Consider the following 71,817-nt stretch of genomic DNA (forward strand, 5'->3'; position numbering starts at 1 on the left):
TTTAATTTATTTTTAATTATTTTAACTTTTATATTGTATGTTATTTTAATTCTCAGCTGTTCACCGCCCTGAGTCCCTTCGGGGAGAAGGGCGGGATATAAATTTAATAAATAAATAAATAAATAAACGAACAAACAAACAAACAAATAAATAAATAATGAAGATTTAACCAAATCCCTTGTAATGAATAGGCTTTTATTTGCAGAGCCCCAGATATGGATGACGTAACAGATCTTGATTTAATACATCTATTATTTCAGTGTCAACCGTCCCATCCAGTCATCTAGCAAAGAAAGACATCTGGTCCATTGTTTTCACAAAGAGTTTATTTTACTATAGTTTAAGTGCAGAATTGGAGTACTATCAGCTCATGTGACCTTAATACTAATCCCTCTGGAGATCCAACCTAGGACTGCATTAGCCTTTTTGGCAGTGGCAGCACACAACTGTTCATGCTTAACTGGTGGTCTACCAGGACACCTCTAGCTCTCTCTCACAGTTGCAAGTTTTGAGCCAGGTACCACCTATTCTACTTCTGTGCATTTAGTTTTTCCTGTCTATGTGTAGGAGCTTACATTTCTCACCACTGAACTGCATTTTGTTAGAGAGGGCCCAGTCTTTTCAAGGTCTTCCTGAATCTTGAGCCTATCATCTAAAGAGTTAGCTATTCCTCCCAGTTTGGTGTCATCTGCAAATTTGATGAGTTCCACTTCTAAATATCTGCATTGCAGCCTTGGTGTTTATTTTGTAAGAACCAGCAGATGAAGCAATTTGGTTCTATAGTGTCGAGATTTACTGCTAAGTTCAACCACTAAACTAGTTCCATATAAATCAGTGTTTCTCAACCTTGGAAGCTTGAAGATGGGTGGACTTCAACTCCCAGCAGCGCTGGCTGGGGGATTCTGGGAGTTGAAGTCCACCCATCTTCAAGCTACCGAGGTTGAGAAACACTGATATAAATTGATAATGTACAACTTGTTATTTTTATTAACTCCACATTTTCACATCCTTTTTGTTAAGTCAGTTTCAAGTGAATCGCAATTGTTTATGTAGGTTTTTTTTTTCTTTTTGAACCACAACTGATTTGTTTTTTGGTTGTAGTCGTTCGTCTTTCACTATTCAACCAAAATAAAGAGAGGAGATAAGAAAGTAGTGGAAGGCTCAGTACCATTGATATCAAGGAATTTGAACTGGATTAAAATGATTGTTTTAGCCTTTAATCCTTATCATGAACAAATAAAGCACTGGAGAAAAGTAAACATATTTTACCCACAATTGTACATTCAGTTGACCACTCTCCTTGACGATGCCATCTTGCTTGATTTTATGATAAAATTTTTGTTTTCTTTTATTTCTCGTTGCTCTCCTGAGCTCCAAAGCTCTCCCTCCTTGAGCCTTCAGGAAGATCTTTCAGCTTAGGGTGGTTGATAACCTTAACAGGAATGGCTTGATATCACTGTTGATGCAACAGCCATGTTTTGTGATGTGCAACAGGTGTGCTGGTGCCGCACTTTCATCACAGAGGTGGGAAAAACAGCACATGGAAAGATCTTCACAGCTGACTGGAATCTCTCTTTCCCTCGTTCTTTCCTATGAGCTAAGGAGCTACTGTAAGTGGGATTGTTATGGAGACCAGCTGGGCAAAACAGCAGGACTCATTTTGACCGTTCAGTTTGCCATTACTGTCCTTCGTGCCTGTGATTTATTTGTAGATTCCTTTACAGCAGGGGTGTCAAACTCAATTTCATTGAGGGCCGCATCAGGGTTGTGTTTGACCTCAGGGAGATGGGGTGGATTTGGCCAGAGTGGGCGTGGCCTGCTCGATGTCACTGTCGGGGGCGCCTGTGGCGGCTTGAGTGCTCTGCCAGTGAGAATGGGCTCCTGAGCTCCGTTTCCGGCTTCGATGGCCTCCTGCATCCCTCTGCCAGCGGAAATGGGGCTTGGGAGGATTGCCGGAGACCGTTGCAGCCGGAAATGGAGCTCAGGAGCCTGTTTTCAGTGGCAGAGGCACTGCGGGCCGGTCCCTCACTGTTTCTAGAACTAGTGGGCCAGAACTAAGCCCCCCGCGGGCCAGATTCAGTTTGAGTTTGACACCCCTGCTTTACAGCATTAATCGACTGCCAGAATCAAGAGATGCTAGGTGGTTTACAAGGAAGTAACAGTGTGTACTGTTGTGTGTACACAACAGTACACACACAGCAAGATAGCACCTCTACTCAATCCATCAGTGAGAACTCACTCAATATGAAAAGAGATCGGGAGTATATGAGGTGCTTGCTTGTCTTCTCTCCAAGACCAAACCCATCTGGTCTCTTTTTAGAAAGAACGGGAATAGATCGGAGGGTCTTACTGCTATTCAGTCACGGTTTGTGTAGTTGCAAGGATTGTAGATAACATTGGAGGAACTTGAAATGGTGAAGAATTCTATATATTTTCTATATAGAATTCTATATATTTTGCTTGAGAGTGTATAAAGTAACCCCCTCTCCATCTTCACGTTGAATCAAGTTGAAATGCAGATTTTTCGGTTATCGTGTCTTCCATGTACACAGCAATTGTGGGTTCTTTCACTCTAGTGACCAACAAAATGTCTACAATTGCTTCCATGTAGTCCTTGACCATTCATTTAACAGAGTTTGATGTTAGGATGGTACTGAAAAAAGTGATATAAATCTGTAGTGGTGTCCCCACATTCACGTGATCAAATTTGGGAATTTGGCAGTTGGCACATATTTATGATGATTGCATCATTGTGGGGGTCACAAGTTCACCCTTTGTGATGTTTCCCGCTGGTTTCAACAAGAAAAGCCAATAGAGGGAGCCAGATTTGCTGAATAACCATATGTTTAGCAACCAGATGATTCACTTAACAACCATGGCAAAAAAGGTTGTAAAATCAAGTGAGATTCATTTAAGAACTGAATTGTTTTGCGATGGAAATCCCAATTCTGGTTGTAAGTTGAGATCTATCTGAATAAACCATTCTACCAAATGCATATTAGCCCCCCAAACACAGCAAGCTGCCTTTAATTGTTAGCTTAAAATGCATCCTAGCAGCAACTTTTCAGGATTTCAGTTGGGGATTGTTCCAGATGAACTGGAACTGGTTTGCTTCCTAGCAGCCTGGAATGATGTCCTTAGTAGAGCTGCATTTCTGGAGATGGAACCTGCCTCAAACATCACACTTACCCCAGTCCGATCCCTTAGGGAAGAAAAGCCTTCGACTCCATTTGGTTAAAGCAAAGGGTTCTTTTATTAAGAGTGTCAGTTGCAGTGAAGCCAAGCCAGCTCTGAAAGCATCTCGTTTGCTGGACACAAAAATAAAGTGTAGGTTTGCCCCCAGCACAACCCCCCCCACCTTGTGACCAGTCCATTTCCAGCCAAATGGAGCTCGCCAAGATGTTTTGAGAACTCTGAGATATTTGGGGATAATCCACATATTTCTCAGGCTGCCTGGTGGGATACTGATACAAGTATCCACCTTGCTGCTCTGGCCCTTCGCTCCTGTCATTCCCCCCTCCTGATTTCCTATCACGTACCTTTATTGCCCTTTCATCTTTCCCTTTCATCCTCCCCCCCCCCTTCTTCTTCTTTTTAGCCAGGATGCCTGTGAGGCTCCCTAAGTCGAGCCAGGCAGATCTGACACAGATGAACCCATGAGATCAGTTCACTGCTGGGCTTTCCACTTTGGAGAGAGACATTCTTTTCCTGATGCAGTGGTGGGTTCCTCCTGGTTCGGGCCGGTTCAGCTGAACCGGTAGTGGCGACGATATGACATCACCGAACTGGTTCTCTTTGTTCGGGAGCTGCCCACCCCCGCGTTATTCTTAACTTTTATTTGGCCCTGCCCCCAATCTATTTGCTGCCTCCCGAGTCCCAGCTGATCGGCTAGAAAGAAAAAAACTGTTTAAACTCTTGCCGCGGGGCTTCAAAGAGCCGCCCTACAGCTGATCAGTGTTAAAAGGCAGTGTGGTAGTAGACCAGTGCGCTCGAAAAACAAATGGGTAGACCGATGCCTCCTAAAACAAATGAGTAGACCGGTACAGCTCTGCAAACAGTTAAAAGCCTGGTAGACCAGTACCTCTGCTAAATCCTAGAGAATTGTCACATGACCATCAAACTATCCCCACAAAATAATCCACGCCCACAGAACTGGTAGTAAAAAATTTTAGAACCCACCCCTGCCCTGATGGTATTTGCAATTCACTCAATCTCCTGCTTGCAACTATTCACATGGAGGGGCCACAGGTGGCCTCTGCTGGTCAAAATGTGGTGTGATTCACCCTTGGGTGGATCTCATCAAAAAGCTTCTTTCACAGGGCAAGGGCAGCTATGGGAAAGGTGAGCTAAGTAGGTCTCATTGGAAGAGAAGCTCTAAGCAGGGAGGGGGGCACCAACCCTATCTGGCTTGGCGGTGGGACAGGCAATCGTTCCCATGGAGATTATCAAACAACATGGGTGGAGCTTGGTTCCCACAGCTTCCATCCTACCTCTTTTCCTACTCACTCTCTCACAAATATACACTTTTAGCAGCAGTCAGTAGAAATTATTGCTCAAATCATTTCTTAAAAGGTAAGTTTATTGTCAGTTGCTGAAGATCCAATTCATTTGAATGATTTTCACACAGTTCTCTTTAGCAAGATTTATTGAGATGAAAGGGAAGGGCGTTATGAGAATTACAGTCATTCAACCATTTTGAATTTTGAAACATACCCATATGATTTTCTTTGACTTCTGCATACTATCTAAGTGGAAATAATTAATGTTTTATTTCAAATAAAATGAAATCTTACAATTCAACCATGGTGTTGTATCTCATGTTTTTACATTTACTCTGCCTGTAAGATGCTCCTTTGTGTTCAGGTCTGGCCTCAGAAGGATAATGTAGCACTTGGAAATGAAGATGCAGCCCAGCAGACCAGCACTGGAGGCCAGGATGGAGAAGACCTGCACAGCCACCATGTATTTCCCTTTGGTGCTCAGGTAGGTGGGCACAAAAGTCACCCAGACACTGCAGAAGACTAGCATGCTGAAGGTGATCAGCTTGGCTTCGTTGAAGGCCCCAGGCAGATTCCTGGCCAGGAAAGCCACCGTGAAGCAGATGGCAGCCAGGAAGCCCATGTAGCTGAGGGTGATGTAGAACATGACAACGGCCCCTTCGTTGCACTGCAGGATGATCTCTCCAGGCTGGGAGTGGAGGTCAGAGTCAGGGAAGGGGGGAGAAACTCCCAGCCAGATGGAGCAGATGACAAGTTGGACTGCAGAAGAAGAAAGGATGATGGAGTTGGCCAAACTCTTCCCCAACCATCTCTTCACTCGGTTTCCTGGTTTTGTGGCCAGGAAAGCTAGAACCACCATGATGGTTTTGGCCAAAAGAGATGAAACGGCAACTGAGAAGATGATGCTGAAGACCGTTTGTCGGAGAAGGCAGGTGGCTTTCCTTGGTTGACCAATGAAGAGAAAAGGAGACAGGAAGCAAAGCTGGAGAGAGACCAGGAGGATGTAGGAGAGGTCCCGGTTGTTGGCTTTGACAAGGGGAGTTTCTCTGTATTTCATGAAGATGATTAAAACAAGGCCTGTAGTTAGGAATAAGAGCAGGGCAAAAGAGTCCAGGATGATGCCCAGATGTTCTTTATGAGGCAAGAAGGTTATAACTTTAGGGATACATTGGATTCTGTCTTTATTTGGATATTTATCATCTGGACACTTGATGCATTTTTCCGTATCTGAGAAAAGCAAAAAGCAATATTTGTTTAACATTCTGTCCTTTCAAATGTCAAGAATTATATTTTTGGGAAAACAATTAATACCAGGAATGTTTTCCAAGATGAATTGCTTAACAACTCCTCAGAAAAAAGATAAGAAGAATACAATTTTAAAATATATATATAGGTCTTTGATATTAGGGAACTTAGAACTTGATAGATTTCCTGTATAATGTGCTGAACCTTCATAGAAACCTACATTATTAGAGGTAAATAATAAATCAGTTAATCTTTCTACATAAACCTCCTGGGCTCTACCAAGTGGCCCTTCTGAAGATACTGGATAATGCCTATCTTGTGAAATCTAGTTGGCTGGCAGGGAATGGTAGTCCTGCAAATAATCTGGAAAAGCTATTCGGAGAATTGGTAATATATATGTAATGAGGTGCACTCATAAATATCTACACCATCTCACTGTTCTTAGAACGGTAAAAGTGGCAGGAAGCATCAAAACAAAAACGAAGAGGTATTTCCTCTGGTAGCAGTAAACTTGCCCAATCGGCCATACCTCCTTTCTCTTCCCAGACCTTCTTTTGAGGTCTTTTTGCTATTCTTCCCTTTAGAATAGAAATTGTGCAGGTTGAAAATAAACAAGAAAACAATTGAGTTTCAATCTATCTTGCATTTTCACCAAAATTCTATGGCTAAATCCGTTTGGGCAAAACCTGTCCTTTCCTTTGGTGTCACCCACCTTCCTGAGTGGAGAAGGTTCCCTCCGGGCAAGGAATGCAGTCATAGCAGCAAACTGGCTCTCCTTCTCGAGCCCTCTTGACAAATCCAGGTTGACAATTTTCCACACATTTGGACTGAGGCAGGGACTAAGGAAAAAAAAAATGGCAAAGAAAATGTGTTAGGATTCATCATTCATGGAAAAATAGAGATAGAAATAAACATTAGACAAGTAGTTTCTGGTCTTCATTAAAGTAAAGATGAAATCTCTAACTAGTCTGAAAGGGTTACAAGGGATACAACTACAAACACTTTTCTACTTAATAAAGTCTGGTGGAATGGAATTGAGAGAAGATTTAAGGGTTAAGAGACAACCAGTGAGTTCCTTCTCATGGCCATATTAATATTCATTCCTCCATGCTTCATACAGCCATGATATTTTCAGAATGATAAACTATTCATGTTAAATTTTAGAATATTTATTTTATTATATTTATTAAAATAGTTTAAAACTGTGAGGAAGAAAAAAACCTTTGACTAGTAGGATATACAAACTTTTCTTCCTGAACTGTATAAAAGTTGCAAACCTTTTTGAAAGCAGTCCCAAACAGTCTCTGATTTAAGATAAAAAGACATAATTCCTTACAAATTAGGGCTGTCAGCTCTAAAGGAGATATTCTTTGTTTATTTGTATATTTCTTCTTCTTCAATTCATATTGCGGTCATGCCGTTGAAATGAGACTAAAACTGACTGCCTTGTTTCTTGAACTAGAGTGAGGCAAGATGGAGATCATGAGAATATGTCCCTCAAGCAGGGTTAGTCAGGTAACGTTTACAGCAGGTAGAAGGTGACACACCAACTGGCATGGAAAGACAGTCCCACTTTCATTAGTAGTTAAATTTGGAACCTCCTTTTTGACCATAGAGACCTTTGGTAGATAATAATCAAGGTACAGATTTAGTATGTTCTGTGCACTCAACTTCCTGAATGTCTCATGCAAAAACTAAGGTGGTTGCTTTTGAGAAGAGGCAGACTAGATTTAATTGGAGCTTGGACAAGGAATGTATAGATGAAGTGAAGTCCTATCTATACTTTCAGGCTTGTTTGTAGAGAAATAGGTTCCTGGCTCCCATATTTGAAGAAGAGTTCTTTAAGGGCCACAGCCTGAGCCAATAGCAGCAATAGCACTTAGACTTACATACTGCTTCCCAGGGCTTTACAGCCTCTCTAAGCAATTTACAGAGTCAGCCTCTTGCCCCCAACAATCTGGGTCCTCATTTTACCCATTTTAGAAAGATGGAAGGCTGAGTCAACCTTAAGCCTGGTGAGATTCAATCTGCCAAACTGCTGGCAGCCAGTGATCAGCAGAAGTAGTTTGCGGTACTGCACTCTAACCACTGTGCTACCGTGGCTCATAGGGCAGCTCCCCAACCATAGCTATCTGGTATTATCATTGTATCTATGACAAAAGTACATAACAGCAAAATAATCTCAATGATTTGGGGCAAGGAACAAGCCAGTTTAAGACTATCAGCACCACAATGTCACCCACTTGAGAGCTTCTCTCACCAGTTTTATGGAGATATGAGATGGCGGAGGGGACAGTACATGGTCTGATCTATTTCCCCAGAAACATCCCTTTGCATCCCATTTTTATTTGGACAGTGAGATGGACAGCTGGTAAGTTAAGCAAACAAACAACCTAATCAATCAATCAATCAATAAAAATGTTGGACACTATTGAATCAGCTGAAAACTGTGTTCCATGTTATAGTACCTTTAGGACGCTCTGGTCAATATCACTGAAGCCTCCCAAGCAGTCGAAGAAACTAGGAAGGTTCTAGTCCCCACATTCAATCCTCATGGAAAGTTATCCAGCTTGGTGAGTAGGCTTAGCCCATTTGAGATGGATCTAAGGCTTTGGAAGTCATTAGAAAAAGTCCAAAATATTCCTCACCTTGTTGAGCAACTTTAGCTGAGAAAGTGCGTCTTGGTTGATATTAACTCTCCCTCTTTCTAAACTCCCCAGTTGATGTTTGATGGGATGACCCCGGGGGAGAACCAGCAAGCTCATGATATTCAGCTCTGGTGCTACTTCTCCATTTTCATCCAAGTATAGTTTAAACTGTGAAATGTTGAAAAAATCATTCTTCTCAATAAAATGATTGAACTAGAAGAGAAACATACAGGAATTTTAAAAATAGAAAATTGGGTTTCTTATCCCACGTGGGGATTTCAACCTTTCTTGTAGTGTTGTCTAACTTATTTATTTATTTATTTATTTTATTTATTGAATTTATATCCCGCTCTTCTCCCCGAAGGGACTCAGGGTGGTGAACAGCCGAAAATTAAAATAACATACAATATAAAAGTTAAGATAACTAAAAATAAATTAAATTAATCGGCCTCCCAATTTAAAACCGCAAGCTATACAATTAAAAACTAACCCATAAAACCTATTCAGGCCAGGCCGGCTTGCTGAAATAAAAATGTCTTCAGGGCCTTACGGAAAGTGCGGAGATCCGGAATCAGCCGTATTCCGGGAGGTAGCTCGTTCCAGAGGGCGGGTGCTCCCACAGAGAAGGGTCTCCCCCTGGGGGCCGCCAGCTGACATTGCTTGACCGACGGCACCCTGAGGAGGCCCTCTCTGTGAGAGCGTATTGGCCGGTGGGAAGTTATCAGTAGCAGAAGGCGGTCTCGTAAATACCCTGGCCCTAAGCCATGGAGCGCTTTAAAGGTGAGAACCAACACCTTGAAGCGCACCCGGAAGACCACCGGGAGCCAGTGCAGCTCACGCAGAAGAGGTGTTATATGGGAGCGCCATGTCACTCCCGTAATTATCCACGCAGCCGCATTCTGGACCAGTTGGAGCCTCCGGGTGCTCCTCAAGGGAGCCCCATGTAGAGAGCCCCATGTAACTTGCAAATCTTGTGAGTTGGGAGAACAAGAGTTACCACTATCTTCAACAATTAAAAAGGTTCCGAAAAAATTGTCAATCATATATTAAAAAATACGCATTGAGAAAATATAATCGCCAAATTTCTCTATTAAAGGGAACATTTTAGAAGAGATCACAAATACATTGAATAAAGAAACAAAGAGATTAGGCATAAACTCCTTGGAGAAAAAATGGGGCGATTACAAGAAAGTGTGGATTGGTCAAGAAGGACATTGCCAGTCTAATCTCCTCCCAGGTGCACCAGAGAGGAAACAGGTCCACATGAGCTAAGTCTACTTTATTGAAAGTCCGCATCAGGAGAAGCTTCCCAGTCTGAAAATAGCCTGGGAGGAAGATCCTTTCTGTCAGTTATACAGCTGACTGCTTATCTGATCATTCCCTAGGCAGCATCTCCTCCACCTGTTCCCCAAGGCCATTTATTGATTTTTATTTTTTTTTATTTATTTCTATCCCTTTATTATTTTTACAAATAACTCAAGGCATCCAACCTATCCAACGTATCTTCCTCCTCTCTATTTTCCCCACAACAGCAATGAGCAGCATGTGAGGCAGGTTGGGCTGAGGGAGAGCGAGTGGCCCAAAGTTAGCCAGCTGGCTTTGGTGGCTAAGGCAGGACTTGAACTCATGATCTCCCTTGAACTAAGGAAGAATTTGATCTGGTGCCATACTATATTTGCAGATATAACTACACTCTCTTAATAGATTGTGGAAATGCTGTTGATATAATTTGGTTTCAGGAAACTATTATCAAACTGCTTCCTGAAAATTAAGTTAATTAATTAAGATAATGAATTTCAATGTCTTCATAAAACTGGGGAGTTATGAATAAATTAGCCCAGTGTAATCTATTTTTCTACATTGTCATTAATACAGGCAGGTTGTCGATAAAATATTATTTTGTGATGCAACATTTATATCAACTGTTAGACATAGCTAGTTTGATGTCATTTTTTGAAATACCCAGTTTCAGAACAAAAATTATTATTTCCTAATAGAGGTGCAGAAGTAAAATCATGCAGAAATATATGTAACTTTTACCAACTAGGACTCAACAAACTATGCTATCTCATAAAAGAATAATGGGATGGCAGTCATGATGTAGAACTTTCATTAAGATTTCATTTGTATTTTTTCTCATATAGCAGAATAACAGAGTTGGAAGGGGCCTTGGGAGGTCATCTAGTCCAATGCCCTGCTTGTGCAGGAGAGTCTATATCATTTCAGACAAACGGCTATCCAATCTCTTCTTAAAAATCTCCAGTGTTGGAGCACCCACATCTTCTGAAGGCAACTTCCGTTCCACTGGTTAATTGTTCTAACTGTCAGGAAATTTCTCCTTAATTCCAGGTTGCTTCTCTCCTTGATCAGTTTCCCATCCATTGTTTCTTGTCCTGCCTTCAGGTGCTTTGGAAAATAAGTTGGCCCACTTCATCTTTGTGGCAGCTCCTCAAATACTGGAAGACAGCTATCATGTCACCCCCAATCCTTCCCTGCATTAGGCTAGACATACTAGGACAATCTTTTAATTGGAGAAGGGAGGATACAGCCTGTCACACAGAATCTTAAGACTTGTTTACTATTTTTCCAGAGTGTCGTACATGGAATAAGGAACTCAGTTAGAAATTCAGTAAAGCAGAAGAAGTTTGGCCTCCACTTCTTTGTCCGGCACAGTTAACCAGGAACAGGAATTGAGTTCAAAGTTCTACAAGTTTATTACATGCTACCCAGGGGTGGGTACTATATACCTTTACTACTGGTTCGCAACGGGATCGTGCATGCGCCAAGCTTCTGCGCATGCGCAGATTGCTGTGACAACATCCAGGGCAGTGGGCGGGGCCTCCCACTGGTTTTACTACCGGTTCTTGTGAACCGGTCCGAACCGGGGGCAACCCACCACTGATCCTGCCTCTCCACAAGCTACACTATTAACTTAATCTACTAATTATAAAGCCAAATTGGCACAAGATAAGGTCAATGGTATTCATAGGGAGGGGGGCCTTGGGTCTCTTTTGGGGTTGTAAGAACTTCATACCAATGATGCATTTAACCGCACATAGAGGCTTTGCTTGATAATCTACTACAGTCATAGAAGAGAATAACAGAGTTGGAAGGGACCCTGGAGGTCTTGTAGTCCAACCCCCTGCCTAAGCAGGAAATCCTATATCACTTCAGACAAATGGTTGTTTAATCTCTTCTTTAAAACTTCCGCTGTTGGAGCATTCGCAATTTCTGGAGGCAAGTTGTTCCACTGGTTAATTGTTCTAACTGTCAGGAAATTTCCCCCTAGTTCTAAGTTGCTTCTCTCCTTGATTAGTTTCCACCCATGGCTTCTTGTCCTACCCTCTGGTGCTTTGGAGAATAGCTTGATCCCCTCTTCTTTGTAGCAGCCTCTCAGATATTGGAAGACTGCTATCCTGTCCTTCTTTTCATTAAACTAGATATACCCAGTTCCTGCAACCATTCTTTATATATTTTAGCCTCCAGGCCCCTAATCATCTTTGTTGCTCTTCTCTGCACTCTTTCTAGAGTCTACATCTTTTTTACATCGTGGCGACCAAAACTGAATGCAGTATTCCAAGTGTGGCCTTACCAAGGCATTATAAAGTGGTATTAACACTTCACGTGATCTTAATACAAGCAATCATCAGTCAGAAAAACCTTAAGTGGGATTCTGCAAAGAGAAGGCATTGGACTAGATGGTCTCATGGTCTCCTTCAAACTTATAACTGTAAAATTATAAGGTGGTAATTCCAAACCCCTATCTACAGCAATTTATTAAAAAATGTACCAACAGTTTTAAAATTAGCCATTTTTAATATCAAAGTAAATCCATCATGGTTCCCCATGTAATTAAGATTGGCCAGACTTGTTCACATTTTTTTTGCAGAAGGAGGTTGAGATAGTTCCCTTCATTCTCCTTTGAATTCCTTCTCTAAAGGAACTAGGTGGATGGATCCTTGTCGGGATCCCATACCTGCCATGGCTCCAACTTCTCTTTGCTCTTCCTTTTCCTCCTGGATTGGGAGGAATACGCAGCACTCAAGGCATGGGACAGAGACTTAATGACATTATAAGAAGACTCACTACTTGTGATCAAAGTGGTTCCATATTTCTCTTGTGTCCCCAGAGGGGCTTTCTGGGTGCATCTTCTCCGGCCTTTGACAGAAAAGAGGAGCTTTGAAAAAGAACAGCGAAAATAGTATTGAAACTGAGGTTTCAGACGGAAACTGGGTTCAAAGGCATCGTCCTTAGGCCTTTCTTTCACCTGAAGGGGAAAGCTCCAAATACTATGTATGTATTTCAAAATGTTTTCCTTTTCCATGTCATATAATCCCAAGCCTGTCAGGATCCAGACTTTCCCTTCAATGGGTCCTGGCAAATTTTCCAGTGTTGAGTGGAAAGAATGGAGTCTGTCTTTAATGGAAATATATTCTGTGAAGTGAAGAAAAACGTTGACTTGTCTCCATTTAGAGAGGGCATTCCTGAGGGCTGCTGCGTGACTTGTTGAGAACAGTTGTGATATAACAACACAAATTCTGTTCCTGACAAGCACAGGAGTGAAAGTCCTCAGGAAATTCTCTCCATTCTCTGTGTCTGTAGAAAAGACACCAATCAAGATCCATCTGAAATGGAGGAGCAGTTGGATAATTCCTGCATAGTGGAATCCTTCTTTGGGGACCATCCTATAGAAAAAGGGGAACTGACTTTTATCGCTCAGAGCCTCTGAAGCAGTTTCAATACTGATCTGAAAAAGCAGTGAAAGATGTTATGTTATATTTAGGGTCAGATCAAGTCCTAAATATTTGTTTTTAATAAATCTAATGATTCCCATGAACATATGACAATAATTGTTGATTAGCCATTAGGCAATAGAGAATATAAAACTGACAAAAACATATATACAAATACAATAAAAAACAAATTAAGGTAAAAGAATAAGAAAAAAGGCTGCAAATGATATTTCCATGCCACCCCTAAAATTTAACACCATCAGACTCACACATACAGATTTCAGCTGAATTGTGTTTTTTTTTCCAAATAAGGAGCTGTATATATATTATGTTTTACTTCTGATCACATAGAAAATATATTGTATACATATAAGGTTTACCGAGGAGCTGAGGGAGTTGAAGCGCCGGAAAAGACGCCTAGAGAGTAGTTGGAGGGCCAGTCTTCTTGAATCTGACCGGACACTAGTAAGATCCCACATTAGGAATTACTTAGTGGCGATAAAAGCAGCGAAATGTAGTTATTTTGCTGCTCTTATTGCATCATCAGATAATCGCCCGGCCGCCCTCTTTAGGGTGACCCGCTCCCTGCTCCACCAGGAAGCGCGGGAGGACCCCTTGGAGGGTAGAGCCGAGGATTTTGTTCAGTATCTGTATGACAAAATCACTCAGATTCGGGAAGATTTGGACTCCGACTGGGTAGTCTCAGGGGGAGAGACGGGGGCAGGTCTTGAGAATGTTATCTGGGATGAGTTTGATCCTGTGACCCCTGAGGACGTGGACAGGATTCTGGGTAGACTGAACGCGACCACTTGTTTATTGGACCCGTGTCCTTCCTGGTTAGTACTGGCTTCCCGGGAAGTGACACGAGGCTGGCTCCAGGGGATTATAAACGCTTCGCTGAGTGAGGGTGACTTTCCCGCCGCCTTGAAAGAGGCGGTGGTGAGGCCTCTCCTCAAGAAGCCTTCCCTGGACCCGGCAATGTTGGTAAATTATCGTCCGGTCTCCAATCTTTGCTTTGTTGCGAAGGTTGTTGAGAGTGTGGTCGCGCAACAGCTCCCCCAGCACCTGGATGAAACGCCGTATCTGGATCCGTTCCAGTCGGGCTTCAGGCCCGGGTACAGCACGGAAACGGCATTGGTCGCGTTGGTTGATGATCTCTGGAGGGCTCGGGACAGGGGGTGCTCCTCTGTCCTGGTCCTGTTAGATCTCTTAGCGGCTTTTGATACCATCGACCATGGTATCATGCTGCACCGGTTGGAAGAGTTGGGGGTGGGAGGCACTGTGTTGCGGTGGTTCTCCTCCTTTCTCTCTGACCGGTCGCAGTCTGTGTTGACAGGGGGACAGAGGTCGACCCCGAGGCCCCTCATATGTGGGGTGCCGCAAGGGTCAGTCCTCTCGCCTCTCCTGTTCAACATTTATGTGAAGCCGCTGGGCGAGATCATCCGTGGTTTCGGGGTGGAGTACCATCAGTACGCTGACGACACCCAGCTGTACATCTCCACCCCGGATCACCCCAACGATGCCCTTGAAGTGATGTCCCGGTGCCTGGAGGCCGTACGGATCTGGATGGGGAGGAACAGGCTCAGGCTCAACCCATCCAAGACTGAGTGGCTGTGGTTTCCGACGTCCCGATATAGTCAGTTGACGCCATCACTGACTATTGGGGGCGAATCATTGGCCCCCACGGAGAGGGCGCGCAACTTGGGCGTCCTCCTGGATTCACGGCTGTCTTTAGAAGAGCACTTGACGGCCGTGACCGGGAGAATTTTTCATCAGGTTCGCCTGATTCGCCAGTTGCGTCCCTTTCTGGATCGGGACTCTTTACGCACGGTCACTCATGCCCTTGTCACCTCCCGCCTGGACTATTGCAACGCTCTCTACATGGGGCTCCCCTTGAGGAGCACCCGGAGGCTCCAACTGGCGCAGAGTGCGGCCGCGCGGGTGGTAATGGGAGCGACATGGCGTTCCCATGTAACACCTCTCCTGAGCGAGCTGCACTGGCTCCCGGTGGTCTTCCGGGTGCGCTTCAAGGTTTTGGTTACCACCTTTAAAGCGCTCCATGGCTTAGGACCCGGGTACTTGCGGGACCGCCTACTACCACCAATAGCCTCCCACCGGCCGGTACGCTCCCATAGAGAGGGGCTCCTCCGGGTGCCGTCAGCCAAACAATGCCGACTGGCGGCCCCCAGGGGGAGAGCCTTCTCTGTGGGGGCACCTACTATCTGGAACGAGCTCCCCCCAGAGATACGGAGGATCCCAGATCTGCGCACCTTCCGCCGCGCCTTAAAGACCTTACTATTTCATCAGGCCGGCCTGGCCTAATTTTCCCCCTCTTTTATAAAAGATTTTTAAAATTTTAAATATCTTTTAGTATTTATATATTCAATTTTAAATTGGTTTTAAAAGTTTGGGGTTTTAAATTTGTCGGGGCCAAAATTATTTAATTTGATTTTATTCTATTTTTTAATATTTTGTATTGTATGTGTTTTTATTGTCTGGCTGTGCACCGCCCTGAGTCCTTCGGGAGTAGGGCGGTATAGAAATCTAATAAATAATAATAAAAAATAATAATAAGGATCCCAATAAGCTATTTGTCTAATGCGTAGACCAAGAAACTGATCTCTCTCTTCCTTACACAACTGACATTGAAATAATAAATAATATGTATGTTATATTTGCTATTTATGGGGCTGCACAAATAAAAGTCTGTTCATTATAAAGGATTTGGTAAAATCTTCCATATATGACTCAAGTAAATACCACTCTAAGGTGTTTTTGTATTTCTGCAACACTTTGGCAATTTGGAAAGTCTGTTTGTAGCAGCTCATCCATTTCAGTTTTTCAACCTTACCGAGGATGGCTATATCTTTCTTTGCTTTGATCTCTGAGATTGTTTGGGTAGCGATCATTTGAGCTACTTCCCCAAGAATACAAGAGACAGGGAGATCACAACTCCTAATATAATTTCTCAGATATAATCTTTAACTGAAATTTTGTTTGGTCTAACCAACTGAATTTTGAGGTTGGTTGGTTCTTTTTGAGCTTGGCTGTTTTCTTGCAGAATTTTCATTACCCAAACTAGGTAACATCAACAGTCTATCACTGATGATAGTTTACCTAGTTTGGGTAATGAAATGCCTGCAAGAAAACAGCCAAGCTCAGAGAGCACCAAGGACCCCCCCCCCAGTTCACCCCTGAGCTACAAATATTCTCCTTTATTATAGTACAACTGATTTTTGGCATTCTCTCAGTTCCCATAGCTTTATTTTCAGATCAATAATAATATGCCCTCATTTTATAGAAAAAAATATATATAAATTCCCAAATGAGCTCTGAGGGCAGAAGCTGAAGTCCTCTTATTCTTCTCCAAGATACTTCTCAGATGCTGTGATTGGGTTTGTTTTAGTAATGATGTATTTTAACTACCATACTTCAGTTTGATATGAGAGCTTGGTGGTAACCTAGGCAATAGAGACTTTAATATAGAGGTCTTCAAACTTGGCAGCTTTAAGACTTGTGGACTTCAACTTCTAGAATTCTCCAGCACTTAGTCCCTTTCTCTAAATGAGCTTCATTGTTGAAGAGGGAGCTAACATCCAATTCCAGAGAAAACTACCCTAAGTAAGGGAAGATGTTAATTCACTCTATTTACTCACTGTCAAATAGCTATATATGGCTATGATGTCATTTTCCAAAGATCATGACTTTTGATATTGGTTTATCAATAATCAGGGAATTATTATGACAGCAGGAACCAATTCTTCTCAACAAATACCCAATCTAGCTTGAGACTATAATCATAATATCATATTGTCAGCATAAAAGAGGCGTTTAGTTTCTTAGGCATGTTTGCTTCAGAATTTTTCATTGGCCCTGGTAAGTCATATCTAGACAAAATAACTATGGTTCATGTATGCACTCCTGTTTTACCACTTCACAAGTGTGCAGGAAAAGCCCCCAAAGCCAGGGGGATGGTGTCATGATAGGACATGTCTGTTTTGATCCTTCCTCTGCCCCACTGTGGATCCCAATTGCCAGCAATGACACCTACAGCAGCCATGGAGAAAAGCAGCTCTTGAATTCAATGGAGAAAATATGGCTGGATCTACTGCTCACCCTTACAATTCAACTCGGCCTACCAGGCATAAACACACATACACACAAACCTGTGGGATTTTGTAGATGTTGGCTAATGTTGATATCTGGTTGGAGATGTCCCTGTCAGCTGCATTAATCAGGACCAAAATATTGTCCTTCCTTCCACAGCTATAGTTGGGAACATTGGCTTCTCCAGTAGAGAATATGTCCATCAAGGCATCTGAAGTGCCAAGCATGTTGAAATAGTTGTCGTGGATGTTGTAGACCAATGTGAGATTGTGCAAGAGCTGGGGATTCTTGCTGACAAGTTGAATGGCAAAAATATAGGATACTATATATAAATGGGAGTGTCTGCTGTAAAAAAAAAAGTGTTAATGTTATTATCAGCATCACGAACAGAGTGAACAAAACAGTTTTTTTCAATTTAATCCTCTATCAATTTTCCTAAAGCCAATACTGATACAAAAACCAGAGGCAAACGATAGTCATCAATCATAATTTAATATTTGTGAGTGTGGAGAAGATGGATGGATATAATCCTCCGCTATGGTTATGCATCACAAGTACACCATCATTCATAAAAATATTAATTTTTATCTACTCGCTTAGCAGGATTCGAAATAATTCGATCATTAATGTAGAACCATCATAAAAAGAAGAGGATTTTTGATAAGTAAAAAAAATGCAGTTTAAAAAATGTCATTTGTTTATACAAGGATTAGGAATTGTATATTAATGAGCAGTTATAAAAATATGAAACTGGGCTATGCATGGACAATACAATCTTTTCAATCACTACCTTAAACAAGAGTTAATATTCAAGTGATGAATTCAAATTTGGATGGAGAAAGGAAAATAATTTGGAGTTATTACAGTTTTTATTTTGCCTCATCTTTGGATTTCAGTTACTTCCACAAAATAAGACCAAGGACAGAAGCCACGGAAATTAAAGTGATTTAGGAAATTAGAGACATCCTGCAATACAGAAGTAAGTAAAATACGAGGGGGAAAAAGGAGAACAAACAAAGGGAATTGCAACCCCATCACACTGAATGACTTACAAGTGGAACTGACTAAAAGGAACTGTGTTGAAAGACAATGTTGAACGCAATATTGTTGCTGCAGAGATGATTATACCAATGAGATGGTCTCCTGGCCTGTAAAAGCTCCATGGTTTTTTCTCTTTTGGGTGCTCCAAACTTGGTGGGCACTTCATTCTAAGCTTCCCAGAAATTGGCAGGGACACCAACAGCATCAGAAGTAGAAGCAGGAGGACCATATTTCATAGGGGGAAATCAATCCTGTTTCTAAATATGAACAAGATTTAGAAGATTTCAAAGCACTCCCAGAAGAAGGAAATGCCAGCGGCTTTCCTGATTCAGACAGAGACCAACTGAGCTGCACCTGAAAAGGAGAGAAAGGCACAATCAAGAGCATAGTCCCTGCCTGTCCCAAAACTTGTGCCACACAGAGCACGACCTGAGGCATTTATCTTTTCCTGATACAAGATCCCTTGCTTGTTGCTTCAGTCTGATGTTAACATCAAAGGCAACCACTGGAGAACTACAAGAAGTGTCAGTGTCTACTATTGTGATAATTACAGAGTGACTCGATTTGTCCTCTGGAGCTTCTTGACTTCTTCCAGGGCTCCATGTGCAGAGGGGTAGCTAGAGAAAAATATGCTAGTGAATAATCAAAGATACACCCAGGAGGCTTTGTTCTCTAGTGGTTGTGGTCCTTCTTTTTAGGACATGTCCAGAAAGTGATCCTGGAGGAAGGTAGTTCCATAGCAAGAGAATTGATCTCTGTGGTCCTTCAGTCTGGTCTTTTGTCTTCAGAGACTTCTGTGGAAGGTCACCCAGAGCTGTGGAGTTTGGTGTCACTCTAGGTTCATGTCACTTAATTCTAGTGCTGCCTGTTTTCAAATATCAAGGAAACAATCAGTACCCTTGAACTCTGCCTAATGTTAAGACTAGGGCCTGTTGATGATTTTCTTTTATGTCACAATTTCATATATTCATCCTAAATTGGAGCTGGCTTTAAAATTGCTTGTGCCTGAGACAAAAATTCCATTTTCTATTTTTTCTAGCAATATTTTTGGATGAGAGCTGATTAAGGGGCAGGAAGGTAACAGCCTGTGGACTACATTGTTGGGTAAATAGGAAAAAAGACAGAGAGTGAATGGAATATTTTTTTTTCTTTTTATGTTTTATGTTGTTTTCCCATATTGTTATAAAACTCTAGGATTCTTTGTATTTTGAAATTTCTTAGTTTATTAAATAAAGAATGGACTAGTTCTGCAGCTGAGATGGTGATGATGCCTACAGTGTGGTGGATGGTGTGACCTGATTTTTTAAGATCTGGTGGACTTTCCTCCTTCTGGTTGTATGGATGTACTTAGTGGGGCGAGACCCCTTTGACATGCCCATCTCAAGCTGTGGTGTGAGCCCTTTCCCCAAAGACCTCCAAGTGCTTTGAAGGTGCGGTTAGAGTCCTGTGTTCCTGGCTTATCTGACCCCCCCCCCCACTAAGCGGTGTTCTTCTTTATACAAAGTCAGCTTATTGCCCCCACAAACAGGGTCCTCATTTTACCTACCTCGAAAGGATGGAAGGCTGAGTCAACCTTGAGCCTGGTGAGATTTGAACTTGCAGTAATTGCAGGCAGCTAATGCTACTTAACAGTGCTTTAGTCTGCTGCGCCACCAAGGCTCTTATGTATTCAATTCATGCTTATACTTGTACGTAGTATCTAATATGTACTCAACAAAATAAAATAAATAAATAATTTTTTTTTTAAAAAAAGTTTGCACCAAGATTTCACTGAGTGGCTACATGTACAGAGTGCAAACCATGTAGTGCCTTACTCTTGCATGTTTAGGTCTGTAAAATTAATTTCTGTTGAATTATAACTGTCAAGATGTAAAGCCATCCTCAGCATCTCATCCACTTTAGGCACTTTATCAGAAATGCCTAAATATTTGAGGTTGATATTTACTTGAGCAACTGGACGCAATGGTTAAATTTAATTTAATTTATTTTTAATTATTTTAACTTTTATATTGTATGTTATTTTAATTCTCAGCTGTTCACCGCCCTGAGTCCCTTTGGGGAGAAGGGCGGGATATAAATTTAATAAATAAATAAACAAACAAACAAACAAACAAACAAATAAATAAATAATGAAGATTTAACCAAATCCCTTGTAATGAATAGGCTTTTATTTGCAGAGCCCCAGATATGGATGACGTAACAGATCTTGATTTAATACATCTATTATTTCAGTGTCAACCGTCCCATCCAGTCATCTAGCAAAGAAAGACATCTGGTCCATTGTTTTCACAAAGAGTTTATTTTACTACAGTTTAAGTGCAGAATTGGAGTACTATCAGCTCATGTGACCTTAATACTAATCCCTCTGGAGATCCAACCTAGGACTGCATTAGCCTTTTTGGCAGTGGCAGCACACAACTGTTCATGCTTAACTGGTGGTCTACCAGGACACCTCTAGCTCTCTCTCACAGTTGCAAGTTTTGAGCCAGGTACCACCTATTCTATTTCTGTGCATTTAGTTTTTCCTGTCTATGTGTAGGAGCTTACATTTCTCACCACTGAACTGCATTTTGTTAGAGAGGGCCCAGTCTTTTCAAGGTCTTCCTGAATCTTGAGCCTATCATCTAAAGAGTTAGCTATTCCTCCCAGTTTGGTGTCATCTGCAAATTTGATGAGTTCCACTTCTAAATATCTGCATTGCAGCCTTGGTGTTTATTTTGTAAAAACCAGCAGATGAAGCAATTTGGTTCTATAGTGTCGAGATTTACTGCTAAGTTCAACCACTAAACTAGTTCCATATAAATCAGTGTTTCTCAACCTTGGAAGCTTGAAGATGGGTGGACTTCAACTCCCAGCAGCGCTGGCTGGGGGATTCTGGGAGTTGAAGTCCACCCATCTTCAAGCTACCGAGGTTGAGAAACACTGATATAAATTGATAATGTACAACTTGTTATTTTTATTAATTCCACATTTTCACATCCTTTTTGTTAAATCAGTTTCAAGTGAATCACAATTGTTTATGTAGGTTTTTTTTTCTTTTTGAACCACAACTGATTTGTTTTTTGGTTGTAGTCGTTCGTCTTTCACTATTCAACCAAAAAAAAGAGAGGAGATAAGAAAGTAGTGGAAGGGTCAGTACCATTAATATCAAGGAATTTGAACTGGATTAAAATGATTGTTTTAGCCTTTAATCCTTATCATGAACAAATAAAGCACTGGAGAAAAGTAAACATATTTTACCCGCAATGGTACATTCAGTTGACCACTCTCCTTGACGATGCCATCTTGCTTGATTTTATGATAAAATTTTTGTTTTCTTTTATTTCTCGTTGCTCTCCTGAGCTCCAAAGCTCTCCCTCCTTGAGCCTTCAGGAAGATCTTTCGGCTTAGGGTGGTTGATAACCTTAACAGGAATGGCTTGATATCACTGTTGATGCAACAGCCATGTTTTGTGATGTGCAACAGATGTGCTGGTGCCGCACTTTCATCACAGAGGTGGGAAAAGCAGCACATGGAAAGATCTTCACAGCTGACTGGAATCTCTCTTTCCCTCGTTCTTTCCTATGAGCTAAGGAGCTACTGTAAGTGGGATTGTTATGGAGACCAGCTGGGCAAAACAGCAGGACTCATTTTGACTGTTCAGTTTGCCATTACTGTCCTTCGTGCCCGTGATTTATTTGTAGATTCCTTTACAGCAGGGGTGTCAAACTCGATTTCATTGAGGGCCGCATCAGGGTTGTGTTTGACCTCAGGGAGATGGGGTGGATTTGACCAGAGTGGGCGTGGCCTGCTCGATGTCACTGTCGGGGGCGCCTGTGGCGGCTTGAGTGCTCTGCCAGTGAGAATGGGCTCCTGAGCTCCGTTTCCGGCTTCGATGGCCTCCTGCATCCCTCTGCCAGCGGAAATGGGGCTTGGGAGGATTGCCGGAGACCGTTGCAGCCGGAAATGGAGCTCAGGAGCCTGTTTTCGCTGGCAGAGGCACCGCGGGCCGGTCCCTCACTGTTTCTAGAACTAGTGGGCCAGAACTAAACCCCCCGTGGGCCAGATTCAGTTTGAGTTTGACACCCCTGCTTTACAGCATTAATCGACTGCCAGAATCAAGAGATGCTAGGTGGTTTACAAGGAAGTAACAGTGTGTACTGTTGTGTGTACACAACAGTACACACACAGCAAGATAGCACCTCTACTCAATCCATCAGTGAGAACTCACTCAATATGAAAAGAGATCGGGAGTATATGAGGTGCTTGCTTGTCTTCTCTCCAAGACCAAACCCATCTGGTCTCTTTTTAGAAAGAACGGGAATAGATCGGAGGGTCTTACTGCTATTCAGTCACGGTTTGTGTAGTTGCAAGGATTGTAGATAACATTGGAGGAACTTGAAATGGTGAAGAATTCTATATATTTTCTATATAGAATTCTATATATTTTGCTTGAGAGTGTATAAAGTAACCCCCCCTCCATCTTCACGTTGAATCAAGTTGAAATGCAGATTTTTCGGTTATCGTGTCTTCCATGTACACAGCAATTGTGGGTTCTTTCACTCTAGTGACCAACAAAATGTCTACAATTGCTTCCATGTAGTCCTTGACTTGTGACCATTCATTTAACAGAGTTTGATGTTAGGATGGTACTGAAAAAAGTGATATAAATCTGTAGTGGTGTCCCCACATTCACGTGATCAAATTTGGGAATTTGGCAGTTGGCACATATTTATGACGAATGCATCATTGTGGGGGTCACAAGTTCACCCTTTGTGATGTTTCCCGCTGGTTTCAACAAGAAAAGCCAATAGAGGGAGCCAGATTTGCTGAATAACCATATGTTTAGCAACCAGATGATTCACTTAACAACCATGGCAAAAAAGGTTGTAAAATCAAGTGAGATTCATTTAAGAACTGAATTGTTTTGCGATGGAAATCCCAATTCTGGTTGTAAGTTGAGATCTATCTGAATAAACCATTCTACCAAATGCATATTAGCCCCCCAAACACAGCAAGCTGCCTTTAATTGTTAGCTTAAAATGCATCCTAGCAGCAACTTTTCAGGATTTCAGTTGGGGATTGTTCCAGATGAACTGGAACTGGTTTGCTTCCTAGCAGCCTGGAATGATGTCCTTAGTAGAGCTGCATTTCTGGAGATGGAACCTGCCTCAAACATCACACTTACCCCTGTCCGATCCCTTAGGGAAGAAAAGCCTTCGACTCCATTTGGTTAAAGCAAAGGGTTCTTTTATTAAGAGTGTCAGTTGCAGTGAAGCCAAGCCAGCTCTGAAAGCATCTCGTTTGCTGGACACAAAAATAAAGTGTAGGTTTGCCCCCAGCACAACCCCCCCCACCTTGTGACCAGTCCATTTCCAGCCAAATGGAGCTCGCCAAGATGTTTTGAGAACTCTGAGATATTTGGGGATAATCCACATATTTCTCAGGCTGCCTGGTGGGATACTGATACAAGTATCCACCTTGCTGCTCTGGCCCTTCGCTCCTGTCATTCCCCCCTCCTGATTTCCTATCACGTACCTTTATTGCCCTTTCATCTTTCCCTTTCATCCTCCCCCCCCCTTCTTCTTTTTAGCCAGGATGCCTGTGAGGCTCCCTAAGTCGAGCCAGGCAGATCTGACACAGATGAACCCATGAGATCAGTTCACTGCTGGGCTTTCCACTTTGGAGAGAGACATTCTTTTCCTGATGCAGTGGTGGGTTCCTCCTGGTTCGGGCCGGTTCAGCTGAACCGGTAGTGGCGACGATATGACATCACCGAACTGGTTCTCTTTGTTCGGGAGCTGCCCACCCCCGCGTTATTCTTAACTTTTATTTGGCCCTGCCCCCAATCTATTTGCTGCCTCCCGAGTCCCAGCTGATCGGCTAGAAAGAAAAAAACTGTTTAAACTCTTGCCGTGGGGCTTCAAAGAGCCACCCTACAGCTGATCAGTGTTAAAAGGCAGTGTGGTAGTAGACCAGTGCGCTCGAAAAACAAATGGGTAGACCGATGCCTCCTAAAACAAATGAGTAGACCGGTACAGCTCTGCAAACAGTTAAAAGCCTGGTAGACCAGTACCTCTGCTAAATCCTAGAGAATTGTCACATGACCATCAAACCATCCCCACAAAATAATCCACGCCCACAGAACTGGTAGTAAAAAATTTTAGAACCCACCCCTGCCCTGATGGTATTTGCGATTCACTCAATCTCCTGCTTGCAACTATTCACATGGAGGGGCCACAGGTGGCCTCTGCTGGTCAAAATGTGGTGTGATTCACCCTTGGGTGGATCTCATCAAAAAGCTTCTTTCACAGGGCAAGGGCAGCTATGGGAAAGGTGAGCTAAGTAGGTCTCATTGGAAGAGAAGCTCTAAGCAGGGAGGGGGGCACCAACCCTATCTGGCTTGGCGGTGGGACAGGCAATCGTTCCCATGGAGATTATCAAACAACATGGGTGGAGCTTGGTTCCCACAGCTTCCATCCTACCTCTTTTCCTACTCACTCTCTCACAAATATACACTTTTAGCAGCAGTCAGTAGAAATTATTGCTCAAATCATTTCTTAAAAGGTAAATTTATTGTCAGTTGCTGAAGATCCAATTCATTTGAATGATTTTCACACAGTTCTCTTTAGCAAGATTTATTGAGATGAAAGGGAAGGGCGTTATGAGAATTACAGTCATTCAACCATTTTGAATTTTGAAACATACCCATATGATTTTCTTTGACTTCTGCATACTATCTAAGTGGAAATAATTAATGTTTTATTTCAAATAAAATGAAATCTTACAATTCAACCATGGTGTTGTATCTCATGTTTTTACATTTACTCTGCCTGTAAGATGCTCCTTTGTGTTCAGGTCTGGCCTCAGAAGGATAATGTAGCACTTGGGAATGAAGATGCAGCCCAGCAGACCAGCACTGGAGGCCAGGATGGAGAAGACCTGCACAGCCACCATGTATTTCCCTTTGGTGCTCAGGTAGGTGGGCACAAAAGTCACCCAGACACTGCAGAAGACCAGCATGCTGAAGGTGATCAGCTTGGCTTCGTTGAAGGCCCCTGGCAGGTTCCTGGCCAGGAAAGCCACTGTGAAGCAGATGGCAGCCAGGAAGCCCATGTAGCTGAGGGTGATGTAGAACATGACAACGGCCCCTTCGTTGCACTGCAGGATGATCTCTCCAGGCTGGGAGTGGAGGTCAGAGTCAGGGAATGGGGGAGAAACTCCCAGCCAGATGGAGCAGATGACAAGTTGGACTGCAGAAGAAGAAAGGATAATGGAGTTGGCCAAGCTCTTGCCCAACCATCTCTTCACTCGGTTTCCTGGTTTTGTGGCCAGGAAAGCTAGAACCACCGTGATGGTTTTGGCCAAAAGAGATGAAACGGCAACTGAGAAGATGATGCTGAAGACCGTTTGTCGGAGAAGGCAGGTGGCTTTCCTTGGTTGACCAATGAAGAGAAAAGGAGACAAGCACCAAAGCAAGAGGGAGACCAGAAGAATGTAGGAGAGGTCCCGGTTGTTGGCTTTGACAAGGGGAGTTTCTCGATACTTAATGAAGATGATTAAAACAAGGCCTGTAGTTAGGAATAAGAGCAGGGCAAAAGAGTCCAGGATGATGCCCAGATGTTCTTTATGAGGCAAGAAGGTTATAACTTTAGGGATACATTGGATTCTGTCTTTATTTGGATATTTATCATCTGGACACTTGATGCATTTTTCCGTATCTGAGAAAAGCAAAAAGCAATATTTGTTTAACATTCTGTCCTTTCAAATGTCAAGAATTATATTTTTGGGAAAACAATTAATACCAGGAATGTTTTCCAAGATGAATTGCTTAACAACTCCTCAGAAAAAAGATAAGAAGAATACAATTTTAAAATATATATATAGGTCTTTGATATTAGGGAACTTAGAACTTGATAGATTTCCTGTATAATGTGCTGAACCTTCATAGAAACCTACATTATTAGAGGTAAATAATAAATCAGTTAATCTTTCTACATAAACCTCCTGGGATCTACCAAGTGGCCCTTCTGAAGATACTGGATAATGCCTATCTTGTGAAATCTAGTTGGCTGGCAGGGAATGGTAGTCCTGCAAATAATCTGGAAAAGCTATTCGGAGAATTGGTAATATACATGTAATGAGGTGCACTCATAAATATCTACACCATCTCACTGTTCTTAGAACGGTAAAAGTGGCAGGAAGCATCAAAACAAAAACGAAGAGGTATTTCCTCTGGTAGCAGTAAACTTGCCCAATCGGCCATACCTCCTTTCTCTTCCCAGACCTTCTTTTGAGGTCTTTTTGCTATTCTTCCCTTTAGAATAGAAATTGTGCAGGTTGAAAATAAACAAGAAAACAATTGAGTTTCAATCTATCTTGCATTTTCACCAAAATTCTATGGCTAAATCCGTTTGGGCAAAACCTGTCCTTTCCTTTGGTGTCACCCACCTTCCTGAGTGGAGAAGGTTCCCTCCGGGCAAGGAATGCAGTCATAGCAGCAAACTGGCTCTCCTTCTCGAGCCCTCTTGACAAATCCAGGTTGACAATTTTCCACACATTTGGACTGAGGCAGGGACTAAGGAAAAAAAAAATGGCAAAGAAAATGTGTTAGGATTCATCATTCATGGAAAAATAGAGATAGAAATAAACATTAGACAAGTAGTTTCTGGTCTTCATTAAAGTAAAGATGAAATCTCTAACTAGTCTGAAAGGGTTACAAGGGATACAACTACAAACACTTTTCTACTTAATAAAGTCTGGTGGAATGGAATTGAGAGAAGATTTAAGGGTTAAGAGACAACCAGTGAGTTCCTTCTCATGGCCATATTAATATTCATTCCTCCATGCTTCATACAGCCATGATATTTTCAGAATGATAAACTATTCATGTTAAATTTTAGAATATTTATTTTATTATATTTATTAAAATAGTTTAAAACTGTGAGGAAGAAAAAAACCTTTGACTAGTAGGATATACAAACTTTTCTTCCTGAACTCCATAAAAGTTGCAAACCTTTTTGAAAGCAGTCCCAAACAGTCTCTGATTTAAGATAAAAAGACATAATTCCTTACAAATTAGGGCTGTCAGCTCTAAAGGAGATATTCTTTGTTTATTTGTATATTTCTTCTTCTTCAATTCATATTGCGGTCATGCCGTTGAAATGAGACTAAAACTGACTGCCTTGTTTCTTGAACTAGAGTGAGGCAAGATGGAGATCATGAGAATATGTCCCTCAAGCAGGGTTAGTCAGGTAACGTTTACAGCAGGTAGAAGGTGACACACCAACTGGCATGGAAAGACAGTCCCACTTTCATTAGTAGTTAAATTTGGAACCTCCTTTTTGACCATAGAGACCTTTGGTAGATAATAATCAAGGTACAGATTTAGTATGTTCTGTGCACTCAACTTCCTGAATGTCTCATGCAAAAACTAAGGTGGTTGCTTTTGAGAAGAGGCAGACTAGATTTAATTGGAGCTTGGACAAGGAATGTATAGATGAAGTGAAGTCCTATCTATACTTTCAGGCTTGTTTGTAGAGAAATAGGTTCCTGGCTCCCATATTTGAAGAAGAGTTCTTTAAGGGCCACAGCCTGAGCCAATAGCAGCAATAGCACTTAGACTTACATACTGCTTCCCAGGGCTTTACAGCCTCTCTAAGCAATTTACAGAGTCAGCCTCTTGCCCCCAACAATCTGGGTCCTCATTTTACCCATTTTAGAAAGATGGAAGGCTGAGTCAACCTTAAGCCTGGTGAGATTCAATCTGCCAAACTGCTGGCAGCCAGTGATCAGCAGAAGTAGTTTGCGGTACTGCACTCTAACCACTGTGCTACCGTGGCTCATAGGGCAGCTCCCCAACCATAGCTATCTGGTATTATCATTGTATCTATGACAAAAGTACATAACAGCAAAATAATCTCAATGATTTGGGGCAAGGAACAAGCCAGTTTAAGACTATCAGCACCACAATGTCACCCACTTGAGAGCTTCTCTCACCAGTTTTATGGAGATATGAGATGGCAGAGGGGACAGTACATGGTCTGATCTATTTCCCCAGAAACATCCCTTTGCATCCCATTTTTATTTGGACAGTGAGATGGACAGCTGGTAAGTTAAGCAAACAAACAACCTAATCAATCAATCAATCAATAAAAATGTTGGACACTATTGAATCAGCTGAAAACTGTGTTCCATGTTATAGTACCTTTAGGACGCTTTGGTCAATATCACTGAAGCCTCCCAAGCAGTTGAAGAAACTAGAAAGGTTCTAGTCCCCACATTCAATCCTCATGGAAAGTTATCCAGCTTGGTGAGTAGGCTTAGCCCATTTGAGATGGATCTAAGGCTTTGGAAGTCATTAGAAAAAGTCCAAAATATTCCTCACCTTGTTGAGCAACTTTAGCTGAGAAAGTGCGTCTTGGTTGATATTAACTCTCCCTCTTTCTAAACTCCCCAGTTGATGTTTGATGGGATGACCCCGGGGGAGAACCAGCAAGCTCATGATATTCAGCTCTAGTGCTACTTCTCCATTTTCATCCAAGTATAGTTTAAACTGTGAAATATTGAAAAAATCATTCTTCTCCATAAAATGATTGAACTAGAAGAGAAACATACAGGAATTTTAAAAATAGAAAATTGGCTTTCTTATCCCACGTGGGGATTTCAACCTTTCTTGTAGTGTTGTCTAACTTATTTATTTATTTATTTATTTATTTAATTTATTGAATTTATATCCCGCTCTTCTCCCCGAAGGGACTCAGGGTGGTGAACAGCCGAAAATTAAAATAACATACAATATAAAAGTTAAGATAACTAAAAATAAATTAAATTAATCCGCCTCCCAATTTAAAACCCCAAGCTATACAATTAAAAACTAACCCATAAAACCTATTCAGGCCAGGCCGGCTTGCTGAAATAAAAATGTCTTCAGGGCCTTACGGAAAGTGCGGAGATCCAGAATCAGCCATATTCCGGGAGGTAGCTCGTTCCAGAGGGCGGGTGCTCCCACAGAGAAGGGTCTCCCCCTGGGGGCCGCCAGCTGACATTTCTTGACCGACGGCACCCTGAGGAGGCCCTCTCTGTGAGAGCGTATTGGCCGGTGGGAGGTTATCAGTAGCAGAAGGCGGTCTCGTAAATACCCTGGCCCTAAGCCATGGAGCGCTTTAAAGGTGAGAACCAACACCTTGAAGCGCACCCGGAAGACCACCGGGAGCCAGTGCAGCTTGCGCAGAAGAGGTGTTATATAGGAGCGCCATGTCGCTCCCGTAATCATCCGCGCGGCCGCATTCTGGACCAGTTGGAGCCTCCGGGTGCTCCTCAAGGGAGCCCCATGTAGAGAGCCCCATGTAACTTTCAAATCTTGTGAGTTGGGAGAACAAGAGTTACCACTATCTTCAACAATTAAAAAGGTTCCGAAAAAATTGTCAATCATATATTAAAAAATACGCATTGAGAAAATATAATCGCCAAATTTCTCTATTAAAGGGAACATTTTAGAAGAGATCACAAATACATTGAATAAAGAAACAAAGAGATTAGGCATAAACTCCTTGGAGAAAAAATGGGGCGATTACAAGAAAGTGTGGATTGGTCAAGAAGGACATTGCCAGTCTAATCTCCTCCCAGGTGCACCAGAGAGGAAACAGGTCCACATGAGCTAAGTCTACTTTATTGAAAGTCCGCATCAGGAGAAGCTTCCCAGTCTGAAAATAGCCTGGGAGGAAGATCCTTTCTGTCAGTTATACAGCTGACTGCTTATCTGATCATTCCCTAGGCAGCATCTCCTCCACCTGTTCCCCAAGGCCATTTATTGATTTTTATTTTTTTTTATTTATTTCTATCCCTTTATTATTTTTACAAATAACTCAAGGCATCCAACCTATCCAACGTATCTTCCTCCTCTCTATTTTCCCCACAACAGCAATGAGCAGCATGTGAGGCAGGTTGGGCTGAGGGAGAGCGAGTGGCCCAAAGTTAGCCAGCTGGCTTTGGTGGCTAAGGCAGGACTTGAACTCATGATCTCCCTTGAACTAAGGAAGAATTTGATCTGGTGCCATACTATATTTGCAGATATAACTACACTCTCTTAATAGATTGTGGAAATGCTGTTGATATAATTTGGTTTCAGGAAACTATTATCAAACTGCTTCCTGAAAATTAAGTTAATTAATTAAGATAATGAATTTCAATGTCTTCATAAAACTGGGGAGTTATGAATAAATTAGCCCAGTGTAATCTATTTTTCTACATTGTCATTAATACAGGCAGGTTGTCGATAAAATATTATTTTGTGATGCAACATTTATATCAACTGTTAGACATAGCTAGTTTGATGTCATTTTTTGAAATACCCAGTTTCAGAACAAAAATTATTATTTCCTAATAGAGGTGCAGAAGTAAAATCATGCAGAAATATATGTAACTTTTACCAACTAGGACTCAACAAACTATGCTATCTCATAAAAGAATAATGGGATGGCAGTCATGATGTAGAACTTTCATTAAGATTTCATTTGTATTTTTTCTCATATAGCAGAATAACAGAGTTGGAAGGGGCCTTGGGAGGTCATCTAGTCCAATGCCCTGCTTGTGCAGGAGAGTCTATATCATTTCAGACAAACGGCTATCCAATCTCTTCTTAAAAATCTCCAGTGTTGGAGCACCCACATCTTCTGAAGGCAACTTCCGTTCCACTGGTTAATTGTTCTAACTGTCAGGAAATTTCTCCTTAATTCCAGGTTGCTTCTCTCCTTGATCAGTTTCCCATCCATTGTTTCTTGTCCTGCCTTCAGGTGCTTTGGAAAATAAGTTGGCCCACTTCATCTTTGTGGAAGCTCCTCAAATACTGGAAGACAGCTATCATGTCACCCCCAATCCTTCCCTGCATTAGGCTAGACATACTAGGACAATCTTTTAATTGGAGAAGGGAGGATACAGCCTGTCACACAGAATCTTAAGACTTGTTTACTATTTTTCCAGAGTGTCGTACATGGAATAAGGAACTCAGTTAGAAATTCAGTAAAGCAGAAGAAGTTTGGCCTCCACTTCTTTGTCCGGCACAGTTAACCAGGAACAGGAATTGAGTTCAAAGTTCTACAAGTTTATTACATGCTACCCAGGGGTGGGTACTATATACCTTTACTACTGGTTCGCAACGGGATCGTGCATGCGCCAAGCTTCTGCGCATGCGCAGATTGCTGTGACAACATCCAGGGCAGTGGGCGGGGCCTCCCACTGGTTTTACTACCGGTTCTTGTGAACCGGTCCGAACCGGGGGCAACCCACCACTGATCCTGCCTCTCCACAAGCTACACTATTAACTTAATCTACTAATTATAAAGCCAAATTGGCACAAGATAAGGTCAATGGTATTCATAGGGAGGGGGGCCTTGGGTCTCTTTTGGGGTTGTAAGAACTTCATACCAATGATGCATTTAACCGCACATAGAGGCTTTGCTTGATAATCTACTACAGTCATAGAAGAGAATAACAGAGTTGGAAGGGACCCTGGAGGTCTTGTAGTCCAACCCCCTGCCTAAGCAGGAAATCCTATATCACTTCAGACAAATGGTTGTTTAATCTCTTCTTTAAAACTTCCGCTGTTGGAGCATTCGCAATTTCTGGAGGCAAGTTGTTCCACTGGTTAATTGTTCTAACTGTCAGGAAATTTCCCCCTAGTTCTAAGTTGCTTCTCTCCTTGATTAGTTTCCACCCATGGCTTCTTGTCCTACCCTCTGGTGCTTTGGAGAATAGCTTGATCCCCTCTTCTTTGTAGCAGCCTCTCAGATATTGGAAGACTGCTATCCTGTCCTTCTTTTCATTAAACTAGATATACCCAGTTCCTGCAACCATTCTTTATATATTTTAGCCTCCAGGCCCCTAATCATCTTTGTTGCTCTTCTCTGCACTCTTTCTAGAGTCTACATCTTTTTTACATCGTGGCGACCAAAACTGAATGCAGTATTCCAAGTGTGGCCTTACCAAGGCATTATAAAGTGGTATTAACACTTCACGTGATCTTAATACAAGCAATCATCAGTCAGAAAAACCTTAAGTGGGATTCTGCAAAGAGAAGGCATTGGACTAGATGGTCTCATGGTCTCCTTCAAACTTATAACTGTAAAATTATAAGGTGGTAATTCCAAACCCCTATCTACAGCAATTTATTAAAAAATGTACCAACAGTTTTAAAATTAGCCATTTTTAATATCAAAGTAAATCCATCATGGTTCCCCATGTAATTAAGATTGGCCAGACTTGTTCACATTTTTTTTGCAGAAGGAGGTTGAGATAGTTCCCTTCATTCTCCTTTGAATTCCTTCTCTAAAGGAACTAGGTGGATGGATCCTTGTCGGGATCCCATACCTGCCATGGCTCCAACTTCTCTTTGCTCTTCCTTTTCCTCCTGGATTGGGAGGAATACGCAGCACTCAAGGCATGGGACAGAGACTTAATGACATTATAAGAAGACTCATTACTTGTGATCAAAGTGGTTCCATATTTCTCTTGTGTCCCCAGAGGGGCTTTCTGGGTGCATCTTCTCCGGCCTTTGACAGAAAAGAGGAGCTTTGAAAAAGAACAGCGAAAATAGTATTGAAACTGAGGTTTCAGACGGAAACTGGCTTCAAAGGCATCGTCCTTAGGCCTTTCTTTCACCTGAAGGGGAAAGCTCCAAATACTATGTATGTATTTCAAAATGTTTTCCTTTTCCATGTCATATAATCCCAAGCCTGTCAGGATCCAGACTTTCCCTTCAATGGGTCCTGGCAAATTTTCCAGTGTTGAGTGGAAAGAATGGAGTCTGTCTTTAATGGAAATATATTCTGTGAAGTGAAGAAAAACGTTGACTTGTCTCCATTTAGAGAGGGCATTCCTGAGGGCTGCTGCGTGACTTGTTGAGAACAGTTGTGATATAACAACACAAATTCTGTTCCTGACAAGCACAGGAGTGAAAGTCCTCAGGAAATACTCTCCATTCTCTGTGTCTGTAGAAAAGACACCAATCAAGATCCATCTGAAATGGAGGAGCAGTTGGATAATTCCTGCATAGTGGAATCCTTCTTTGGGGACCATCCTATAGAAAAAGGGGAACTGACTTTTATCGCTCAGAGCCTCTGAAGCAGTTTCAATACCGATCTGAAAAAGCAGTGAAAGATGTTATGTTATATTTAGGGTCAGATCAAGTCCTAAATATTTGTTTTTAATAAATCTAATGATTCCCATGAACATATGACAATAATTGTTGATTAGCCATTAGGCAATAGAGAATATAAAACTGACAAAAACATATATACAAATACAATAAAAAACAAATTAAGCTAAAAGAATAAGAAAAAAGGCTGCAAATGATATTTCCATGCCACCCCTAAAATTTAACACCATCAGACTCACACATACAGATTTCAGCTGAATTGTGTTTTTTTTCCAAATAAGGAGCTGTATATATATTATGTTTTACTTCTGATCACATAGAAAATATATTGTATACATATAAGGATCCCAATAAGCTATTTGTCTAATGCGTAGACCAAGAAACTGATCTCTCTCTTCCTTACACAACTGACATTGAAATAATAAATAATATGTATGTTATATTTGCTATTTATGGGGCTGCACAAATAAAAGTCTGTTCATTATAAAGGATTTGGTAAAATCTTCCATATATGACTCAAGTAAATACCACTCTAAGGTGTTTTTGTATTTCTGCAACACTTTGGCAATTTGGAAAGTCTGTTTGTAGCAGCTCATCCATTTCAGTTTTTCAACCTTACCGAGGATGGCTATATCTTTCTTTGCTTTGATCTCTGAGATTGTTTGGGTAGCGATCATTTGAGCTACTTCCCCAAGAATACAAGAGACAGGGAGATCACAACTCCTAATATAATTTCTCAGATATAATCTTTAACTGAAATTTTGTTTGGTCTAACCAACTGAATTTTGAGGTTGGTTGGTTCTTTCTGAGCTTGGCTGTTTTCTTGCAGAATTTTCATTACCCAAACTAGGTAACATCAACAGTCTATCACTGATGATAGTTTACCTAGTTTGGGTAATGAAATGCCTGCAAGAAAACAGCCAAGCTCAGAGAGCACCAAGGACCCCCCCCAGTTCACCCCTGAGCTACAAATATTCTCCTTTATTATAGTACAACTGATTTTTGGCATTCTCTCAGTTCCCATAGCTTTATTTTCAGATCAATAATAATATGCCCTCATTTTATAGAAAAAAATATATATAAATTCCCAAATGAGCTCTGAGGGCAGAAGCTGAAGTCCTCTTATTCTTCTCCAAGATACTTCTCAGATGCTGTGATTGGGTTTGTTTTAGTAATGATGTATTTTAACTACCATACTTCAGTTTGATATGAGAGCTTGGTGGTAACCTAGGCAATAGAGACTTTAATATAGAGGTCTTCAAACTTGGCAGCTTTAAGACTTGTGGACTTCAACTTCTAGAATTCTCCAGCACTTAGTCCCTTTCTCTAAATGAGCTTCATTGTTGAAGAGGGAGCTAACATCCAATTCCAGAGAAAACTACCCTAAGTAAGGGAAGATGTTAATTCACTCTATTTACTCACTGTCAAATAGCTATATATGGCTATGATGTCATTTTCCAAAGATCATGACTTTTGATATTGGTTTATCAATAATCAGGGAATTATTATGACAGCAGGAACCAATTCTTCTCAACAAATACCCAATCTAGCTTGAGACTATAATCATAATATCATATTGTCAGCATAAAAGAGGCGTTTAGTTTCTTAGGCATGTTTGCTTCAGAATTTTTCATTGGCCCTGGTAAGTCATATCTAGACAAAATAACTATGGTTCATGTATGCACTCCTGTTTTACCACTTCACAAGTGTGCAGGAAAAGCCCCCAAAGCCAGGGGGATGGTGTCATGATAGGACATGTCTGTTTTGATCCTTCCTCTGCCCCACTGTGGATCCCAATTGCCAGCAATGACACTACAGCAGCCATGGAAAAAAGCAGCTCTTGAATTCAATGGAGAAGATATGGCTGGATCTACTGCTCACCCTTACAATTCAACTCGGCCTACCAGGCATAAACACACATACACACAAACCTGTGGGATTTTGTAGATGTTGGCTAATGTTGATATCTGGTTGGAGATGTCCCTGTCAGCTGCATTAATCAGGGCCAAAATATTGTCCTTCCTTCCACAGCTATAGTTGGGAACATTGGCTTCTCCAGTAGAGAATATGTCCATCAAGGCATCTGAAGTGCCAAGCATGTTGAAATAGTTGTCGTGGATGTTGTAGACCAATGTGAGATTGTGCAAGAGCTGGGGATTCTTGCTGACAAGTTGAATGGCAAAAATATAGGATACTATATATAAATGGGAGTGTCTGCTGTAAAAAAAAAAGTGTTAATGTTATTATCAGCATCACGAACAGAGTGAACAAAACAGTTTTTTTCAATTTAATCCTCTATCAATTTTCCTAAAGCCAATACTGATACAAAAACCAGAGGCAAACGATAGTCATCAATCATAATTTAATATTTGTGAGTGTGGAGAAGATGGATGGATATAATCCTCCGCTATGGTTATGCATCACAAGTACACCATCATTCATAAAAATATTAATTTTTATCTACTCGCTTAGCAGGATTCGAAATAATTCGATCATTAATGTAGAACCATCATAAAAAGAAGAGGATTTTTGATAAGTAAAAAAAAATGCAGTTTAAAAAATGTCATTTGTTTATACAAGGATTAGGAATTGTATATTAATGTGCAGTTATAAAAATATGAAACTGGGCTATGCATGGACAATACAATCTTTTCAATCACTACCTTAAACAAGAGTTAATATTCAAGTGATGAATTCAAATTTGGAAGGAGAAAGGAAAATAATTTGGAGTTATTACAGTTTTTATTTTGCCTCATCTTTGGATTTCAGTTACTTCCACAAAATAAGACCAAGGACAGAAGCCACGGAAATTAAAGTGATTTAGGAAATTAGAGACATCCTGCAATACAGAAGTAAGTAAAATACGAGGGGGAAAAAGGAGAACAAACAAAGGGAATTGCAACCCCATCACACTGAATGACTTACAAGTGGAACTGACTAAAAGGAACTGTGTTGAAAGACAATGTTGAACGCAATATTGTTGCTGCAGAGATGATTATACCAATGAGATGGTCTCCTGGCCTGTAAAAGCTCCATGGTTTTTTCTCTTTTGGGTGCTCCAAACTTGGTGGGCACTTCATTCTAAGCTTCCCAGAAATTGGCAGGGACACCAACAGCATCAGAAGTAGAAGCAGGAGGACCATATTTCATAGGGGGAAATCAATCCTGTTTCTAAATATGAACAAGATTTAGAAGATTTCAAAGCACTCCCAGAAGAAGGAAATGCCAGCGGCTTTCCTGATTCAGACAGAGACCAACTGAGCTGCACCTGAAAAGGAGAGAAAGGCACAATCAAGAGCATAGTCCCTGCCTGTCCCAAAACTTGTGCCACACAGAGCACGACCTGAGGCATTTATCTTTTCCTGATACAAGATCCCTTGCTTGTTGCTTCAGTCTGATGTTAACATCAAAGGCAACCACTGGAGAACTACAAGAAGTGTCAGTGTCTACTATTGTGATAATTACAGAGTGACTCGATTTGTCCTCTGGAGCTTCTTGACTTCTTCCAGGGCTCCATGTGCAGAGGGGTAGCTAGAGAAAAATATGCTAGTGAATAATCAAAGATACACCCAGGAGGCTTTGTTCTCTAGTGGTTGTGGTCCTTCTTTTTAGGACATGTCCAGAAAGTGATCCTGGAGGAAGGTAGTTCCATAGCAAGAGAATTGATCTCTGTGGTCCTTCAGTCTGGTCTTTTGTCTTCAGAGACTTCTGTGGAAGGTCACCCAGAGCTGTGGAGTTTGGTGTCACTCTAGGTTCATGTCACTTAATTCTAGTGCTGCCTGTTTTCAAATATCAAGGAAACAATCAGTACCCTTGAACTCTGCCTAATGTTAAGACTAGGGCCTGTTGATGATTTTCTTTTATGTCACAATTTCATATATTCATCCTAAATTGGAGCTGGCTTTAAAATTGCTTGTGCCTGAGACAAAAATTCCATTTTCTATTTTTTCTAGCAATATTTTTGGATGAGAGCTGATTAAGGGGCAGGAAGGTAACAGCCTGTGGACTACATTGTTGGGTAAATAGGAAAAAAGACAGAGAGTGAATGGAATATTTTTTTTTCTTTTTATGTTTTATGTTGTTTTCCCATATTGTTATAAAACTCTAGGATTCTTTGTATTTTGAAATTTCTTAGTTTATTAAATAAAGAATGGACTAGTTCTGCAGCTGAGATGGTGATGATGCCTACAGTGTGGTGGATGGTGTGACCTGATTTTTTAAGATCTGGTGGACTTTCCTCCTTCTGGTTGTATGGATGTACTTAGTGGGGCGAGACCCCTTTGACATGCCCATCTCAAGCTGTGGTGTGAGCCCTTTCCCCAAAGACCTCCAAGTGCTTTGAAGGTGCGGTTAGAGTCCTGTGTTCCTGGCTTATCTGACTCAGTTATTGAAGGGTTGTGTCTCCTACAGTATCTGAAGGGGGCACATTTATATGTCCAAATACATCTGGGTCCTTACTAATCCAAAATGCCCTGCTGCCCTCATGTCATGGCTTCATGCAGGATCAACATCCTCTGGCTGGCTGGGACATTCATTTTACGGGATGGGATGATGGTGTTAACAACCACCGCTTGTGCACTGTTGTATTGTGGCATCTGGGAGAGTGTACCCCCAAGAAAGTTCTTCTCCTCGCTAGCAGGTAGTGGAGGGTGAAGTTAAAAGGTTGAAGTATAGAACTCACCCCATTCCTAAGAGGTCCCTGTCCTAATGTTTTCTTTTATTTGTATCCTTTTCATGTGTTTATAATTATGTTTACACGTGTATCTGTCATAAAATACATGCTTGATGAAAATAAATACATAAATATAAATAAATAAAGTATTGTGCCCATCAAACCTGCTTAGGGGATAATTTCCAAGGGGTCTTCAACACTTCCACATTCTTATGGTCAGTTCACACCTCAAATGGGGGTTGGCTGCCCCAGTGGTGGGATTCAATTTTTTAACAACCGGTTCTGTGGGCGTGGCTTAGTTGGGGGTGTGGCTTGGTGGTCATGTGACTGGGTGGGTGTGGCTAGCTGGTCATGTGACTGGGTGGGCGTGGCTAGCTGGTCATGTGACTGGATAGGTGTGGCTAGCTGGTCATGTGACTGGGTGGGCATGGCTATGTGCATAGGGATTACTCAGAGGGCTGAAAAAAGTGATTTATGACTGGTCCTCACACTTTTGACCGGCCCTCGCACTTACGACGATCCTCACATTTATACCCGTTGCGGCATTCTTAACCACCGTGTCAATCATTTCACCACTACTTCTCTTCACCACAGTGACAAGATAGGGCGCAAAATGTAAAATGTGAGGCCAGTCGTATGTTCAAGGACTGGTCAAAAGTGCGAGGACCGGTCAAAAATAACTTTTTCAGCCCTCTGAGTAGTCCATATGCACATAGGGACTACTCAGAGGGCTGAAAAAAGTCATTTATGACTGGTCCTCACACTTTTGACCGGTCATCATTTATGCCATCATTTATCTTCTAGTCCAGAGGTCTTCAAACTTGGCAACTTTAAGCCTGGCAGACTTCAACTCCCAGAATTCCCCAGCCAGCTATGCTGGCTAGAGAATTCTGGGAGTTGAAATCCACAAGTCTTAAAGCTGCCAAGTTTGAAGACCTCTGAGCTAGGGCTTTGGGGCCAGCCTTTTGGGGAGGGGGTCCCATTCGGAGAGACCCCCTGCCTCTCAGGAAGCATCAGGCCCAGGCAGAGAAAGTTGCCAAGGTTGGAGATCTCTGGACTAGAAGACCTCCAAAGGTCCCTTCCAATTCTGTAATTCACTCTATGTACACACACGTACACACACGTACACCCCTCTTCTAAAACTATACATATTCAACCTCACTTACTACATTTGGAAAAACACACCCAGAGTCCACTTTCTGCCACCCATTTAACTATAACTTCTGTACATTAGAACATTACACACGCCTTCAGATTTACTTCCCTAGCCTGCACGTGATTGTTAGAGCCAGGAGAGATCATGGATTGAGTAAAATGTGGTGAAACTCACTTAACAACGCTCTTGCTTAGCAACCAAAATTTTGGGCTCAATTCTGGTCATAAATCAAGGACTATCTCTGCCTTTCTCTGCATGGCAGCCTTGTCCTAGTAAACTCCTTCTCCTTTCTGACAATTTTCCTCTCTGTTAGAGGCACCAAAATAATCCAGTAAGGTTTCCTGCTGGAGCAGGGGGTTAGACTAGATGGCCTCTAAGATCCCTTCCAGCCCTAGATTGCTGTCCTGTTTCAAAGTGCCTTCTGAAGCCACATCTAGTGCCAGGGTTTGTGGTCCTTCCTTCCTCTTCTTTCTCTCTCTCCCCCCCTTCTTTCCTCTTTCTTTCTCTTTCTTCTTTCTTTCTCTCTTTCTCTCTCACCCTTCCTCTTTCTTTGTCTTTTTTTCTTTCTCTCTCTTTTCTCTCTCTCTCTCTTTCTTTCTTTCTTTTTCTTTTGTTGCAGGAAATGAAACGGAACCAAGCCAAGCTCTTCGATGCAGGAAAAAGTTTATTGTGCACGGTTCAAACAGTCCAAAGACGAGCAAAGGTTCTGAACATTGATGGCTGCTTTTGGCCAGATATTTATACAGTTTAAAGGCAGAGTTATTACAGAGAGTGAGACATTTCACACGTAGAAACTGCCCTTTCATCTATCTATAGGAAAGTAATAACAATCCTGTTCCCACAGGCTCAGGTTCTCAGCTCCGGAGCTCAAGACATAATAAAAGAGGAGAGAAGGGCCTCAAGGACAGTAAAGGGGGTAGTAAGGGAAGCAGTATTTCTCCTCTAGGATATACATGACATTTGGGCTGTAATAAACATTAAACAACAGGATGTATCTGTTTAGGGTCAGTTTGCCCCTTTTACAATTCTGTGCCTACGTCAAATACCTTTTGCCATCTTAGCACCTTGGCACGGAAGAGGCACTTCTGTCTCGACCAAAGATTTGGATTTCTAATATTTGAGTTTTATCCCAATATTGGATCTTAGCCTAGCTCATACCCCCCTTTGTGACTCATCTGTCTTACCCAGACGAGTCACACCTGCAGGTCCTCTTCCTGCTGGAGCCGTTTGTAATCCCACATAGCCATCACCTGAGCGGTTGTCTTACGTTCCACCAGCAAGGATAGACTTTTAGAAATAGTCTTAACAAACAGAGGTAGAATACATGGGAGAAAAATACACCCGGCCGCTATTAATCCTACCAGGCCAAAAGTGGCCTGCAGGCCGGGTAACTTTGGCCACCATCCTGAAAACATGTCCTGTAAATTAAGGCCTTTCCAAGTCTGGACTGGCACATGAGCTATTTTAACCATTTTATCTGTTATTTCCTTAATAACTTTTCCGCTTTCATCAATTTCCATGCAGCAGTTAGTCAAATTAAACTTTCCACATACCCCTCCTTCTTTGGCTAACGAGTAGTCTAAGGCTAATCTATTCTGCATAATATATGTCCTTGATTTGACACTTTCCCTAGCTAATTGAGTAAGACCTTTCACGGTTTCGTTGGTGATTATTTCGACCAAAGCTTGCAGACGAATTAAACGGTTCAGAATGTACACGGGGGTCCGATAGCCATACATGCCATCTTCCACCCATGTAGCTGGTCCATAAACCTCAATAATTCGCTCTGCAGGCCATTCCTCGCTTCCCCAACTACGTTGGTTACCTCCAACCCTAACCTTTCCTATTGCAGATGTGTCTACATGTCTCCTTTGTCTTAAGTTCCCTACCTCATCATACACCGGGACACCTAAAACCTGTCGAGTTTTAAGGGGAAGCAAAAAGAATCCTGGCCTAATTAATCCCAAAACACAGGCTCCACACCAAGATTTTGGTAGAACCCCATATGCCATTTTACCACATATCCAGTACAGCCCATCAGGAGCCAGCCATTCAAGGGTCTGATTATCTGGATCCTTGAAAAAGGATAACCCATTTACCTTAAACAAAGCCATTTCATCAGTTCCCTCTGTGGCATTACTTCCTGACCACCATACCTTATTTTCCCATTTGCCTGTGCATATGAGGTTTCCTACCTGATGACAGCCTGCTACAATCTTTCTCTGGAAACATACATTCCCTACCAGACTAGTAGTCAGAGTCCAGTCTCCATCTTTATCCTTATTATATGACAAGTTACCTTTTTGATCCATTTCTAGTACTTTGGAATAATTTAATTCCTGGGCTTCCCATGGCCATTTTTCTCCCATGTTAGTCCCTCCACAAACAAAACAATTTGATACATTCAGGGTACGGGCTATGTCTTCTGCCAATTTGACAAAGGTATTTGTTACATGACTAGGGATTTCGGGTACATTCAACTTCTCCATCTCCAAATAATATGACCAGAACAACCCTTTTGTGTCCTGTGTTGCTCTGGTAACTTTAGTGACATACCATCGAAGCGTTACAAGGGGATCTTTTCCCTTGGCATAAATTCCTAATCCATAATCCTCCTTCCATAATTTTGTCGGGGTACATGTAATCTTTATAGGGTTACATTCATTCTGTTGGCAGTTACTACTAGCTACCCCATTTTCCAGCTTGCATCTTTGGGTACCCCCTGGCTGATCTCCTGTCCACATAACTGCACAAGACCAATATGGACAATAACTATATGTGTCCCGATCACTGCATTCTCCCTGCTTTCGGCACATATACTTTTTGTCCAACATATAACTTCTTTCCCACTCCAATGTTCCACATGTTGACTTCCATACATCACAGTTATGATTAATAGCTAAACAGGCATCAAATGTTATCTCTACTGGATTCCCTAACTTTCTGAATTCTGTTTTATTCAAAAGTTCTTCTCTCCCACATTCCGTTGTGTATATTGACATTTCATAAGTAGTTATCTGTTTGGCTTCTGCGGGGTTATAGCACTGCACCTTATCCTTCAGTATACACATGTGATATATGGTATTGTTTACCTGACAGGTTCGGGGTGTGTGTTCCTTACACCCGTCAGGTTTTTGAGTGTGATAAATCAAAGTTTTAGAAACCCGTATTCCCTGCAGCGTATGCATGGGTCACAATTCTCCTTGCTTATTGCTTCTATCATGGGAATGTCTGGCTCACTTCGAAGTCCCATTACCCATCCACTCATCCATAATCCCAGTCCAACAATCACCATGTTCTGCATCCTCCCAGTCTTTTTCATTCTGATCTCTCAATGCTGTCTCAATAGTGGGGCTAGTCTTAAGTGTATAATAAGATCTCTCCAAACCTATCACCAAATAGTGCACTAGCATGTTTTCTATGATCTTTATGTCACACTCTATCAAACACCCTGTACACAAAACACAGTCTACACAATGAGCACAACAACAGCACTCACATCCACAATTACAAAACCAACACATTGGAAAGACAAAAATCTTTGTACATTCGAGAATTGCCTTTCACTTATTACAACTAGTATTTCTTTGGTCAGCAGACAATTTATACTATGTGGGTGTTCAGGAGAAGATCCGGGCAGTTAGGGATTGGAGTAGCTGGTGCCTCGATGCTCTTCGGTTGTCCACAAAACCACTGTTTATACCTGTAAAACACAATAATCGACAGGACCAATACCCCCAATCCCCAACACGCCCACAGCCAATTCTCTTCCCACATGGATCCTTGTTCTTCAGCCGCTTGTCCTTAATCAGCCTTCAACACAATATGGCAACCCAGATATCCAGTCCACTCTTTGATCTGCTGTGGGTCCCCACAATCGATCACACCTCCAAGTATCCTATATATAAAATAGAAAAAGCTTTCTTTAAACACGCTTGAATGTTAACTTAGTTGGTTTATGTTTGTCCACGGTCACTTTCCAGCCAGTTTCTGCTGCCGCCTTGACTCGTGTCCAGTGAATCCACAACTTTGATTCTGCAATCTTAATAGCAAGAGGAGAAATCATAATAATGGTAAAAGGTCCTTTCCATCTTCCTTCTAGTGGCTCCTTCTTCCAAAGTTTAACTCATACTTGACCCCCTGGTTTAAATGGGTGGCAATGGGTTATTAACTGGGGGGGGATACTTGTTCCATCACATATCGCTGGAGCCTCTCAACTTGCTTATTAAGTTCTTGTACCATTTCCATATTCCAAACCCCCCTTTATGCCCCAAGTCCGGCCACCCAGCCAAGTTCCTTCTTAACAACCCTGGCGGTTGTCCATACATTAACTCATATGGAGATAGCTTATGTTGGCCCCTTGGCGAGCTTCTGATTGCATATAAAGCTAGTGGTAAAGCATCAGGCCACTTTAAATGACTATCTGTACAGATCTTAGTTATTCTTTCTTTGAGTGTCCTGTTCATTCTTTCTACACATCTACCTGATTCCGGCCGAAATGCACTCTCATTCTCTCTCACATTATAGACCAAGGAAGAACATCCGACATTCTTCTTCTCTCATCCATGATAGTAATGTTGGGATTGAGAGGTTGCCGCAGGGATAAGGGCCACCTTGACATCATCTGACTGGCTGTTGTAGTCGGAGGGAGACGGCTGTTCTGGTGACACCCTCAAGGCCCTTTCTCTGGGGATTGAAGAAGGAAAAGAGGATTAAATTTGACTGGTGCATTATTTCCTTAACAGTCATAATACGGCTTATTCTTACTGGGGGCTCCATTAATTGGGGGTTTTCAAGGAAAATTGGGCAACCTATTAATCCAGGATGTTAGACAGACTCCTTTGGCAACAAGTTGGACTAGAGGATCTCCAAGGTCCCTTCCAGCCCTGAGGGATTTCTATCCTATCTCCTGTTAGTCCCACCAACATTTTGGGGGGTTTTCAGTGCCCCAGGGCTCCCCAGGTTGTGGTGATGCCACTCCCTTGAACAGGCGTGTGAGAGTAAGTTCCTCTCAAGGTTTGCTATGATCTATTGATTGGATCCTGGCTTGAACATTTGAATGAGCCAATCAGACTGCAGCTTTTGGCTCTGAGTTTTCCCGGACCTTTTCTAACTGACCATGACTCAGCATTTAAGCAGCTGCTCATTAACAGCACTCAACGGCCATTCAGAGCAGAGCAGGCCTCTGACCTACTCACCTTACTGAGATGCAAGCTGAGCTGAGCACACACACACATGTTTGTGCTGAAGTCACTCCGGACTACTTCTGAGGAAGGAAGGAAGAACTGGGCTCAAACCGCATGGAGAGACTCCAAGAGAGTTGAATGGACCTTTGCTAAGAAGAGAGATGACTATTGGTATTTTTATTCTATTTATTCTATTTATATCTATTCTATTTAAACTAATGGAGTTTATATAATGATAAGTTTTAGAAATATGAATAAATTTAATTAGGGAAATTGTAACAATTGGAATATTTTAACTGCATATTTGGAACCTAATCAAAAAAGAAAAAAGTTGAAATGATATTGTATTATGAATTAATTAGATTGTGGTGAAAGTAGAAATGATTAAGATGTTGTTTGAAGAGGTATAAATACATATGTTTGACAAAGTAATTGAAAATTAGAGATAAGATTCAAGGAAATATATGGTATAAAGTAATTTGGTTTATTATTATCATATAAAGAGAAAAGATTGTTATAGAACTAACTGATTTTTATTAAGATGTTTATTAAGATATTATTTGGAGCGACTTCTGGTTTGCAAGCTTTGGCGACGGCGGTGTTTTTTTAAAGACCGCCAGCCCCGCCGCCTGTAGAGCCGCCCCGCGAACGAGGAGCGGCTCAAAAACTCCGAAATCTTGAAGATTGTAGGAGAAGAGACAGCAGGGCACAGGTTGAGCCCCTGTAACCCCCCAGGGAATTGTTTCTGGGGAGAAAAACAGGCGCGGCTCCCTTCCAACCTGCGGAGACTCCGGGCGGCGTGGGACGACTCTGCCTTCAGCAGAACAAGCCGGTAGCAGCAAACTTTTAAAGTGAAAGGAACCAACTTTAACAAACAGCGGAAATACCAACTTGAATCCAGAAACTTGAAAATTGCAAGTATTAGTGCTTTGTTGATTTTTTAATTCAAAAGAGAAAGCGAGTGAGTGAAAGTGATTTGAAAAAATATGGCGCCCAGCATTTGAGTTAACGAGCTAGTGAAAGTGGATTCGTGAAGCCTTCCTGCTTTGCTATAAAGTTACAAAGCTGCTACAAAGTTGCTCTATCTAAAGAAAAAATTTCTTTTTCTAAAATTTGACTTTGTTTTACTTCAGTCTCATTTGACTAAATCTGGGGGACTTTTTTAGAAGTCTCTGTGGAAGAGGGAAAGGAAAAGGAACTTCCCTCTTCAGAAAAACTAGCCTATGTGGCAGGATGGCTTCAAAGAAGCAGGAAGGGAAGGCAACAGGGGGGGGATCCCCCACACACAAACATGAAACGCAGTTTCCCCCTGCTCAACAGTTACAGACTCAGAAAAAAGAATTTGATGTGGGAGATTTAAAAGAATTTATTTCTAAAACTTTGGATGATAAATTTCAAAAATCCCAACAGGAGATAGATGATAAACTCCAAAAATCACATCAGGAGATAGATGATAAACTTCAAAAATCACATTAATTAGATTGTGGTGAAAGTAGAAATGATTAAGATGTTGTTTGAAGAGGTATAAATACATATGTTTGACAAAGTAATTGAAAATTAGAGATAAGATTCAAGGAAATATATGGTATAAAGTAATTTGGTTTATTATTATCATATAAAGAGAAAAGATTGTTATAGAACTAACTGATTTTTATTAAGATGTTTATTAAGATATTATTTGGAATAAGATTTAAGGAAATGTATGGTATAAAACATTTTTGGTTTATTAATTTGGTAAGAAATGAATGATTGTAATACTAGGAATTATATTATGCGAGATTTTAAATTTAAGGGGTTTAATATAGAGATGAAGGGAAAAATTGAATTTGGTTAAGATTAGAGGTTAGGATGTAGGGTAATATTGGTCTATTAAAAAAATAGAGAGAATAAATACTATGGCAAAAAGGGAATATATAAATTGTGTTGAAATGACTAAAAATTGTTTAAATTGGTGAACCGGCCAATACTCTGTTCAGAAAAATACGTTGTATGTTTGTTTGTCTGTTTGTGTAAAAAAATAGAAAAAACTTTTTTTAAAAAAGGTTGTTTGTTAATTGCAACCTGCCTTGCCTCAGTTCCTACCTGCTTAGTTCTCCTGACAGAGCACTGGCAACGAGGATGGGATTGGACTGAGGTAAGGCCGTCAAAGTCACTAACAAGAGCAGTCCATTGAAGGCTATCTCCTGATCTCATGTCCTTCTAAGGATGACAGCGCAGCCTTCTTTCACACCGTTTGAACCAGGCCCAGAAACATGGAACACCTACCTCAAACGATTTGAATGTTTCCAGCAAGCCCATGAACTTACTGAGCTGTCAAGCGCTCGCAAACGAGGCTATTTCCTCAGCTCGTGTGGCCCTGAGATGATTGGAACAGCTAGGGATCTAGCTGCCCCTCAGCCGGTGTATACCATGCTGTGGGAGACCCTGCTGGAAAAGCTGAAGAACCATTATTCTCCAGCTCCCTCTCGCATCACTAGAAGGCATGTGTTTTGCAAGCGAATCCAGAGAGAAGGGGAGTCCGTTAACGAATACATGGCCTCCCTGCGGTCAGCCACATTGTATTGGGACTTCTGCGACCTAGATGACATGTTATTAGACCAACTTGTCTGTGGGGTTAAAAACATGAGGCTGCAGCATCGGTTGCTGGGCCGCACTGAGCTGAACCTCCAAACGACACTAGACGAAGCCAGAGTGTCCGAAATGTCTGACCGGTCAGTGGAGGAAATCCAGCATCACCAAGCATCTACCACCCCTGCCAGAAAAAGCCAAGCTGTTCACCATGAGGAATTGGACCCAGATGACTCTTCCGAAGAAAGGGTGAGCCGCCTCAAAACAGTGCAGAAGAAGAAATGTGTCAGAGTGGCAATTAATCCCGTTCCCTTTTGGGGTAATTGCACTTAATTAGAGATGGACCATGGCTTTCCTTTGCAGCATACTTTAAGAGAAAATAAGCTGGGATATATTCTGAGAAACATTTTATTATAAAGAAATAAAAAAACAATCTTACTAGCTATTAATTACATATTGGCAAACTTCCCTGCCTTGCCAGCAGAAGTTCTGGCAGACAAACAAAGAAAGTTAAGAAAGAAAGAAGAAAGAAAAGAATGTGGAAATGCGCAGTAGTTTAGAGATAAGAGTCAGATCAGTCTACTGTAAGTCTCAGAATGGGAGCACAGCTGGCAAACACAAAAAATGCAGTGACAACCCCTTCTTTTGCCAGTTGAGCGAATATCAGGTACATCATCAAATAAGGCACATCTTCTTACGCAGATACTCGTGTTGAGCTGCTGGAAGTGGTTTGTTGAGCATGTCTGCAATCTGATAATGTGTAGATACATACTGCAATTTAACAAAAACTTATTTCACTAATTGTTTTATGTTTTGATAACGGATGTCAATGTGTCTGGACCTAGAACCTGTGAAATGTGATTCAGAAATATAAACCACCGATTCATTGTCCTCCATCACGGTGATTGATCGGATCGGACGTGTCCAGATATCTGTGACCAAAGCATCAAACCAAGTTAGAGAATTACATGCATCTGAAACACAAGCATATTCAGCTTCAGTAGATGAACAAGAAACAAAATTCTGTTTACGCACTTGCCAATAAACAGGACATCCATTTAAGAACATCATATAACCTGAAGTACTTTTACGTGATTTCTTATCACTCGCCCAATCAGAATCTGCATAACAACATAATTCTGCATAATCAGTATCTGTTGGTTCTAACAATAATTTCATATGTTTAGTGTGTTTTAGGTATTTCAATAATTTCTTAACACATGTCCAATGAAACTGTTTTGCCTTACCTACGTGTCGAGACAAGATATTAACACTAAGTGCAATGTCGGGTCTGGTCCAACTACTAATGTACAACAGTGACCCAATAACTGAACGATAAAGTGTTTGATCCTCGAACTCAGGACTTGGTTCATGTGTCAAGTTGTGAAAATTTGTTTGCATGGGTGTCTTTGTTGTGTTAGCATCCTTCATGTTGCAATGATGCAAAATCTGTTCAATTTTATCTTCTTGTGAAAGACTAAACCCCTTCTGTGTTTTGTCAATCTGAACACCTAAATAAGTGCTAACATGACCTAAAGATTTAAATGTGAAATATCTCTGCAAGGCTTTGGCAAAAATTTCACTCATTTGCTTATTTGGACCAATGTAAACAATATCATCAATATAAACAAGAACTATCTCATATGTATTGTTAGATCTTTTTGTGAACACGCACTCATCAGTTTCGGACTTAATAAGAACAACAGTCCATTCTTCTTCTGCTTCGTCCTTGTCCTCACTGTCCGAAACTGATGAGTGCATGTTCACAAAAAGATCTAACAATGCATATGAGATAGTTCTTGTTTATGTTGATGATATTGTTTACATTGGTCCAAATAAGCAAATGAGTGAAATTTTTGCCAAAGCTTTGCAGAGATACTTAACATTGAGTCATATTAGCACTTATTTAGGTGTTCAGATTGACAAAACACAGAAGGGGTTTAGTCTTTCACAAGAGGGTAAAATTGAACAGATTTTGCATCATTGCAACATGAAGGATGCTAACACAACAAAGACACCCATGCAAACAGATTTTCACAACTTATGTGAAAATGCTTGTGTTTCAGATGCATGTAATTCTCTAACTTGGTTTGATGCTTTGGTCACAGATATCTGGACACACCCGATCCGACCAATCACCATGATGGAAGACAATGAATCAGTGGTTTATATTTCTGAATCACATTTCACAGGTTCTAGGTCCAGACACATTGACATCCGTTATCAAAACATAAAACAATTAATGAAACAAGTTTTTGTTAAATTGCAGTATGTATCTACACATTATCAGATTGCAGACATGCTCAACAAACCACTTCCAGCAGCTCAACACGAGTATCTGCGTAAGAAGATGTGCCTTATTTGATGATGTACCTGATATTCGCTCAACTGGCAAAAGAAGGGGTTGTCACTGCGTTTTTTTGTATTTTCCAGATGACCTCACATTTTTGGATTTTCAGACTTTCTGTAGCTTGCCAAGTTTCGTATCAGTAAGCTAACTGCACATGTCCACATTTCTTCACTTTCTTTCTCCCCACTTTCTTTGTTCTCCTGCCAAGAGGTCCAGCCGCAGAGAGGTGGCCGGCAGGAATGTTGCCAAAATGTAACTAATTTAGATAGTGAGATGTTTTATTTTCTTTATAACAAATAAATGAGTTTTTCTTAGAAAAATATATCTTCGGGTTTATTTTCCTAAAGTATGCTTCAAGGGAAAAGTCTCGATCCACGTCTCTAAATCAAGGTGCGATTACCCAAAAGCAGAATGGGATTCATTAGCAACCTGACACAGAGGAACAGGAGGAACCTGTTCCTAATGCATGCATGAGAAGAGCTGCCAGAAGGCAAGAGCAGCTCAAGCAAAGAGGACAACTCGGGAGTAGGGTCAAGAGATGTTTGGCCCCTCCCAAACTGCGTTTGGGCTTTGCCGGAAAACAACGTTGGTAGCTTCGTCTTCTTCATCTACGTCTTGCGTTTATTTTTGTATCTGTGACTTCTGAATGTTTGACAATAAAGGCCTTTGGCAGTTTGCCTAACTGGATCAAGCTTTGTGATAGGACTGAGGAATTTGTGTTGGGAGGAATTTGCTTTAATTCAGTTGAAAGATGCTGGGAATGAAGTAATTCTCAGCTGTTCGAATAAAGTTGTTTGTTTTTTCACTGACTGATTTTTCTACTACTTACTTGGGCCTGGGTCACAACATGTACCAGCGACTCCCTGTTGACAAGCCCACTGCCCTGGCTCAAACAATAGTCACCCACCAGGGAGCCTTTAAATGTAAATGATTCCAATTTGGGGTCAGCATAGCCCCTGAGCTTTTTCAAAGCCTAATGGAGCAGCTGCTCAAGGGCTGACAGGAGTCATCCCTTACTTTGACGACATCCTGATCTCTGCCTCAGATCAGAAGGACCTCTTCAATAAGTTGAGAGCTGTGCTGTCCCGATTCAGATGCGCAGGTCTCAAATTAAGGAAAGAAAAATGCAGATTGGGAGTTCCTCCAGTGGAATTCCTGGGGTTCCTCATTGACTCCCAGGGAACACACCCTGCCAAGTCTAAGGTAGAGGCAATTAAAATGGTACCTACCCCTACAAATAAGGCAGAATTGCAAGCCTTCCTTGGTTTGCTTAATCTCTATGCAATCTGCTTGGCCCCCAAGGCTTCTTTGGCAGAGCCCCTGCATAGGCTTTTGGATTCTAAAACATCCTGGCAGTGGGATAGGAAAACAGCCGCCGCTTTCAAAGCCGTTAAGGTCGTGCTAACTTCTGACACAGTACTCGTTCAATATAATGACAGCCAGCCATTGTCCTTGGTGTGTGACGCCTCCCCCTATGGCATTGGGGCAGTCCTAAGCCACATCCTTCTTAATGGCACAGAGGCCCCAATTGCCTATTACTCTAGGACTCTATCAGCACCAGAGAGCAATTATAGCCAATTAGATAGAGAGGCTTTAGCGGCTGTAGCTGGAATCAAAAAATTCCACGATTACATTTATGGTTGATTCTTTTGCTTAGTGACAGACCATCAGCCCCTATTGGGCTTATTGGTGGGAGATCACCCAACACCACAGATTCTATCACCGAGAATATCAGGTGGACAGAATTTCTGGCTGCCTATAATTACCAGTTACATTATAGGCCAGGCAAAGACTTAGGGAACGCAGATGAGCTTTCTTCCTCTGATGAGATAGGCTCAGAGGGCGGGGCCACAACAGCAGATGCCCTTAGTTGATGTCAACTCCCTGCATCCGTCCACGACCCAGCACCCACAACATTGGTTCTTTTAATTGAAGAACTGTAAACCCCAATATCTACAACAGACATTGCGAGGCATTCTGCTATGGACCCTACCCTCTCCCAAGTTCTGGACTGGGTGCGCAGGGGCTGGCCAAAAAGACAGTGCCACTGGACTTCTTGCCCTACCAGTGCAGACAGCACGAGCTGTCGGCACTGAAAGGGTGCCTGCTCTGGGGAAATCGAGTAGTGGCCCCGCCTGAACTGTGGGCACCATTCTTGAATTGTCTGCACGATGTCCATTCTGACATCGTGCGCATGACATCCCTGGGCTGTAGTTATGTGTGGTGACTCAAGATGGATCAGGGAATCGAGGAATGGGTAGCCAAGTGCCAACTGTGCCAGCAGTCCAGGCCTGCTCCTCCTGCGGCCCCAGTCGATGCCTACTGCAAATTAGTGGAATTGGCCCTTATGACATCCACCACAGCAGAGGCTACCATAAGAGTCATAGGAAGGCTGTTTGCAACGCACGGGCTGCCCGGCATTGTGGTGTTGGACAATGGTCCTCAGTTCACATCCTCACCCTTCCAGATGTTTCTAGCCCAGCATGGCATCCACCATGCCCCGATGGCCCCATTCCACTCAGACGCTAACAGCCTGGCTGAACGAGCCGTCAGATTAGCCAAGGAAGTTTTAGGCTGCCTGGGTACCAACCATGGGCACAATAAAATTTGCCAGTACTTACTGGCCCAACGTATGACCCCGTGCCAGGTCACGAAGAGAGCCCAGCTGAAATACTCATGGGATGTCAGCTCCGAACAAACCTGGACTGACTACACCCCAGCTATGCCACCGAACAACTTACAGGAGCCCCTAATAACAATGATAACACCAGAACTTTTTATAACAAAGACCCAGTCTTCGCCCAAAACCATGGGTTTGGTCTGAGGTGGCTGTCAGGCCACATCGCACAACTAATGGAGCCCTACTCTTACAGTGTCCAGCTCGAAGATGGTAGAGTTTGGCACAGACACATAAATCAGCTCAGACGAAGATTACTGCTTGCAACCAATCAACACCCAGAGCAGGCCTATTCATACCCTGGGGAAACCACCATGCCCGGCAGACCTTCAGACCAGACTGGAGGCACTCCAACCCTCCACAAACAAAGCATTCTCAATGCCTGACTTATCTGAAGAACTGGGTTGTCCAGCGATGACTAGACCTCTGTCGAAAGCGGTTAAGCAGTCTCCAGGAGTTCTGGAGGTCTTTCCTATAGCTCCTCCTTCCTCGGCCGCCGCCCCTGAACTGAGATGATCTAGGCAGAGCCGATGTTAGCCAGCATACCTATCCAATTATGCATGCGCTATCTGGGAGGAGAGGGGTGTTAAGTCCTCGTGTCTATGATGCCACCTACAGACTTGCCGGCTGCCGGGCGATCCTGATTGGCTAAGATGCGAGCAGCCAAAGGAGCGGGAAAGAATGCAACCCTGTCATTGATTCTCTGACAGCTCTTGTATTTAAGCAGCTGTCAAACGGCAATTCTCGCTATTGTCCTCACGGGAGTTTAGCCTGTTAGCTGTTACTGTTGTTAGCATTAAAGGTTGTTCTTGTTAACTGCAACTGTCTTGCCTCAGTTCCTATTCGCTGAGCCTGAAATAGAGCAGCACCCATCTGGTTCATACCTTTTGGCCTGGCACCTATGGCCACCATAGCAGTTCTTTCCCATTCACCTGGATTAAGGGCCTTGTGTGGACTCACTTGGATTCACCACAGATCAGGCAGGGGATGATGGGCAATGCAGCCATTTCCATGTAGGATGGAGAGCTTCCCACAGAATCCGCTTCTGGATTCAGGGCTTTCAGCACCAACTGCAATGCTTGGAGGGAACTATGGCTGAGTGAAAGGGGGCTGGAAGGATGTGTGAACCAGATCAGAGTTTGGCATTCAGGGAAAAGAGTTCGGATAGTGGGAGAGGGACAGAAATGAATCTTTGTGGATGGATGGAGGGGGTCAGTGATTTCCCACAAAGCTTGATAGAGGCTTGGAGAGATCTCTCCATGGTTCTTCAGAGGTTCAACTGGTGACTTTGATGCTCTTTCTCCTGCTTGGAGCTTCAGAGATGTTGTTGGATGCTGGTTTCCAGAATTCCCAGTTAGGCCATGCCTCAGGATACTGGAGTTGCTGGGTGTTTATTAAGCCAAATTTTAAAGTGGAATGTGGTTACCCTCATTGGGTTGGCTTCAGCTCTTTCTCCTGCCAAGCCTTGGCAGAAATAATAGACGCTGCTTGCTTTAAACGGTCTTTTTCCAAGTCCTATTTATGGAGCTCTGTCCTGCCTGAACAGCCACAAGCAGCCTTCCCATGTGCACCTTCAGCTCCCATCATCCTCAGCCACAGCTATGCAGTTAGCAGAGACAATTAGCAGATGCCAAAGATGGAGCTTTAGGGAAGGTTGTTTCATTCCCCAAGAAGGAGTTATTGGCCTCAGTGGTCAAACCCAGATAGAAACAGTGAAGGAGATGATCCTGGAAAAGTCCTATGTTGTTCCTGGTCCAGTGAGGTTCTTAGCATCTGGAATATGGGAAGGTTTTGTGATTCTGCCCAAGTCTGAAGAGTCAGGAAGTGGCTTTGCTCAATGTTGGTTTCTCAGAACCAACCAGGTTGGCTTCCAAACCAGGATCAGGGCTTTAGAGTTATATGTTATATTGCTGAGCACATTGTAAGCTGCCCTGAGTCTTCGGAGAAGGGCGGCATATAAATCAAATTAAAAAAAAAATGTCAGTCCAATTAATTGTGGTATGTTTCACTTCTGATGGCCGTAACAAATCATGGTTTCTGAATTATGCAAGTCAGTCAAGGGATGATGATCTCTTCAGGTGTCTTCCAAAATGGAGGTAACATGTGGAGAGTTGTAGCCTGCATCCGTGTTTTTCAAACTTTAAGATGAATGGACTTCAACTCCCAGAATTCCCCACCCAACAATTATTTATTTATTTATTTATTTATTTATTTATTTATTTATTTATTTATTTATTTATTTATTTATTTATTTATTTTGTCACATTTCTATGCCGCCCAACTCCCAAAGGCCTCTGGGCGGCTTACAACAGAGAATAAAACAATGCAACAATATCCCATACAAAAGTGAAAAGAAGACATTAAAACATTAAAACGTTAAAACACATACACTCCAATTTGTGGCCGGGTCTCGCAAGATCACCATAACGAGATCAACGGCTCCAGGCCTGCCGGAAGAGCCAGGTCTTCACCACTTTCTGGAAGGCCAATAGGGGGGGGGGGGCGGTCCGGACTTCAGGAGGTAATTGGTTCCAGAGAACTGGGGCAGCCACAGAGAAGGCCCTTCCCCGCGGGCCCGCCAGCCAACATTGTTTATCTGACGGGACCCAGAGGAGACCAACTCTGTGGGATCTTACCGGTCGCTGGGAGCTATGTGGTAGAAGGCGGTCTTGAAGATAGTCTGGTCCTGAGCCATGTAGGGCTTTAAACACCTTGATTGCGCCCGGAGACCGTTAGGGAGCCAGTGCAGCTCGCAGAGAATTGGTGTAATGTGGGTGTATCTAGGTGCACCCACTATAACTCATGCGGCTGCATTCTGGACCAACTGTAGTCTCCGAACACTTTTCAAGGGTAGCCCCATGTAGAGCACATTGCAATAGTCCAACCGTGAGGTGACAAGGGCATGAGTGACTGTGAGGAGAGCCTCCTGATCCAAGTAGGGTCACAATTGGTGCACCAGACAAACCTGTGCAAAGGTCCCCCTAGCTACAGCTGTCAGATGTTGTTCCAATCTCAGCTGTGAGCCTGTTCTGAGGGGGGCACTTTCTCTCCCCCCAGAACCAAGGATGGACAATCGACGTAGTCTTTAGGGGGCAATACCCAGAGCCATTCGGTCTTGTCTGGGTTAAATCTGAGCCTGTTGACTCCCATTCAGATCCTCACAGCCTCCAGGCACCGGCACATCACATCTACCGCCTCACTGAACTGATGAGGGGTGGAGATATACAGCTGGGTATCATCAGCATATTGCTGATATCCCACCCTGTGTCATTGGATGATTTCACCCAGTGGTTTCATGTAGATGTTACATAGGAGGGGAGAGAGGACCGAGCCCTGAGGCACCCCGCAGACGAGGGGCCTAGGGGACGACCTCTGTCCTCCTACCAGCACCGACTGTGATTGACCAGAGAGACAGGAGGAGAACCACCATAACATGGTGCCTCCCACTCCCAGCTCTCTCAGTCGCCCCAGAAGAATACCATGGTCAATGGTATTGAAAGCCGCTGAGAGATCAAGTAGCACCAAGATAGAGGAATGACCCCTGTCTCGGGCTCGCCAGAAATCATCCATCAGTGTGACCAAGGCAGTTTCCGTGCTGTAGCCAGGCCTGAAGCCAGACTGAAAAGGGTCCAGATAATCTGTTTCATCCAATGACTGCAGGAGCTGAAGTGCCACCACTTTCTCTACAACCTTTCCCACAAAGGGTAGGTTGGAGACTGGATGAAAGTTTTTTAATTCTGCTGGATCCAGGGAAGAGTTCTTGAGGAGGGGCCTTACAACTGCTTCCTTTAATGGCTGCGGGAAGGACCCCTCCCTCAAGGACGCATTAACTAAAGCCTGGAGCCAGCCTCGTGTCATCTCCTTGCTGGTCGAAACCAGCCAGGAGGGGCACGGGTCCAACAAACAAGTGGAGGAGCTCATCACCCCTACAGCCTTGTCCACTTCCTCAGGAGTCACTGACTCAAACTCCTCCCACACAATAGGACTAAGACCCGCCCCCGTAATCTCGGTCGGTATTGCCCAATCAGAGTCCAGGTCCATCCGAATCTGTGCGATTTTATCTGACAGAAACTGCACAAATTCCTCAGCTCTACCCTGCAAGAGCTCCTCCGTCCCCCCAACCTTAAGGAGGGAGTGAGTTACCCTTAATAGGGCGGCTGGGCAAGAATCCGCGGATGCAATAAGTGCGGAAAAATGTGAACATTTTGCTGCCTGTATCGCCACTAAGTAAGTCCTAACAAAGGCTCTCAAAAGTGTTCAGTCGGATTCGGATTTACTGGTCCTCCAGCATCTCTCTAGACATCTCTTCTGGCGCTTCATCTCCCGGAGCTCCTCAATAAACCAGGCAACTTTCCTGGATCCGCTGCCATTGAGAGGCCACAAAGGCACAATCCGGTCCAATGCCCCAGATGCCACCTTATGCCAGGCAGCCACTAGGGTTTCGGCGGGACTGTGGACAAGGGTGTCAGGTATCTCCCCAAGCTCCTTCTGAAACCCTTCAGGGTCCATTAGGTGTCTGGGGCAGAACCACTTAATTGGCTCCGCCTCCCTGCGATGGAGGAGTGGCGTCTTAAAGTCCAACCTCAACAGGAAATGATCTGACCACGACAAGGGAAAGACCTCTATACCCCTTAATTCCAGATCATATCTCCACTGCTCCGAGAGAAATACCAGGTTGAGCGTGTGTGGCCCCTCATGGGTAGGACCCTGAACTACTTGGGTCAGGTCCATTGTTGTCATGGAAGCCATGAACTCCTGAGCCTCATCTGAGGAATCACCAAGTGACGGTAGGTTGAAGTCCCCCAGTACTATAAGCCTGGAGAACTCCACCGCCAACCCGGCTATTGCCTCTAGCAGCACAGGCAGGGCTGTTGTCATGCAGTTGGGAGGCAGGTACATCAACAACAAGCCCAACTGAACCCTTGAGTCCAGCCTCAAGAGGAGAGACTCACACCCAACAATCTCTGTGGCAGGGATCCTGCGAGGACAAAGACTCTTCCGGACAATAGCTGCCACTCCTCCACCCCTTCCCTGGAGGCGCGGCTGATGCAGTATCTGAAACCCATCTGGGCACATCTCAGAGAGGGGACCCCCCCTCCTGGCCCAGCCAGGTCTCAGTTATACATGCCAGGTCAGCCCCCTCCTCCAGGATTAAGTCCCGAACGAGGGGAGCCTTGGTAATAATAGACCCGGCATTAAACAGCAGCAGCCTGAGGCATGGACTTCATCTCCCAGGATTCACTGGCCACCATGTTGGCCAGGAGATTCTGGGAATTGAAGTCCGATCATCTTCAAGTTCCAAGTCTGAAAAATGCTGGTCTACATTCTTACCTTCTGTCAGGAATTAAAGCCCTGCAACAAAATGTGGCTAATTCACACGTTGCTGAATAAGTCGGAGACAATTTTGCAGATGAATCCTAGTTTGTTTGGCTAATCCCTGGTTAGTCTTCCTCCTTTTTGAGTTGTTGTTTTATATCTCTGGGTTGATTAACAGCTTCAGCAACAAGCCAGGAACAAGCTGAGAATCTGCAAATACACCTCACATTTCCAAAATAGTGGCTTGAGGCTGGCATTTATAATTCTTTGGTTTTGATCAAGATATGTATCTCAAGAGTCACTCTTTATAAAGCTAAATTCTTTTTGCTACAGACTTTGATCTTTTTTTAATCTGTTTTTAGTTTTTGTTTTCTATCCTTGTTCTCTCAAAGTTTAAATTTTTCTTTCATTTTTTAATATACTTTTAAATGTTCCTTCATTTTCTCCATCTCTTCTCTCCTTCTGATTCTGGGTGTCATCTGAGCAGGATTTCCTAAAAGAAAGCAGATTTCGCATTCAAATCCTCTAGTTCTCAGGGAAGACAAAAATCCCACCTCTCTTTCTCTCTAGTGGCTGCTTCTGTTCCTGCCAATCATCTTGACAACCCTGTAGCCAATCAAACGGGGGGAAGAGACGGTTGCCTAGGAGCTTCCCTGTCCTCAGCCTGATGGAGAAGAGGCTGAAGAAGCCAAGCCAAAGGGGTGGGGGTCAAATAAAGAGCAAAATTCAGAGGTTTGGGGGGGGGATGAGAAAGAGGCAAAACCTCCCAGAATGGCAGGGGGGGGGAGACTTAAGCTCCTTCCCCAGAAAAGGCTGCAATGAAGAGGGTCTCCTCAGCTGGGGGGCTCAGGAGAGTCTACAGGGGCCACAGGGGGATCCCCATCTTCCTCAGAATCATGGAGGGTCCCCTCCAGAGTGAGGCCTGCCACCTTTTCCTCCAGGGCAATGAAGGAGCCCCCTTGGGAGACCCAGCCCTGCATGGCTTCTCCCCGACAGGAGCCTCTCCTGGAAAGACACAAAGCCCAACCGAAGCTGGAGAAACCCCAGAGGCTGCGTTCCCCCCAACATTCAACCCTGGACCCATAAACCAAGTTTCAAGTTTTAGATTTCTATACCGCCCTTCTCCTGAAGGACTCAGGGTGGTGTACAGCCATATTAAAACACATAGATTTATAAAATTTAAAACCAATTAAAATCGAATATAAAATTTGGCCAGCAAATTAAAACACACATACACCCATTTTAAAATTCGTACTAGGTCAGTCCGGCTTGCTGGAACAGAAGGGTCTTAAGGGTGCGGCGAAAAGTATGCAGGTCAGGGCTAAGATGAAGCTCTAGGGGCAGCTCATTCCAGAGGGCTGGTGCCCCCACAGAGAAGGCTCTCTCCCTGGGTGTCGCCAGTCGGCATTGTTTCGTTGACGGCACCCTGAGGAGCCCCTCTCTGTGGGAGCGAATTGGCCAGTGGGATGTTGTTGATGGCAGAAGGTGGTCTCGTATATACCCCGATCCTAAGCCATGGAGCGCTTTAAAGGTGGTGACCAACACCTTGAATCGCACCCGAAAGACCACCGGGAGCCAGTGCAGCTCGTGCAGGAGGGGGGTTACGTGGGTGCGCTGAGTCGCACCCATAACCACCCGGGGGGCGAATTCTGGACCACTTGGTGCCTCTGAGTGCTGTTCAAGGGGAGCCCCATGTAGACAGCGTTGCAGTAGTCCAGACGGGACATGGAGTTAGCCTCTTCCCAGGAATGTCCCAGATCCCCTCCTCCTTCCTAGCCATCCTGGCCTTTCTCCGTGGGTCTGGGCTTTGCTTTCCCCTGAGTGCCCCATGCATGGAAAAAAGTGATAGTGCAACATGGGATATGGTCTCCCCTTTTTCCAGAACTCAGAAGATGGAACCTGGAGGGGGATTTTGCAGATCTGTTTCCCTTCCTCAACATGAGTCTCCCCAGCTTCCTTCTCCCAAGAGGGGCTCCCCACTCAGCCGGCCAGAGTCCTGATTGGCATCCCTGCAAGAGCCTCTTTGCCTGGCCTCTGCCTGGGAAAGGGTGGCAGGAAAAAAGGATATGGGCTTCCACATTCCCAGGTTTCTGAAGATGGAAGTTGGATTTTGCAGATCAGCTTTCCATCTGCAACACGAGGGTCCTGAGCTCCCCTTCCCTCCTTCCCTCCTTCCCTCCCTTGGGATGAAAGGCAGCCTTGATTTTGCCATCTCTTTTCACTCATTTTTTTCTAACTTCTCCCTCCCCCCCCCTGTGTAGATGTGAATTTTTTTAACTCTGCAAATTTCTGAGAACTACTTTTTCACTAAAGTTGATTTTATTCTTAGAGACTGGCTGCACTATTGCATCAGCCCTTTTGTGGTGATGCCCTTGAACATTAACTTTCAACATAAAGTAAATTTTGGTTCCAACTCAGCTGGCAGCTATTTCAGATCTGTGACATGTTCTGGCATTAACTGGCCCCCAGAGATTGGTCTTTCATCACTATGCAAACAAATCTCAGATATATTTTTTTTTCAGCCACAGGTGCCATGTATTCCCTCCAGGGCCATTTTCAAGGATGGAGCTCCCAAACCCCTCAATTGTAGATGACGGATTTAATTCAATCTCCATCCCTATTATTATGAATCACATGGGGATTATTTCCCTTTCACTTCTCTCCAGAGAATTGCCCAACGATCTTTGAATCCAAGAACTAGTTGAATTATGCAGGGATCTCTCCTGACAGGTAGAATTATAATAAAAGTTTCAGCTCTGCTGTTTGGCTGAATCCTCCAGGGGAGACTTTGGGCAGAGAACTATGGAGTTTCAGGACAGCAGAGTCTGTGCTCTTGAATGTACGTCTGTCTCCTTTCCAGATAAAGCTGAGTTTTTCTCTGTGTTGAGAAAAAGCAACTGGATGTTCCACCTTGTGAGAATCCTTTGATTATTCAAATTCTTTTTTAGAAACAAGAAAGGGATTCATTGATTCACCCCATGAATGATGGACCTCCTGCTTCTGCTTCTGATGCTGCCTTTGTACCATCCAGTCCCTGGGAAGCTGAGAATGAAATGCCTGCTGAGTTTGGAGAACCAGGATGAAAAACAACCACAGAGCTTTTACAGCCCAGGAGACCATCTCATTGGTATAGTCATCACTGGAAGTAAAAGATTTCATAGAAAGTTGGTTTTCAACGTGGCTCCTTCTGTTCAGTCTGTTTTCCGTGATTTGTAAGTCATTCAGGGTGATGGAGTTGCACTCCCTACATTCTAACACTCTCCTTTTCGGTTTTTTATTTTTCATTTATTCCTATATTGGAGAATATGTTTAATTTCCTGAATGATTTTGATTTCCATGGCTTCTCTCTTTTCTCTGATTTTGTGAAAGAGACTCAAAAATCGGTCTGAAAAAAAACCTGATTATTTTTCTCTCTCAGTTCAATCCTTAATTTATTACTTGAATAATGAATTTTATTTAAAGTAGTGGTGGAACCAGTTGTAGTTGCCGTACCTCAGCCAGTTTCCATATTTGTGTAACTGATCATTGCTTTTGGATCAATGTTGGCTTAAGGCTCAGAAGGCTTGTGGAGGATTATATATTAAAAGAAGTATTTGTTTTTTCTGTTCATTATAATAACATATTTTTTTACAATAGGGATGCTTATGGTTTTTTAAATGGCTTACGATTGATTTTCACCATTCAACTGGTCAACAAGAAACCCCAGCAACTGCACAATCTCACACTTGGCTACAACATCCATGAAAACCATTTGAGCCCTTTACGCACTTCAGATGCCTTGCTGGACATGCTCTCTACTGGAGAAGCCAATGTCCCCAACTACGGCTGTGGGAGGAAGGAGAACCTTCTGGCTCTTCTTGATAGAGCTAACAGGGACATCTCCATCCATATGTCAACATTAGGAGGCACCTACAAAGTCCCACAGGTTTGTGTGTGTTTTTCTCCATCTGGTAAAGAAGAAAGGAAGCTTCTGCCTTTTCTGCTGTAAAATAATAATTGTCATCGAATAGCGTTCTTGTTCAATATAACAAAACTTTACCTCTCATTTTAACTTGTGATGCATCCCCTTATGGGGTCAGTGCTGTACTCAGCCATTGCCTGCCAGATGGAACAGAGGCTCCAATCGCATTTTATTCTGAAACATTATCTAACACTGAGAGAAGCTAGACAAAGAAGCACTGGCTGCAGTTGCGGGAGTCAAGCGTTTTCATGAGTACCTATATGGCAGAGACTTTGAACTCATTACAGATCACAAGCCACTTCTTGGCGTCATTGCAGGGGACCGCCCCACCCCCGTTATGACATCGCCACGTATGACCAGATGGGCAATTTTCCTGGCTGCATATAACTACAGACTAATCCACAGGCCAGGCAAAGACATTGGGCACACAGATGCCCTTAGCTGTTGCCCCCTTCCAGACTTCATTGAAGATCCAGCCCCCGTCGCACCCATCCTGCTCATTGAAGATTTTGCAGCCAACCCAGTTCACAGCAACAGAAATAGCGAGAGGGTCAGCGAAAGATAAGACTCTATCTAAAATTCTGAATTGGGTGTGGAGGGGATGGCTGGTGGGGCCAGTGGGGGATGAGTTCAAACCACTCATAACCAAACAATATGAGTTGCCAGTGCAAAAGGGATGTCAATTGTGGGGGAGCAAGTGGTTGTACCACAAAATCTGAGGAAGCAAGTATTAGAGGCATTATACGTGGGACATCTGGCATTGTCTGAATAAAAGCATTGGCCAGAAGCTATGTGTGATGGCCAAAGATGGATAGGGATATAACCAGGTGTGAAATGCTCCCGGTTCGGACCGGATCGCCCAATCCAGTAGCGATGGTGGCGGGTGGTTCAGAGAACCGGTAGCAAAAATACTTGCCCCCCCCATGCCCAGCTGAGCCACGTGATCTTCAGAGGCTGTTTTTTTTTACTTTTAAAAGCATTTTTTCTACAACCTCTTCGGCCAAAAAAATGTTTTTAAAAGTAAAAAACCAGCCTCTGATGATTGCACGGCTCAGCTGGGATCGTCAGAGGCTTTTAAAAGCATTTTTTTCTGCAACCTCTTCGGCCGAAGAGGTTGTAGGAAAAAAAAAAAGCTTTTAAAAGCCTCTGGTGATCCCAGCTGAGTTACCTGATTGTCAGAGGCTTTTAAGAGCATTTTTTCCTGCAACCTCTTCGGCCGAGTCAGTGCCCACCCAGTCACATTACCCCACCACCATCAAGCCACGCCCACGGAAAAGGTAGTAACAAATTTTACATTTCACCACTGGATATAACAGAATGGGTTGCAACTTGTACACCATGCCAGGAATCCAGACCAGCACCACCTAGGGCACCCATAAGGGAATGGGAGAAACCAAAAGGGCCATGGTTAAGGATACACATTGATTTCGTGGGATCGGTACAAGGGCAAACATTTTTAATCATTCTAGAAGCATACTCAAAATGGCTAGAGGTAATCCTAATGACCACAACGATGACAGAAGTAACAATTAGGGCATTAATGAGAGTCTTGGCAACCCACGGACTACCAGACATCTTGGTATCTGACAACGGGGCACAATTCACAGCAAAACAATTTGCATTATTCCTAGTTGAGCAAGGGATCCTACATGCTCTGATCACTCCTTTCAATCCATCAGGGAATGGTCAAGCTGAACGGATGGTGCGATCCATAAAAGAAACCTTAGCTAGGATGGGCTCTGGCAACTGGCAAGCCAAAATAGACCAATTCATGTCACCAGCACATAACCCCGAATGCAACCACAAACCGGCAGAATTATTAATGGGGTGCAAGCTGAGATCACAACTAGATAGACTACACCCAAATTACAACGCAGAGTCACCCTTAAATTCGACCAGGGTTAGTCATTCGAAATAGGCGACCTAGTATATGCCCACAACTATGCCGGGGATCCATCCTGGGTGAGGGCTAAAGTGACTGCTATCACCGGTCCCCGATCCTACCGAGTTGAGCTAGAGGACGGAAAACCTGGAGAAGGCACATAGACCAACTCTGGGCAGAATAGGGAAATCTAGCCTAAGACAAGCAGGGGGAAATCCACCTCAAACAGTTTCTAAAACACCAATAGACCCTGAAAGTGCTCTGGCCCGAACAGTGTCTAATAGGACAAAAGACGTCAAACACTAGCAACCCAGATAGCATACACTCAGAACCGAATAAAACACACATAGTGGAATGGCCAAGCGTTCTGCAAGGAGTTCTTGGAGAGGCCGTCCGGGTAGAGTCAGCAATGCCAAAGGGCGGTATAGAAATCAAATCAAATAAATAAAAATAAATAAATGCCAGAGGAGAAGTCACAGGCAATTCCAGCTGTTGACTCTGGCCAGGTGTGCTGAAACGGAATCACGCAGTTCAAATTGCATCCATCAACAACCCACATACCTGCGTGATTATGTGCTTGGAAATATTAATGAATGGTTCTAACACCATTCTAGAGGGGAGGGGTATTAAATATGTAAATAGAACAGTAGGTTTCCCTTCGGTCTGAGCTTAGAGAGAAATTAGCATACCCATCGCTCACTGCTCCAGGAGAGCAGCAGGGAAAATAAAGTGATGCCAATGGCTGGGCTGCCGAACAGGATCCTTTAAAAAGGGGGCACTGTTGGCCAGCCAGGGAGTTGTTTTCTTCCTATAGAATTAAAGAGCTGAAGTCATTTATTGGAGTCCTGCCTCTTCCTTTCAACCCCAACGTAACACAATTTCCTCAAAGAACAGTTTTATTGGATACATCATATTGGCACAACGGGTGAAAGCTGTGAAAGCTGGTGAAAGTCTAAAAGTTCCTGTGGCTTTCACCTAATTAAAAGTTTCCCCTTTCCCCCAGGTCACTGGTCATGCTGTCCAATCCAGTTGCTGGCCGGTTGCTTGGTTACTTCCCCCTCCTCTGGCCAGCTACCTGTGAGAATGTCCTTGGTTCCCACAGGAAAACTTTATTCTTTTGGCTACAAAACCCCAGCTAACTATTTCCCCATTCCTTCTGTTGTGTGGCAACCCTGAAGCCTCCAAGATGGCCTCAGCCAGGTTCATTTCAGGATTGACAATACAACTGACAAATGTTAGGAACTGAGGTGTCTCTGTTTCTTGTACAACTGGAGAAGAAGCTAAAAAGATTCCTCCAAAAGAATCTGGAATATAGAAGCAGAGAAAGATGCAACGATTCCCAAAAATTATAATAGGCCGTTTATTGGAATAGAACACGTCAGTTGGCATTTTCACATATTAATCTAATTGTAATAAATTGTAGGGGTGATACAGTAATATGATTTACATTTTTATTGTTTTTTAATTTGTTTATTATTTTCCACTTTTATTATACAATCTTGTTAATATTCTGTCTTTAATATTTTAAACAATATCTAATTAACAAACTATTTTAATACATTCATGAGAACCAGGTTGAATTTATTAAAACCTAATATTTTGGATTTGATCTGACCCCAAAGGTAACACAGCATTCTTCTTTGCTTTTTCAGATCAATGAGGAAACATCTGCAGAGGCTCTGAGTGATAAAAATCAATTCCCTTTTTTCCACCAGATGCATCCCAAAGAAGGGTTCCAGTACCCAGCAATTGTCCAACTGCTCCTCCATTTCAGATGGACTTTGATTGGGCTCTTTGCTTCAGACACAGAAAATGGAGAGAATTTCATGAGGACTTTTCCTCCTGTGCTTGTCAGGAATGGAATTTGCATTGTTATATCACAATGGTTCTCAACAACTGAACATATAGCATCCCTCAGGGATGCCCTCTCTAAGTGGAGACAAGTCAACGTCTTTGTTCACTTCATAGAATTTGAGTTCATTTGGAAGAGAATTCTTCCTTTCCATGAAACACTTTTGCATTTGCTAGGACCCATTGAAGGGAAAGTCTGGATCCTCACAAATTTTTTAGGGTACATAATAAACAATCACAGACTTCTCAAATACATCCATAGTATTTGGAACTTTCGTTATCTGTCAAAAAAAAGGCCAAAAGATGAGGCCTTTCAACCTCATTTCTTTGTGGAAGAAAAGTTTCAAGGTCATTATTTTCACTGTTCTCTTTCAAAGAATGTCTTTTCTGTCAAAGGCCGCAGAAGATGCACCCAGAAAGCCCCACTAGAGACCCAGGAGAAAAGGAACAGGAAGTGGTTTGCAAATTTTGTCCGTGATTACAATATCATAAAGACTCTGGCCCGTGCCTTGAATGTGGCATATTCCTCCAGATTGAGGAGGAGAAGGAAGGCTGGAGAAAATATCTTGGGGACTCGAAAGCTGCAATCTTGGCAGGTATGAGGTCGCAATATGGATCCATTAATCTTAGATCTTTTGGAGAAAGAATCCAAAGGAGAAGGAGGGGAACCATCTCAACAGATTAAGCCAATCTACTGTATTTTTCACTCTGTAAGACACACTTTCCCCCTCAAACTAGTGGGTGGAAATGTGTGTGCGTCCTATGGAGTGAATATTGCAGTGGGGGGGAAGGAGGGTTGGTGTGGTGGTGTCAAACTGTTAACTCCACCGCTGCCTGTCACCCCTGCTGCTGCCATTCACCACAGCCGGGGAATGTTGGAGCCTTTGCTGCTGAACAGCTGATTGGCGGTTAGATCGGTCTCCCAGAATAACACTGATCAGCTGTTCCAGGCAGTGGGGATTACTGCCACTGTTCACCACTGCTGCCGTTCGCCACCATTTCTCGCTGCCGCCGATCACCACTACCAAATGGTGGCAGTTGCAAAAGGCAGCAGTGGCGATTGGTGGCAGTGATTAGCAATAGCAGTGAATGGAGGCAGTGAACCCCCGTTGCCTCGAAGAGCTGATCGGCAGTGTTTCTGGTTGTCCAACCCATTGATTGGCGGGGCTAAGGGAGGCTGGGATCCAGCTGTCGCTCAGCTGATCAGTAGTGGGCGCAACTGAGCAGAGCCCTGATGAGCCATGTGCTGGGGCTGCAATAACATGCTGAAGCTGACCAGGCTGTTTGCTGCAAGGATGGTAGCCAGATGAATACCAATGGATGCTGGGAGGCAGAGGCAGATTTTTTTTTCTTATTCTCTTCCTCTAAAGCTAATGTGCATCTTATGGTCTGGAGCATCTTATGTTGCAAAAAATATGGTAATTCTTTCTTGATTTCCTGATAAACCCTTCTTTGCAGAAAGAAGTCAGCAGAACAGCTGTTTGGGATTTCAGTTTGTGATTGTTTTTATTTTTTACACTCTGTCTCTTGATTCTGCAGCAAGTCCCTGCCTTGTTCATTTACTCAAATGGCAGGGTCCTGTTTTAATGCCAAGTCATGAGAAGGAAACTTTTATCAAGAAGAGATAAAAGAGATAAGAGATTTAGCAACTCTACTGTATTATTGACAACATAGAAAAAATGATGATTAATGGCAAATCGTTATCCATCACCTTCAGGTTTCAGAGGAAAGATTTAAAAAGATTAAAAATTATTTGTGTATCATTTTGAAAACACTTTTTATCCACTTAGTTATCATACCACCCCTCAGGTTTCTAATCACATCGCAAAATTGTTTGTGAGTCCTTTACAGGAATCCAGTTCTATCACCAGTGTTCCCATAATCTATTTAGGAAGTGTAATGATATGTGAGAATGACTTTTGCGATGAGGGGAAGAGAGGCTGCCTAGGAAAGGATCACATAAGAAGGGAGAATTTTGTAGCTGCATAATGGGAGAGAAAGAAACTCAGAAAGGATCCTTGCTACCTTTTCATGGTGAGAAAAGAGTTGGTTGGAGATTTGTTCTTTCAGATTTGCAAAATTTTGTTAATGTCACATTACAATCAAGTAGAATTAGCACATCTGGAGGTGTTTTCCATCAGGATGACCAGGGAGAAGATTAGCCTGACAACTTTCTTCTTGATAAACCCGTGCTTTCTGGGAATCAGCCTGTTGTTTTCAAAGAGTTTATGAATCATCTTTTATTTCCTCTGTTCATTTTATTTGTCATCTGCTCTAGATTGTTCCCTATCATTGACCAATTGTGTCAATTATATTTTCTCTATATTTTGTCAGTATATGATTGACAAATTTTTCTCAAACTTTTTGATTCACTTATGAAGACAATGGCAGTATTTGTATCCTATTTAACCATATTTGGAGATTAGGCAATTGTAGAAGAAAGATTCAATGTGGGATAAGAAACAAAGTTTTCTGCTTTTCAAATTGCTGGATGTTCCCATTCTAGTTTCATCCCTTTCTGAAGAAGAATGATTTTTTCAATATTTCTAAAAGAAAATTGTACTTGGACCAAAATGGAGAGATAACAGCAGATCTGAAGATTGTCAACTTGTTGGTTCTCCCCAAGGAAGATCTCAGAGAAGAGACTCTGGCGTATTTTGAAAGACAGAGACTTTCTATCGACCAAGATCCTTTTTCACGGCTAAAGTTGCTCAATAAGGTGAGATAAATTTTGCTGTCTTTTCTCTGTTTTCCAAAGCCTGAGGTCCCATTTCAAGTGGGCAAAGCCTATAGTCTCCAGGGTGGTTGGCCTTCCATGCCAGTTAGTGTCATCTAATGGAAGTTCTTCAACAGACGGGACCTAAGTGGAGTGGCTTTGCCATGTTTTATGGAAATCTTTCAAGATCTTACTTCTCAGAAGTTTCTTTCTTCATCATAGTTTTTTTCTACATTAAAAATCTAATGGAATAAGTTTCCTAAAATTTTTACAGTAAATTTTATTCCAGGGGTGAAATCTACTTACCTTCCCTAGTGGTTCGGAAGTGTGCGCTCTGTGCAAATGCGCACACATGTCACGTGCGCACTTGGATCCTCTGAGCATGTGCAAAGCCTTCTGCACATGTGGAGAGGGTAAAAAAAAAGGTTAATTCCTGGTTAAAACCAGGAAGTAACGATGACTGGGTGGGTGGGCAGAGCCTTGCGCTGCTGCCACGACCGGTTCAGTTGAACAGGTCCAAACTGGTAGCATTTCACCCATACTTCATTCTCAATTTTAATATTGATATATCGTCATACTTAAACTTTTTTCAATTCCATCCCTCTAGATCAGAGATGGCTAACCTTTCTGCCATCGCATGCCAGGAGTGGGGGGAGGGGGGTTTGCGTGCACCACCAGAAGTTGGCAAACGGGCTGCTTCTGGCCTCTGGAGGGCCTCGGGGGTGTGTGTGTGTTGGGCAAGGCCGTTTTCACCCTCCCCAGACTCCTAGAAAGGCTCTGGAGCCTGGTGAGAGAAAAAAAATGAGCCTTCCCAAGGCCCTCTGGAGGCAGGAACCAGCCTGTTTCCCTACTTCTGGTGGGCTCAGAAAGCCCGAAAATCAGGTGGCGCTCGCTGGAGCTGAGCTCACATGCCCACCAATATGGCTACGTGTGCCACCTGTGGCACGCGTGCCATAGGTTTGCCATCACGGCTCTAGACTTTATTAAGTAGAAAAATACCTTATTATAATGTTAAATTCCAAAAGCAAAAGGGAGGAACTAAATGAATAATCTGCTAGTTGTTTTACCTCCTGCATCTGTTTAGGAGTAGTCAGAGATTTCATATTTACCTCAGTGAAGACCAGAGGCTACTTGTCTCCATCCATTTCTACCTCTGTTTTCCATGGATGGAGAGTCCTAACACCTTTTCTTTGGCATTCCTTGTTTTTCTGCTTAGTCTCTGCCTCAGTCCAAATGTGTGGAAAGTTGTCGTCCTGGATTTGTCAAGAGGGCTCGAGAAGGAGAGCCAGTTTGCTGCTACGACTGCGTTCCTTGTCCGGAGGGGACCTTCTCCACTCAGGAAGGTGGGTGACCCCAGAGAAAAGGAAGGCCTGGTGGAAATGGATTTATCCAGAACCTTTTCTTTCTTTTTTTCAAAGTTTATTTCCATTTTTAAAAACAATGCTTTACATATATACATACAAAATTATTGCAACTAACATATACAAATATGCGCCTATACCACTAATGAAATCTGTTTTATTTCCCTCCCTTTCCTTTCACCCAAATATACCATAAATTCCAACATTCATAATAATCAGAATCTTTTTGGTTCCTAAGTAATTTCGTTAACCGATCTGCCTCTGCGCATTCTGTAATTTTCCAAATCAATTTATTCTCTGTGGGTATTAATTCGTTTTTCCATTCTTGTGCATATAATATCCTAGCTGCAGTAATAATGTGGAGGATCAAGTACCATTTTTCCTTAGATATTTTATCTGGCTTCATTCCCAATTAAAAAGTCTCTGGTTTCAGATCTATATTATATCCTGTAATTTCCACTATCCAATTCCGAATCTTGGACCAATATTTGCCTGCTTTGGGACACATCCACCATTGGTGATAGTATGTCCCGCTACTATTCCCGCACTTCCAACATGCTGGGGAGGCTCCCGGAAACATTCTTGCTATTCTTGCCGGGGGGATATGCCAACGATAGACCATTTTATAAATGTTTTCCTTGTAGGGGGTTGACAAAGTAAGTTTCATATTCCTATTCCACATCGCATCCCATTTATCCAGATTTGGGGAAAATCCGAGATTCCTCCCCCAGGCAATCATGGTGTCCTTAATCACCTCCTCACCAATCCATCGTGATACCAAGAACTGGTAGCACCTTGAAAGTAATTTCTTTTCAATTCCCAATAAGATTTTATCTAGCTCCTGTAGTGACCTATAAATTCCCTCCTTTCCTTTATCCCTTCTGACTCTCGATTGTATTTGGGCATATGCCCACTAATCTACCTTCTTGCCCTGATTCATAAGCTCTTCACAGGTCTTCAAGTCCCCTTGAGGGTCAAGCAAGTCCTGATAAGTCCAAGGTGTTTCCTTGTTATATAGTGTTGAGTGTGTTACTGCCTCTAATGGGGCGAACCAAATCGGAATCATTGTGTAGTGCTTGTTCCTAACCCCTTCCCCAGATTCTAATAGGATTCTCCGAAGGTAGTGTCTCTTAAAGTGTCCACATTTCTTGCCCCTCTCTCTCCATAGGAAGTGGTGCCAACCTTGACACAAATCATAACCCTCCAATGTAAGAGTCCTCTTCCTTTTTAGAAGCATCCAATCTCTAATCCAGGTTAAATTGGCTGCTTGGTAGTAAAACTCCCATTTTGGTAGACCAAATCCCCCACTACATGGAGTCTCTTGGAGCATTTTAAGTTTAATCCGGGGCTTCTTTTTCTGCCAAACAAATTTCCTCACATAACTATCTAGCAGTTTAAAGAAACCACTATCCAGTCTTGCGGGGGTAAGTAATTCCATTTCGGAAGCACGTGGGTTTTAATCGTAGCTATCCTTCCCAGTAAGGAGAGTGCTCCCACTTCTCTACGTCTATCTTTGTTTGGGCTAACAGCTTTGTGTAATTGTCTACTATAATAGACGTGTTTTTGGAAGACGTACAAACACCCAGATATTTAATTCTTTTCGTCACTTGAAAGCCCAATTCTCTCTCCAATTCACTCCAATGATTCCATGTCATATTCTTTGTTATAATCTTCGTCTTATCTCTGTTAATTCGGAGACCTGCAACTCTGCCATACTTCTCTATCTCCTGGAGCAAGTTTTTACCTGATTCTACTGGATCCTCTACAATAAAAACCAAATCATTCACAAAAGCTTGGGTTTTATATTCTTCAGATCTCACCTTCAACCCCTTTATTCCCTGATTCTTCCTAATTTTCCGTAGAAGAGGTTCTAATACAAATATAAATAGAAATGGGGACAGTGGGCATCCTTGTCTTGTGCCTTTTCCAATTTCAATCTTATCCGTTTCTTCCCCATTAATTAAAGCTCTAGCTATTTGAGTTAAATAGATCGATCTTATCGCCCGTATATAATTATCTCCAAATTCCATCTTATCTAGCAAGGCAAAGATAAATTTCCAGCTAACCCTATCAAAGGCCTTCTGAGCATCTATAAAAATAAATGCTACCTTTTCATGAAAGTGCAAGTTAAAAGACAGATGCTCACCTGTTTTTTTTAACCTGCACAATTTCTTATCTAAAAGGATGTAAATCAAAAAGGTTTTGAAGGAGGGGCTGGGAAGAGATGGGAGGAGGAGGTGGCAGACTGGGCAAGCTTTACTAACAGCAGAAGAAATATCTCTTCTGTTCTTAGTTTGGTTATGTGCTGCTAAGTTCACCTTTCTAGGAACATCTGAGTTCTTTGAAACTTGATGATATTTTGGGTCCACCTTGTGAAAGACTTTTCAATTCACTATATATTGGATCCTCCCCTTGAGGATCACTGAGAAGGTATCACTGGTCCATAATGTGGTGCTGTGGAGGGAATTCATTACACAAATAGTCTGCCAGTCATGTAGATCAACCAACCAACCAATAAGAGTACAGTTAGAGGTTTTTAATCCTACCCCCTGCCCAAGCCGGAGGCCATTTCAGACAAGTGACTGTCCAGTCTGTTCTTAAAAATCTCCAATGTTGAAGAACCCACAACTTCTGGAGGCAAGCTGTTCCACTGGTTAATTGTTCTCACTGATAGGAAGTTTCTCCTTAATTTCAGATTGCTTCTAGATCTAACCG

General features: G+C 42.7%; 3 protein-coding genes across 3 annotated transcripts in view; 1 reads left to right on the forward strand and 2 right to left on the reverse strand.

Moving 5' to 3' along the window:
* Positions 1-4,815: 4,815 nt before the first annotated feature.
* On the reverse strand, positions 4,816-17,459 carry LOC139322831 (vomeronasal type-2 receptor 26-like). Its single transcript, XM_070952080.1, has 5 exons — positions 17,292-17,459; positions 12,369-12,569; positions 8,393-8,605; positions 6,457-6,583; positions 4,816-5,726 (listed from the first exon to the last, which is right to left on the reverse strand). Exons 1-5 carry the CDS (start codon positions 17,457-17,459, stop codon positions 4,816-4,818), a joined length of 1,620 nt encoding a protein of 539 aa, XP_070808181.1.
* Positions 17,460-25,062: 7,603 nt separating this feature from the next.
* LOC139322832 (vomeronasal type-2 receptor 26-like) lies at positions 25,063-35,505 on the reverse strand. Its single transcript, XM_070952081.1, has 5 exons — positions 35,338-35,505; positions 32,620-32,820; positions 28,640-28,852; positions 26,704-26,830; positions 25,063-25,973 (listed from the first exon to the last, which is right to left on the reverse strand). The coding sequence occupies exons 1-5, from the start codon at positions 35,503-35,505 to the stop codon at positions 25,063-25,065; spliced, it is 1,620 nt and encodes a 539-aa protein (XP_070808182.1).
* Positions 35,506-68,963: 33,458 nt separating this feature from the next.
* Positions 68,964-71,817, forward strand: part of LOC139322833 (vomeronasal type-2 receptor 26-like) — a gene marked incomplete at its 5' end in the record, with an annotated part of 4,108 nt that continues 1,254 nt past the window's right edge. The window contains one exon of the mRNA XM_070952082.1: positions 68,964-69,084. Coding sequence (XP_070808183.1) covers positions 68,964-69,084 — 121 coding nt within the window. The remainder of the gene's footprint in view (positions 69,085-71,817) is intronic.

Source organism: Pituophis catenifer, unplaced genomic scaffold (assembly GCF_029215685.1).
Source record: "Pituophis catenifer annectens isolate HBS135680 unplaced genomic scaffold, rPitCat1.0.hap2 SCAF_11, whole genome shotgun sequence".
Classification (NCBI taxonomy): domain Eukaryota; kingdom Metazoa; phylum Chordata; class Lepidosauria; order Squamata; family Colubridae; genus Pituophis; species Pituophis catenifer.

What these genes read in the sequence shown, in the direction of transcription:
- LOC139322831 (XM_070952080.1), bottom strand. Translation starts at nt 17,459, where the DNA reads ATGCTTGGCACTTCAGATGCCTTGATGGACATATTCTCTACTGGAGAA. An exon ending in ACATCTACAAAATCCCACAG is followed by an intron (nt 12,570 to 17,291) that starts GTTTGTGTGTAT and finishes TCTTTTTCAAAG; the next exon opens with CTCCTCTTTTCTGTCAAAGG. An exon ending in AACCTTCTCCACTCAGGAAG is followed by an intron (nt 5,727 to 6,456) that starts GTGGGTGACACC and finishes TGCTTTTCTCAG; the next exon opens with ATACGGAAAAATGCATCAAG.
- LOC139322832 (XM_070952081.1), bottom strand. Translation starts at nt 35,505, where the DNA reads ATGCTTGGCACTTCAGATGCCTTGATGGACATATTCTCTACTGGAGAA. An exon ending in ACATCTACAAAATCCCACAG is followed by an intron (nt 32,821 to 35,337) that starts GTTTGTGTGTAT and finishes TCTTTTTCAAAG; the next exon opens with CTCCTCTTTTCTGTCAAAGG. An exon ending in AACCTTCTCCACTCAGGAAG is followed by an intron (nt 25,974 to 26,703) that starts GTGGGTGACACC and finishes TGCTTTTCTCAG; the next exon opens with ATACGGAAAAATGCATCAAG.